A 63,410-nucleotide genomic window follows, 5' to 3' on the forward strand; every position below is an offset into this window, starting at 1 on the left:
GGATTTCACATTGGTAGAGACTTCTCATTTAAGAACAGGACATGTTTCCTCAATACCACCCACCGGGTGCCTTCATAGTGCAATGGGAATCTATGTAATGCATGTTTACTGACCAGCAGCCTCGTAAAAATAGAATGTGTAAAAAGAACTTGCAGTGTTAGTGCCAATTTGTTGCTAATGATAGAAATAGGGATGCCAAGGAAGAATTAATTGCAACCAGAGGGAACTTCACAACTCTGACTTGAGCTGTTGCAAATCAGCATATGCCCATCTTGGTGAATTTCAAGACTTGTATGAGGAGATGGCCCACAGAGCCTGACTTATTCCTTCCTCAGAAAGGATATTCAAGCAGCAAAGGAGATTATTTCTCAATCTCACACAGCCGGACTCTCTGCAGAAAATGTTCACTCTGGTGAAGAAACATTGCTGAGCTGCTCCTCAATTTTCCTTGCTGGCAGCCTGAAGGTCTTCAGTCACATTCCTTGCCATGTGCCAGTCTGCAGCCTTCCTCCAATAGTACGGGCAGAAAATCCCCAAATTTTTCTTTTTTTTTTGGGGGGGGGGGGAAATCTGCAGGACACAGGTGTAAGGGTGCTACCAGCTGTACCCACCTCCCTAGCACTCATTGTAGAGTTCATATGGAGAGCTACCATCACAGCAAAGTAAAACTGAGCTGCAGATTCTCTATCATTGCATTTCACTCGATTTATCCAGAATTATACAAGCATACTCTCATAGCCAAAAAATGATAGAAGAAAATACTTGGACCTTACCTCTGAAACCTAATGGAAAACACATCTCCATGTACACACACACTGTCTTTCATGCAGTTTTCCAAAATGACCAAGTTTCTGTACTTGCGGCATAATCCTGAAATTCCTGTTTACTTAGTAGCAACAAAATAAAAACAGGAGAAGGTGAAATCCCAACCAGTTACCCTGTGTGCAAAAGTATATTTTGTTGCTGATTTATTTATATGATGAATGTAATTCTTTACTTATCTGATATTTTTGTCATGCAGCCAGTCTTTAAAAAATCTGCTACATTTCTGAGGGGTTCTGTACCTGAAATGAAGATTTTTAGTTTTGCAGAAGGTAAATGCATAGTTCATCATCAAATAGTATCAAATTAGTAAAAAAAAAAAAAGAACAAGCCACAACTAGTTTTTCTGAGTGGTCTTCACAGTCTTGTAGACTGTGGTGTCAGCTGGGGAGTTGCTCATTCAGCACTCTGTTAAGAAGCTTAAAAATTTGCAGTAAAATTTACACAGAAGTATTTTCAACATTAAAAAAGATATATAAATACACACAGATAAGGATTTTTAAAAAGTTTTTGGAACTTTGTGAAAAAATTCAAGAAAACCACAGCTTCAGTGTGTATTTATGACTATGGTTAAGTTACAAACAGTACAAGGATGAAGAAAATTCAAGGAAAATACAAATATGATAGACATTAAATACATAATATCATCAAGTTTACTATAGAATGTGTTATTAGCCTAAGATATTTTTGCTTTGGCATTTCACATGGCAACAGAGTAAAAATTTCAAATGAAATGTTTTTTAAAGTTTTAGTAATATTTTCTGAAGGTAGGATCATAAAGATGCATTAGAAAATTACCTTTGAAAAGAGTTACTTCTTGTGAAGCAGTTTAATAGCCAATTTTGCTGAAAGACAAAACTTCACCCTTGTTTTCTCAAATTATGTATCTAGACCTTTAATGAATAGGATAAAATAACTGATTGTGAGAGGTGTAGTAAAACATGTCTACACAATACTGGTAGACTAAAAAATGAAATAATACCATCTATCAGAATATGTGGGAAAAGATCCATGCCAGAATCCTCTTGGGTTTGCCAGGTTAATTATACTCCTGGGTATGAAGTTTTAAAGATTTTCTTCAGTTGTGGCACTGAAGGAAAAGTAAAATGAAGTGACAGAACAGATTAGAAGGCAATAATGGAAGGGAAAGTGAATAAACCAAGTGTAAACTTTTGATAGGAGACGCTCGTGTAAAGTGCTAGTTATGTGCTTTTTTTCTTTTTTAAATTCCAGCACGACGATGAAGAGTAATGAACATTTCTACTATGTAATGATCCTTATTCACAAGTGAATATGAATGTGTTACCAAAGTATGGTTTTTAAAGGGGCAAGTTCCTCCACATTAACAATTATATTAACTTTTATGATTTAATTTGCACAAGTGCATAGTGAAAAAAATATTTTGCTGCGTATTTAGTTACTTACACCGATTCCTATTTGAATAAATGTTAATTATGAACTGAATTCTATTTAGTTGGTAGAACATATTTAATTGTAGAAAGCATAAAGTTAAAAAGTAAATATTGCCAAAAGAAATATTAATATTTTTCTTATAATACAAAATCCAAATGCAAAGAGGTGTATTGTGATGTTTAATGATAGTAGGTACCAGCTACAAAAATGTTTGAAATCCTTCCAATATCTTTTTTTTTTTAACTTTCTAGAACTGATGCACTTGCTAAGTTCTGATCATTAAAAATTTGGATTGTTTATTTCTTAAATCAGATATGCCTCCTACAATTTTCTTTATAAATTAATTGTTATGTGATTATTTATTAAAGAGTCTCCCCCATGTGAAAAGCAAAATCTCAGTAGATGTGGATTTTACACTGCACTAGATCAATCCCAATACCAGTAAATGGATATTATTAAACAGCATGGGGTAGTGCAAACTGGGAAAGAAAACTTGTAGTGTGCTGCCTTTGAGCAGACCTGGCTTGCATGCTGTGACAGGGCAATTGTCGACATGCTTTTTCATGCCAATCTGCAGCTTTTTCAACTCTAGATGCTATGGCAACCAGGGTTTAACAGACTAAGCAGCTAACAAGCTTCCCTGATGGAATTGTCTGGTTGTATGATTGCCTTGTCTTAGTGAAAATACAAAATAGACCAAAGACGCTTTTGGACATTTGTCAAACTGATTATAATTTGGACACTCAGATCATAATTATCTGTTATATATTGCATAGTATTGACCAGTAGTGTTTTCCACGGTGTCTGTAGAGAACACAAGTGCCTTTCTGTACAGTTCATTTCCTGTAGAAAGAATGGGTTTTGGTTAATCTGAGTTGGTCAACATGGCAGGTGAGATTATGTGGACAGAGAAAATAAATTCTCCTAGCATAGATTTTTTTTCCTCCTTTATTTTTATTTTTTTAAATTTTCTCTGGGATTTTGGATTTAAAAAAAATAAAATGGAAATAAATTATAAAGTAACATGATTCTTTTCAGACAAAGATAACACAAAGCAACTACATTTTCAGGACACATTTTAAAAAGTCTCTGTGTTTCATGATGTGCATTATCAGGCAACTAAGTTCTTTCTGTTGGCCCCAGTGAATGATCTGTGCATCTTGCTTGTTTGAGGTTTCTTTTTTTTCTTAATTTGTTCTCAGAAGAAAAAGGCATTCACCATAAAACACAGGCCTGAAATTATGTAGGTTACTCCAAAAGTAATGCCTCCTCTTTATTTCCATGAGAAACTACAGCAGGTACAAAGAACACAATAACACTGTTTAATTGAGCAAATTCTTAGCTACAAAACATTATTTTTCAACATAGTCTCTACACTTAGCTATGTATTTTCACCAGTGATGAACAAGAGCCTGCATGGCCTGTTCATAAAAATCTGCACCAGTGGAGATGATCCACTGTTTCAAAGCTGCTATGATGGCATTGTTGCTATGAAAATGTTGCCCACACAGTCCATCTTTCATTGGCCAGCTGGAAGCCAGAGGGCACCAAATCAGGACCATATGGTAGGTGTGGTAGAACAGTCCATCCAGGATTGGCAATGTTCTCCATGGTCTTCAAACTCGTATACGGCAATCATTATTGATTGCAAGAGAAAGATTGTGTTTAGCCTGACTCTGAAAGTTCGAGCCTTCAGCTTAGTCGGAGTTGTGATGTAGTGGACAGAGTTGGTGGCTTGTCTGGGTTCAAGGAAATCCAGAAGGATCACTCTTTTCCTATCTCAAAGACAGTGCACATCACTTTACCCACCAAGGGTTGTATCTTGAACTTTTTATTTGATGCAGAATTCATATGTTGCCATTCCATGGACTGCCATTTTGATTTCATCTTGAGACACCACATCCCACCACTGGTAATGCTGCAATCCAGGAAACTGTCACCTTCAGCCTTGCATTGATTCAATGGGTCCTGACAAACTTACGTATTATGTTCTTTTTGTTCCTGTGTGAGCACTTGTGGGACCCGCTTTGTAATATTCCAATGTTGCCACCATTGATTCCAATGTACTGAAGTCGATATTCAGCTCCATACACAGTTCACTGGTCATAACCTGCTGATTTATGTGGATGAGCTGATTGAAAAGATCTTCATTTTGTGGTGTGACAACCATTCTTTTGTCCAAAAGACAGAAACTCAGAAACATACTTTTCTATGAGAAGTACAAGAAATTTTTCTCTCATACCTCCTTTTAGGGCAAAGCAATTTGATCCTTTTGCAGTAGACAGCAAGAAGACCCCTAGGTTGCAAACAATATCTGAGTTCACAACTGGACATGTGAACAAGTATGACTCTTGGAAGTATATTGCCACAGATGCTCCTGATTTAAATTATCAAGGATCCAATCTTTAGGGTAGCCTCTATGAGGCTAGCAAATATCCAGCTAGTTCATTCTTCCCTTTAAGCATCTGAGTTCTTTATGATCTTTATGCAGATTCCTGTGGAGTACTATAGAATGATAGAATGGTTTGGGTTGGAAGGGACCTTTAAAATCATTTAGTTCCAACCCCCCTGCTATATGCATGCACACCTCCCACGAGACCACACTCTTCCAGTTTAAACTTATTTCCCCTCGTCCTGTCGCTACATACCATTATGAAAAGTCCCTCAGCAGCTTTCCTATAGGCCTCCTTCAGACACTGGAAGGCCACTGTGAGGTCCTCCCAGAGCCTTCTCTTCTCTGTGCTGAAGAGCCCCAGCTCTCTCAGCCTGTCCCTGTAGGGGAGGTTCTCAAGCCCTCCGATCATCTTTGTGGCCCTCCTCTGGACCCAGTCCAATAGCTCCATGTCCTTCTTTTGCTGGGGGCTCCAGAACTGGACACAGTACTCAAGGTGGGGTCTCATGAGAGCAGAGTAGAGGGGCACAATCACCTCCCTCATCCTGCTGGCCATGCTTCTCTTGATATAACCCAGGACACAGTTGGCCTTCTGGTCGGCAAGCTCACATTGCCAGCTCAAAACCTTATCCTCAAAACCTCATGAGTTAATGTTAGAAAAATTATTCTTAAAGGAGAAGTTGAATGTAAAGAACAGGATATTTGCAATCAGAGCATTCTTGCAAATGTTGGAAAGGAGTTCATTTTGTTCCTCAATGACAACATATATACAAAAAACATATATTCTTTAAGTGTGTAGAAAAAAAGTAAAACTTTTATTTATCGAATGTGTAGATTTTTTAGAAGTTCCAATATTTGAGATGCTGAATTCACACACGGTTCAGCTTAGGAAGTCTTCAAAAATATCCAGAAAACTTTAGAGAAATCCAAAAAAGGCCAATACCACTTTTTTAAAGCCAGTCATCTCTATTTCCATTCTGTTGGCAAGCAAGATAAGGCTGTGATCTTTATTTCAATGCATAAAACCCAGATTAGACATCATAATCTCCTCCTCACAGGAATGACTATGTTCATCTTAAGGAGGCTGTTTTATTTAATGTAAATATTTTTACTTGAAAAAAACCTTTTTGTTTTGAAATACAGCTATATTTATAATTTTTATCTCTTTTTGCATTTTCTGTGAACGAGTGAAGAAACTAATACAGCTTTTGGAAGACTAATTTTTGAAATGTTTTGAAAAAGTTTTTTGCTGTTGTTTACTGAATGGGAAACAATCCCACAGTGGAAAGAATTAGCTGTGTCTGTGGAAAACAGTATCTGTGGTTTGCGTCACTATTTTTGAGGATGATCTCTTATGGTAAGGACTTCATGTCCCTTCCAGCTTCCAGTTTCTCTCTGTAAGGCTTGGAAGCCCTATTTGCTGCCCAGGGAGGTGGTTGAGTCACCATCCCTGGAGGTGTTCAAGAAACATTTAGATGTAGTGTTGAGAGACATGGTTTAGTGGGGTTGTTGGTGGTAGGTGGAGGGTTGGACTGGATGATCTTGTAGGTCTTTTCCAACCTAGCCAATTCTATGATTCTATGATTCTATTTCTTTGTTGCCAGAACTTCTTTTCCTTTTTCCTCCTGTGGTGGCTTTTGATAAATGTCTCACATGTGTAGAGGCTTGCTGTTCTCAGGCATTGTCCAACGATAATAGAAGCCATTAGCCTCTTTTTGACCACCTGATACGGAACATGCGCCACCAATGCTGTATTTAAAGTTCACTGTGCCTTCAAGCAAAAAAGACAAATTTAGGGTGTCATAGTTGAGTAAGAGTAAAGTAAATTAAGGTATCATTAAACTTACTTAGAATAATGGGATACTGTGACTGCAATAAGCTTCCTTTGGATAAATACAATGATAGAAAAAGCTGACCAAAACTGAACAAAGAGAACTGACATCAAGACATATTTGGCAATGATCATAATAGAGCTGTTACATATGCAAAGTCTCTTCAAGTCTGGGATTAATATACAGTTGCTGTCTAAGATTTAACTGCTTGAATCCAACTCTTCTACAAGAGTTGCTCAATGTATGCTACACTAATGTAGAATTGAAAAGAACTGTCAGTAAATGCAGTAAATTTAGTAAAAAGCAAAAACCCCCCACATTTTATTCTGATTCCCATTTATAGTAAAAGAGGCAGTATCTTTTAGGAGAAAAATTCGGTCAAGAAGAAACCCTAGTTTCTGACATATAACATCCTTATAATACTTTTAATCATTAACATTAAAGAAGTTTGTAAAAATTCTGAATATTCGGTTAAAATATTTTGGATTTTTTCTATCCCAACTACTTTGAATCTCAAGTGATGTATCTAATTCAAAGCAATTGTTAGAATATATACGGATGAAAAAATATTTTTTAAGAGCAAATGCAAATTTATACATAGATATGTATAAAATATCAAACATTAAGAAAAATCTGAATATTTATAGTACATTAGAAATTAGAAAATACTTTTATTTCAAGTATTTTAGTATATATGCATAAATATATTAAGGAACATTAATTTCTCTCCTTTTACATAGTGTATAAATAGATTTTTGCTAGAAGATTTGTTAAAGACCTTTGTAGGTATGTCACTGTAAGCTGCGTAACAATAGAGTCAAAGGAGTTGACACAGAACTTTCAGCTGCTTTTCTCATTTGTGATACAAAAGGTCAATTTTGAACTGAATGTACTGCTTCACCCAGATTACTCTATTTCCATTGTGATAGCCACATCATTATAATTTCCATCTTTCACAATTACTTGCTTGCCGTATGTCTGGCATTAAAACAGTTATTTAATTTTTTGGAGGAGAGATAATGTATGCACCTCTTTCACTTGAAATGCTTGCAATGTCAATGAATCAGTACCAATGTAGTATATTCTTTCTATCTTGCAAGGATTCATTCTTTCTTATTATGAGAGAATATTAAAAGATATTCCTCAGTTTCTACAAAGGCTCAATTTCTACAAAACGATTATTTTCAGGAGCCTGGAATGTGTAGCTGGAGTGTGCATGAATTTGTTTTCTATTTCTAGAATATATTTTATCAACACCTTTTCCCTACAATTTACATTTTTCAAAATGTCACTGTTTCTGTGTGATATACTAAGTATGGACCAATTAACTGTTGATACTTTCTGCCAAGAATAAATGTTGCAATATAGCATTTATATAGGACAGAGTAAATATGCCATGATGGAAATGCAGAAACTGCCAGGCTACTGGTGAGTAATACATCTTGAACGTTACCTGAAAACATGAGTCAGATGCTAATTATTAATGTAGAATCTGTTATATGAGTAGTAGAAATTAGGGAGAAAAAATGTAAGAAACAAAGTCAAGATTTTTAGTTGTGCTCTTTTCTAGGGAAAAATGCATCTTACCTAACATGTTTTCAAAATATACTCAATTAGGAAAAATTTTTAATGTGATTTTTACAGTCAAAATTGATTCATTACTATCAGGCTAAAGCACTCTTAGAAACCCACTGTGGAGACTGAAGCAACACTAAGGCTGCTCCATTCAGGTGAGGCAGTGATAGAGAGTAGTAGTGGGTTTTGTCAAGTACCTCATCCTCATTATTTTAAAGAGATTTAGAGAGGTCTTGTGGATGTTTTCATCTTTTTTTTTTTGGGGGGGGGGTGGGGGTTGACTTTAAGGTAGGGATTGTGGCTGAAGGCAGTTGACATGTATTGGCTGGTTGTTCCTCTGTCCCTGTTCTTTTCTAACTGCTTATGACTCTCGGAATGACAGGCTTTGGGAGAAATTGAAAATATCAATAGATACCCATTAGTAGACAAATGTTAGGCAGAAAGTGTAATTCTTCCTAAAAATTTGTATCAGTAACTTTTGGCCATCACTATTGCTATGTACAAATAGACTTCATTTAGCTTAGCCAATAGAGATTTTCTCCTCCTCTGGTATCGATCAGAATCCTCTTTTTATGTACTGCTTTGGGATCCCACTGGATGATGAGATGGACAGTCCATAGTAATTTGGATAAAAGTAAATTTCTATTACAGCTGCTTCTGCACCTTATTTTCTTCCTAAATTAGGTTACCTCCACATATGTATATATACACATACGTATATATGAATACACGCATCGAAAAAAAAACCATTACCACTGGATGTTCAACATTAAGGTAGTAGCTGGCTTTCAGGAAATTCTGCATGACATAGAAAAAGGAGGTGATATTATTTTTATTATTTTATTATTATTATTTACTTTTATTATTATTATTATTTTCAGTTACAGCTTCTGAGGTGTTTGTCTCCCGATAACTAGAAAGATAAGGTTTAACCAGAAATGTAATCTTGCTTTGGCAGGATTCATGACATGAGTTGACCACTTAAAAGTAAGAGATTATTTTAATGTGGTGAGCTAAAAAGCAGTTCAGGTGGTAGCATGGTATATGTAATTTTCTTCCACAAAGCTGCTTACTGAAAGGCTGACCTTCACATAGGCACAAGCTCTTCTGGAGATTGTCTTCAGAACAGGAATTGTCTCTAAAACACTTCAGTACAATTCAGTAATTCTGCTAGTGCCCAATTACATATTTGGCTCTAAAGATCTATTTGTGGGAGTAAACCAGCAAGCTCAGCCAGACAAGGAAGCTTGACTTTGTCTAATGTGGCTATGACATCTGCATGTAATTGAACTCTGCTCACTCTCTTCACATTAAGACACTAGCCTTATAGACTACTTCATGCAAGAAGTTTTAAATAATATTCTATGAGTAAAACATACCAGGATAAATAACAACGAGCATGTCAGGAATTGCCTATTCTGATTGGCGTCACCACTCCAAACAGTTGCTTTGATGGGCCACAGGATCTGTGCTATATTTCACTTCTCAAACTTTTTAGGCTTCTAACATTCATCATATTTTGGTAAAGGAGAACTGCAATATTAATTGATTCTTTCACTCTGGATAACTAACTGCTTAAAGTATTTTTCAAGACACTACATGTTTCAAAAGTTAAATTGACCGAACACTGAAAATAGCTATACTGCAATCAGAACTCTTTTCTCTAGTACAAGGACCTTCTAATACTATTGGGAAATGATGTATATAACACAATACATGAATGTTGCTTTAATGTGTTCAACAGTACAGAAGAATGTAATAATTAGGCACTAAGGGATTCTTTTTGCAATGGTTTGATGAGGTGGTCAATTACCTGTGCTGTATGACAGCAAGTGGTACAATTGGTTTAACTTAATAAGTACGCTAATGAAAAAGGCCACTGTGATGTACATCAGTTGCACTGAAAAGGTTCTTTCTGGTTACTACTAAAGTAAAACCTAAAATATCAATTAATTTAATTTGTTTAGAACAGTTTACAATTTACACATCATCAAATCTTTTGGTATCACAGACCGTACTGTACATTAAGTAAATTATAAATGTCTAACTAAAATGAACATTTGGCCACAATGGCTACTTAAACAAGTTTAAAGGTAACAATTTAACTAGCATTTGCCTTTAACTGAGGCTCTTAAACTAAGATTGATAGAAAACAGTTTTTGAGAATAAATAATGCATACTGATTTATATAAAATGCTTTTCACTGTATTTTCCTTTCTGTATTAGATTTAATGAATAGATATTCCTTTATTATTTTGTGGTACCCTACCATTAAATGATACCATCATTTTTTTTTCTGCCTAAATAAATTCTAATTCTTGTCACCTACTATCTGTACAGGGAGATTTGAGACATTATTCCTAATTGAGATTTTTACTGAATATGTTTTAAAGATAAATTTGTTTTATTCTTTCACCCACTATTTAAAAGGATTTTTCACATTTTTATCTTGTAAAGGAATTGTCAATGAGAAACTAAAACTGCGTAGACTATACATTAAAATCACTTTAGTTTTTAAGCTGTCATGAACTGTTTCAAAAAATGCTAAGTTGCTATTGTTTAATGTCTGTCATTTTATAATGCTTTAGGAGTTATCTATCCTGTAAAATTATTAACTGATGCTAAAATTGCCTTGTAAGTATTAGGACAATAGCAATTTTGTAACAGCTGGGACACTGCCAATGTAAGATAAGTACATTTTGCTCTGTAGATTCATAAAGTGCTTTGAAATGGTTTGTAACTGATGGATGGATGCATTTTCTAAGTGTAGAAAGCAATATTTTGTAGAGGGAAATGGCTTGAAAGCTGACACACATGCATGCAAATGCCATTCTCTTCAGTAAGTAATTTGCTTTTTCTTTCAAAAGCATAAATGGCATAGTTAGACACATTATTTTGTATATTGCACATAACAATACAAGATGCACAAAAACAGCAAGTACAAAACATTTCATATTGATAGAGGAACCCATGGCTGTAGTATATGATTAGCATAAATGTATACACACTGAAGAAATGCCTTCAGGATTAAAAAGTAGGGCTGAAAACAGGAAAAGTTCTTGCAACTTCAAGGAATGAAAATATTTAGAATACATTTTTTATTCAATCTTTTACTTTTTAAAGTTAATTAAGCCACATAGGACCTAGATTGCATCGTACATAGGTTCAATAATCCATCTAACTGCCCCTATATCAAGCTTTCACTTTGAAGACAAACCAATTTTAAAAGTGTTTATATTTCAAATATAAAGAAAAAAAAACAGGAGATTTTTACAACAGTATGGATCAAGTTTGTTTTCTTAGAACTTAAGAACCATTAAGTGCTAAAGCTGATTTCTGACTTATCTGATCATATCTTATTTGTATTTTATGTCATTGTATCATTTTGTCTTCTGCATTGTAAAATCAACACTGGCGATGAAAACTTTTGGCCAAATTCTGCAATGATCTTTCATGTTAAGTCATATTCATTAAACCTTTTCCCTTGGACATTCCCACACATGCACAGGTCTCCAACCTGGAGGAGTCCCAGACTCAATGAACAACTGAGAATAATACAGCAAATCCTACATCAATTATGTGAAGGAATCTCAGTCTTAGCTTGGAAAATGGTCCCCAATGAAATCACTGGAATATCAGCTTCAACGGGTCTAATCAATGTGATTTGTCATATTGATTGTCAACATGTGGCCTTTTTGTTTAAAGAAAGGAACATAGACACCTTTCATAGACACCTGTTAAATTTCTCATTCAACAATTATTGTAATCGTGACCTCTGTCATTCATCGTTTCCCCTAAAATTTCTGCTGCTACATAATATTCTTTCTTAAGATATATATTCCCATTAGATACAAAACAGCCATTAATCTTAATGGAAGCTATGCTTGGAAATGGAGTGAGAAAGATACCCTGGAGGTTTCGTCATATCTTTAAATTCAGTAACAAAAAAATTGATTTGAGCTAAAATCTGATAATGAATGCACATTGTTGAAGAATTAAAATTTAAAATATATTTACATACTTCCTGAATTTATATTAAGAAGAATTGAAACAACACTTCTACTGGATTGTGTGGCAGATTTCAGGCTGTATCCAAAAAATACTGCTAGATTTGTGATACTGTAGGAAACAGAGTAGGGTGAATAGCTCATAATAACAGCTTATCTGACGATTTGCTGCTTATTTTTTTATTCCTTGTGTCTGAACAGATGATGTTTTCTTCTGAACTATATAGTTTCTTATAACAGAAAACATTTTTTTTCCTATTCCTCTATATTTAAAATTCAAAATTTGAACTGCAAATTTTACTAATGGCCACAAAGTTTTACCTCTGTTCTTGGACTTGATGCCTGTAAAAGGCATGAAAGAAAAACATGAAAATGAGCTTCTTCTTGAGCATAAGCTATTTAAAACATTTCATTTCTTTCTTTCTTTCTTTCTTTCTTTCTTTCTTTTTTTAAATATATTTGAGGCATTTGAATATCTCCTATTAGAATTATTGTCAGAGTTTTTGACTGCAAAGTTTTGGCAATATTACCATACAGCTATGCTTGACTGATAAGAATAAACCCACAAATGAAAAAATCCATCGCAGGAAGTGTCTATCCTTCAGAAGACATGGCTATCTCTTCATATATTAAAAATTAATCAAACCTATTAATAAAATGAATTGTTATTATTATTGTTGCTATTACTAAAAGTTATGTTTGTAGTTGTTTAACATTTTCTCTGAAAATACTGCCTTATTGTGAAGGAGCAGTTTGTAGAAAAGAATGTGAGAAAAACATTTATTCTGAAGCTGGCAAACAGTCAGTAGAGTGCCATGAATTTGATGGTAAACAATCCATAGAATTGTCAGATTGAAAAATTCTTATGACTCCCACTTCAGGAGCTACTTGGACATTTTGCAACATTTTTTAAATGCTTGTGGTTTTAGTAACAAGTTGTGATGCAGAACAACCAAAATCATTTTACGAAGAGTAGTTTAGATATTTATCTGTATTGAATCTGCCCTAAAGGGAAAACTCAGAGCACAGAATATGTTTGTCACCAGAGATTATGGCTGTAATACATTAAAATCTTCTATGATTTTCATTAGGAGGTGTGACTGTAGCCCATAGGTAGAAACCGTGCCTTGGAAACCAAAATATTTTTTATCTACAGTGCATTCAAATTTTGAAATGTCAACAGAAATGAGTTGAAAATACAACCAAGTGAATCAAAAATAACCTGAAGAAAATATCTACATTGGTATCGTATTACAATTTGACCAACATTATAGTTCTCTTGATAGCAGTATTCAAATAGAATTAATCTACAGTTTTTCTTTGCAAAAAAAAAAATATTTTTAAAAAATTCAAAATGACATTCCAGGGAAAATAAATGTGAATGAATTAAAATACAAAGAGACTTAAGACCTTGATTTTAGTTTCAGAAGTTATCTTTTTCAGTTTTCTTTAACTGAACGTATAATTAATCGGGAAGAAAATGGTAAAAATGTATTCATTCATATTTTCTGTTCCATTATATTTTCTCTATTTTTCCCCTAATTGGTGTCATAGTTTTCCCCTGCATGCTTACTTCATCCTTCGTGACAAAAGAAATGAACATAGAAGCTAAATAGGAAATTAACATCTGATTTCCTCCTTTACTGTTCTTCTGGAAGCTTCTTATAGTTGTGTGTCCAAGTGCACATGAGAATAAGATCCCACACAGGACCTCATATCAATTTTAGCATCAAGTAATGAACACAAAATTCTTTAGACACAAGTTGTTCTTAACATTCTTGATAATCAATGTGAAAATGTTTGGAAATAAAGTGGAATAATACAGGTAATATGAAGAAATATTGAGTATTCTGTCTTCCTATAGTGTGCATATTGATGGTTTGAGTTGTTACTATATGTAGGATAGTGGAAGAAAAGTTTTTTTTTTTTTTTTTATGATGAAACTACTTCTTCATCAAGTAATGCTGACTAGAGGAAGACATTACAGGACATATCAGGCTGGAAACACTAGCAATTTTGTTGTCCTAGCTTTCCATTCATAACCAGTGAAAATACTTCTAATCTTATAGTTATTGTGAAATATCTGTACACAGCAAAAATCCCAGACCCTGAAATGTTGCTTTTTGCACAAGCCATGATGTTTGCATTAAAATTCTCTTCAGTCTTTTGAGAAAGAAAAAATGGATTAAAGGAAATAACATAAATAACAGATTTGCTACTCCTTAGGGAAAAAAATGTTTATGAAGAAAGTTATCATTGAGCATTTGATCATGATGTAGGGCCCATTTTGAATTCTTCAGTTTGGCCTTTTGTGAATTAGATGAGATCATTTTCTTTAATACAATTTCTGTAATTTCATCTCACTCTTATTTTAGCACATAATTAGGAGTCAAGAATTCTGAGGGAGCAGGTTATACAGAACCATATTTACAACAATGATATAAATAGGTTTTATGTACTATAGCTATCAAGGTACAGTTACCTTTAATCATAACAGGAACTGAAGTGAGAAGAAAATCTTGGTGATACTCATTAGAATGCTCTTGCTTGCCACAGCCATAAGTCCATTATTTTCATTTGCCATTTTTGGGCTGTGACTAAACAGCTAGCAGTATGAGACTGAAATGAACCAATAAGATAGTCTTAAATAAATCATTACTCCCAGAAAGTTTTATTTTCAAAATGCAATGGTCCTGGCAACCAAAATCTTTCCTTTTCTCCCAGTGAATCATTGACAGGTACACTCATGGACTGAAATCATAAAAGGTATGAGGTTCTGGCAGGTTTCTCTTACTTTCTCAAACTGTAATTTTTTGCACATCTGTCATACTTCTATCAACACTTTTTTCCCCTCATTTTGCATGTACTAAAGGAATTAAGTCTAAACATTCTCCAAGTAGGTCAATGTTTCTTGTCATCCCCTTTTTGCAAAACAGAGAAGCAGAAAGACAGAGGTTCAGTGCTGATAATTTACATGCCCTCTGAGTGAGCCTCTTCACCCTCTATTAATTCACACATGCCTTGTCTTCAGAAGACTGGGTTCTGTTCAGGCTGAAATAAGGTATCAGTGGTAATAGTCTTGATACAGTGCATCGTGATATAGTCTACAGTGTGGACTCTACACTGTTGATGTATCAGGAACCGTTTTATCCTTTGCAGTATGGCAGAACAATTTCAGTGACTGCTTTGAGGCTTCTTTAACTTAAAATTAGGTGCAACTTGTGCTCTCTCATTGCCTAAGTCATAGTCAGAGGCGGTGGGTCACCTGGGATGGCTCTTGAAATAATTATTTAGTTTAGTGAATATAAATAAATAAAGTAGAAAAAGAATGACTGATTTCAAAGGTCTTTTGATTTTGCTAGGAAAATCTCAGATTTTAGGTACAAAGATCTCCCACCCTCCCTTCCTCCCTTCCTTCCTTCTTTCCCTCCCTCCTTCTTCTAGTAACCTGCTGTCTCTGATTTTTCCCTGCTCATGTACTGTTTGACTTCTCTTTATTTCCCTTTCAGCATAATAAGTGTGTTTCATTGTTCCCCAAAGAATACGTCCTTTAGATGCATGCAATATAGGGTTTATCAACAAGTTATTGTAGTTTTACTATCATGTTGCTGTGTTTCTCTGCAATTTACAAGTACTTTAAGAAGATAAAGGTATTTTAGGGTAAGAAAAAAAAATTATATGAGATTAAGAGTAACATCTCTACAGTATATCATTTTATATTACTGAGTTGAAATTTCTAATAAATAGAGAATATTTATTCAAGTAAATAAAGAAATAATTTGGATACTTTTGTATTACTGAAAGCCTTCAGGTATTTTACTCTATTTGATAGAGCTATACTGTGAAGCAACTCTACAGTGCTATGGTTGAAGATATGTCATGATCTCAGTTGTTCTTATGATGAAAGGGATTGAATAAAGAAAAGGAACCTCATGTACTTCATTTCACCACTGAACTATACAGTTTGTGTCAGTAGAGCACAAGGGTCTTCCTGACTTCAAAGCTGTTAACTGTTAGATAGAACAGTAATCTGGGGATGCAACAGTAAGGAAGTGTAACTATTGCGTTAGGTGGCACCATCCACAAAATGAGAAAAACTGTCAAATAGATCTCTCACTGATTGGCTGCCAAGCAGATGAAACTTAACTTCAACACAGTTAAGAGGGAAATGAAGAATATATAATATTCTGGGAAGTTAAGAAAATCATTCTTAGAAGGCAGAATTCAGGATGCATGGCTCTGTATTGTAATTATAGTTTTCAAAACTATAATTATCAAATGCATTCCTTTCACTTCCTGCAAATTAGAGGTCTGAGTTGCTGAACCTGACAGCATGAAAAAGCAAAAATTTTCAGCTGGAGTTTTTTTTGTTTATCTGATAACTGAATTTCTTCAGATTTTTTTTTTTCCTGCTTAGATACAATAATTTCTTCTAAAATTCAGTGAGATTGCAGCTACAATCTTAAGCAGGTTTGCATTTGGAAAGCAACTGTAGAAGGCAAAATAAAGGCTACTGTATGACTGCTAAATACTCCTCTAAGTTATCATTATAGTTATCTATGCATAAGGTGAGTCAAACCACAGATACAAGCACAGTTTTCAGTTTTATTGAATAGTAGCTACAGCATGAGATTTTAAGGCTGTTATATTTCCATACTACTACTTCAACAACCGTTGAATAACATATCACTAAAGCATTTCCAGATAATATTCTCCTTATATCCATATCAATGCCACTAGCATTGTAAAAGTTTTTTTCATATATCTGAGGCAGCATCTCACTAAAGTCTCATGGTCAAAGACTTCCTCAGTTTTGAGTTTCAGCTAAGTAGTTAATATTTGCTGAATCATTTCTTAATTATGACACTGGAACAAGTTGTTCCCCTACCACCCATGTATCTCCCTCCCACAGATTACTTCCATACTTTGTTATACTTTCCTGATAAAATCTATCAGATTGCATGTACCCCTGTGCCTGATTTTTTTAAAAACATTTTTGTGTTTGAAAAATATTCTGCTTTTCAAGGACAGAGAAAAGAGAAGCCAAATCCCAAGGAGTGATAGAAACTTCTGGATACCATTTCCTGTAGAGAACAGAAAGTGACGCTTAGAAAGATACTGAAGGGAGAAGAGCCTTACTTCCCTCTACTTGTAAATATATTATTTAATTACATTTATTATATAGTACACTTATTATATAATGTAAATATTGTAGTATAATTTATGACTGTCTATAATGTTAACATATATATACATGTAATATGTGTAACTTGTATAATGTATTACATTACAATATGTAATATTCATAACATTAATTAAATGCTAATGAACTTAAATCCTCTGTGGATCTTTCAGGGTGCAGATATCTATGCAGACAAACAGAGCTTATGTGGTCATACAGTTCAGAATCAAAGGCAATTGCATATCCTTTAATACTGCCTAGTTTGCACAACTTCTGTAGGCTTGGTACCATTACAGCCATTCAGTCCATGGCACATCATTGTTTTATTTGATTTTAGTAAGTTCATGTCTGTCTTGAGAACAAAATTTTTTTTTTTAATATCACTTTCAATTTTGCTTCCACAAAGGTTCAGTGAGAAAGATCTGCTCATTGGAATGGTAACTAACTAAAAGGTTTTGGATGTGATCAGAGCCATAGCTGGATCATTACTTTGAGCAGAAAAATACTGATAAAATTGGCGATCTTGTGAAAAGTTGTGATGAGGGAGAGATTGTTTTATTGTGTTCTCAAGTTTTGAATAGGAAGGCACAGGAGGATACTAAGCTGTAAGGCAATCCAGTTTAGAATGTGAATTTTAGACCAGTTGAAAAGTCAACCTTGTAAAAAGAGTGAAGTTCTCAACATTGCCTATAACGGAGATAGTGCTGTGCAATCACAGTGCAGGCCAGACTGGGCCACCTAAGTTGGTACAGGAATCCAAGGTAGAAATAAAGTACCAGACATAGCACAGCAGTATGTGAGAGACTCATAGAAAACAATTTTCATCATATTTATTGCAGATCTCTAAACTGGAAAATGAGCAAAGGATAGGAAGGAGCATTACAACTGGTTCTATAATGTAGGTTATTGTGTTTTCAGCTGTGATGAACATGATAATGAAGTCAGCTGAGCAAGAGCATAAAGGTCCCATGCTGACAAGAAAAAGACATCCCTAGGGATAAACTGAGATGTTTTAACAACCACTATAAGTACAGTAATATAGACTAGATCGTTACTAGTGACACTGAAGAAAATAATCAAGTAACAAAAAAATAATGTTTTAGTTCCAAATATATGTTCCTGGTGTCTCCAAAAGGGAAAATAAATAGAGAATTTAACTTTAGGATTCTGAGAGGACTGTCAGAAAGCACATGTGTTTACCAAATTACAGTATGCTGACACAAAGAACAACAGAGAAGAACACCATTTTACTTGGTGCTAAACTGGAAAACTAGATTAGTAATGAGAAGGAGCAGTCATGTGGCTTCTACGGAGATGGCCAACTAGAATAGTTTGAGATTAAATTTGCATTGTATTGACATTACAGGCATAATTTGCACACAGATAAAGTCAACACTTCATAAAAGTAAAATTATACAAGTCTGGAATATGTGCCTCCTGATACTTACTTACAAGCCTTAAGTGAGTAATGCTTTCGAATCAGTGCCTTGAAGGAGACTGGAGGACTAGGGCCCCTGTGTCCAGCTGGGAATCTGAACCATCCAGAATTTAAGGCAGTGATTTTGAAGAAAAAAGTTACTAAGGGATTGTGAAGCCATGGACATTTTAAAAAATTGATAGTAAACGTCACCACTTTGTTTTCTGTCTCTAAATGAACTATATAGCTGTTTGTAGCGATATTGTAAACTCTAAACACTCCTAAGGACTTGTAGTAGCCCTAAAATTCATTTATCCTAGTCATGTGTGTGACATGGCTCACAATATTGTACCTCTTGCAAATCTCTTTCCTACTCATAAAAACTTACATTCCTAAGGAATGATAGGTAATTAAACTCTATTTGTATTAACATATTTTACCAAGAAATATAATCCTCTAATTAAAAAAAAATCTTTTACATTCCCTCCATACCTAAGGTGAAAAATTTTGATTCTTTCAATATTGAAGTTTCATAGATAAGAGATTTGCCTTCAGTGATGGAAAAATTCAGCAAACTACTTAATAAATGGATATCTTTGAGTAGGAGTTTGAAGCATTTACTTTTTTATATTCATTTTGTAAAATTTTTGCTTCTCATTCTAAACAAAAATCAGATCTATGATTCCCACATGCTATTTTTACCAACCAAAAGGATAAATTCTGACTTTTTAACAGGCCATGGTGCCACATCCAAAAACAGGGAAGCAACTAATCCTACAGAAAAAATGTATGACAATATTTTAGCAGACATTTTTAGCAAGACAATCCATTTTTCTTAGTCAGTATTATTCATTACACAAATATCTTGTCCTGAGGCAAAACCCTGACTCAGTTAAGGTCGGAAGAAAATCTCCTATCTACTTCAATGAGATGGAGATAACATTTATTTTCAAGCATAATCATTTTTTTCTTGAAATTCACCCCCACAAGGCAGTTAATTGCTTTACTGAGTAGTGGAATTTTAAGTTTTAAGGATGCATATCATACAAAAACTTGAAACTTTGATGTGAAATAAGTGATTACATAGTTTGGCATAATTGCAATATGTCACAAAAAGACAAGCTGTTAAAAACTGCATTAGAGCTGGCAAAGTGAACACCTCTGAAGTACAACCAAAATGGTGTCATGCTTGCAACAGCAACACATATGTTCCAGAACATAGATTGGATCAGAAAAAAATAAATGGAGTTTCTTTGTCAAAGAAAGAAATCATCTGCTGTTCCACCTAAACACAGCAAAAACTCACTTTATTTATTACCGGATACGGTATTTGTATTGACTACATTCAAAGGAAGAGTGTTTGTAGAGACATAGAGCTCAAAAGGGAAAAAAAGGAAACAGAATGAAGGAGTAACATTGGACCTGGATCTGATTTTCAACTACAACAGCTGTTACGCTGCCCAGTGGTTAGCATGGCTCATAGCTGCCCTGTTCCCTTCCCACTTGAAAAAGTTTCTAGAGAACAACTTCTGCTCCCACTAGTGTTTCTGGAACTTCTGATTTTATTATTACCTTTAATTATACAAAATTCCTGACTTTCACTTAACAAATTAACCTTAGTAAGCCTTTCCTGGATTTATAGCTGGACTAGCAACTGCATATTGTATTTTCTCAAATTCTTTCACGATCAGTTCTTAATCAGTGACTAGATGTGAGCTTGTACAGAGAGTCTGTAGTCTCTGTACATCACTGCTTACTTAGCTGAGTCTCTCAGTGAAGGCTAGTCTGCATTTTCAAGTAGTACGTGTGTAACAATTTCAAGTTCTCTTCCATAAGTTTTGTTTATAGGCTTCCTAAAGTATCACAGGCAGCCTTATTGCCTTTCACTCTTTTTTTTTTTTTTGGCTAATGTCTAGACATGCTTACATAAAGTCACATACAGACCTCTCATTTCCTTGTTATTTCCTTGCATTAGCAATTTCCGTATATACTGTCCTGAGCACTCTGAAGCAACCTGCAATGCACATTGAAGAAATCAGATTATTAGCCAGCTCATTCAGACATGCATGTGCCAATTCTGGTTACTGTAAATAACACATTATTATTATAGCATTTCAGCTAGCATACCATATTGGCTCGCTTCTAAAACCGACTGGGAAACAGCATGACAAGAAACAAATACAACATGCATCATACTCCACAGCAAGCCTAAAATGGACTTTGACAATTTGCAGGGCCAAAACAGTTGGAAAAGCTTAAGGTTTTGCATTCATCTGACTAGATTACAAAGACAAGAGAGCATTACCTCACACAGAAAAGATAGGTCATCTTCTTTCCTCCCAAACCATTTTTTCTTGAAGTTTAACTTACAGATCCCCAAAGCTGTAATTTCCATCAACTGGGCTTAGAACCCTTCCTCTAACAAGAGGTTTCCTTCAGACAGAGCCTGCAGAATTTATACATTCAGTATGAAATCACATGTTATTTCAAGTCTGTTGCCTTGCTTTTTTGCATGTGTGTACACAATCACTTATGGAGGAGGAAGAACAATCTACTGTAAAGATTCTACCTAAGAGATGAAATTTTACCTACAGGATCTGCCTTGTTTTCCTTTGTGGTTCTATTTCCTAGTCTATTTTGTTTTGTTTGTCTCTGTAGTTTTCCTACCCATATTCTGGTGATTTTGCTTCTGCAGATTTTTGTCACCTGGCCTTATCAACAACTTTCTTTTTCTCCCCTGAGATACTGATAGTAGATCTTAGAACAGCTTGCTACTCTACTGCTCAGGCCTTTATAGGTCTGCCAACATAAATAGCCTCATAGGCTACCTTTTAGAATACGTGTATACACAAGCCCATTATTTGATCATAATCAAATAGTGCATGTTCCCATTATTATCAAGAATGTAGTCAGGTTAGTATATATTTAACAGAAATTACATTTATATAATTAAAAATCTCCAGAGTAGTAGTTCACAGTCTGGTCTTCAGGTGACCCATCATCAATGAAGAAAATGCACTGAAGAAATCTCATGTATTTAGAATAACCTCAGTCACAAAACTGACAATATGGCTTGTACTTGGCTACAAGATATATAGAGTTTCTGTTGGACAGTTGTTCCAAAATGTTCATTAATTTTGCTTTGTAGAACATCTACAGATCTTAAAGTAACATTCGTAAATTTTTACATTGTTTATTCAACTTTGTCCCTAATGAAGTCACACTAAGTGTTAATTTAGTAATTACCTGGAATGAATCATTTAAATTGAACAGTGTTTTATTTAAAATCCATTCACACCTAGACTAGCCACATCTTCTGAAATTAAGACAGGAATCTTTTAAAAACAAGACATAGATCTTCAGAAGAGATCAGAAAAGAAAGTTCACATAACAGTTAGAGCTTCCAGCTATATGAAGTCATCTGACCTTTCCACTGTACATTTGAGAATTCATCCCAGCTTGGGAAGGAAGAATAGATACTTCCCAGAGTGGTGTCTCTTCTCTGCTAGACCCTGGTACAAGACTGTTAGGAGGAATTTTCCATGTCAATTAAAAGGCATTTGATGGCAAGGGAAAAAGCTTGCACCATCCAAGAACTTTTAAATAATGCTAAACTCTCCCTACTCATGTTTGTCTTCTGCATGCCCTTAGGCCATCAACCACAGCTTGCTTACAATGCAAACAATTAGTACACTAAGTGCTTTTCACTATTTATTAAGAGTAGATAATGAGAAGCAATAAACTATAAAACTGTGTGATTTTGGACTTTCCTTTTTTATTTGTTGCACTAATTTTATCAATTTCACATTCATTTCTTTCAGAAGTATGCAGACTTATAAATGATCTACATTCTGCATTCAAAGAGGAAGAATTCAAGCCTGTGAGGTGTGTAGCTCAGGGAATGACTGCTTTAAGTTTTTTCACAGGTACTTAGAACACTGCAGGTAGTATCGTAAACATGTATAGGTGTTTCCTGTAAGATTATACAAGATTCTTATGAGCAGAAATATGTGGAACTGTCATTGGCTCTTAGCAGCAGGCCTCAATAGTCAAAAGGTATAGTTTATTAAAGGGTGCCTGCACTGATCAATGCAGAAACAATGGAATTGAGATCTTTCTCTTTTTATACAGAAATAAATATTTTCAATGAAGGCACTGTGTGTTCAATACTTTTATAATTTCCCCAAATGAAATATACTGACTTCCATTATAAAATTGGCCTGACTTCCATCATAAAATTTAAATGGTATGTGCAAGCAGAGGAGAAACTGAATGAAATCTACACAGCATGAAACGATATAGGACTACATATAATACAGATGTAACTGTGGTATATTCAGGCAAGTATACTTCATGCCAGTTCACCTAGACATTTTGTCTACATTTAATTTCCAGCTTGATGTACAAAACAGCTTTGAGGTACTTAACCATTTAGAGTTATAAATGTTCTTTCATTTTAAAGAAACTATAAGTAGAAATACTGCGCGTGTTCAGTCCAGGCATTTCCAACTTCAAATGTTCTTCAGACAAACATTGCTAAATGTTAATGTGCTATCACATTCAATATCCTAAAAAACTGCAAAGCCTGATAGCCAATTCATTTCAGTATCAATTAACAACACAAAATCTTGGCCCCATATTTAAATAGTTGAAATTATAAATTGCTAATACAGGTAACAGAGTATAATTGGAACATTTCTTGGTGTGAAATGGTGGTGTCTTCTTTTTTAGTCCCTTGTACCTGTAAATCATTCCAGATAACACATCTTAAAACTGAAGTGACAGGACTGACGAACAAATTCACACAGACTTAGTGTAACTCTTCACACTATATTCCATTGAGTGTTGCAATATATGTCAATTAATACTTCTCCTTTACCTTACAAAAGTTTGAACACATTTTGTCCCTTCCAAATTATTTTGAAAATTCTGTCACTTAATAATAATAAAAATCTGAGAAGATCAATTGTTTTTTACATTTTTAGCATCAGAAAACAACCATGTGTCAATTCTGAGACAATTTCTGAAATTGTATTTCTGTAATAAGTATGATAGAAAGGACAGGTTCATGCTAATTTGTAAGAAGTCTATTGTAGCATTTAAAAAGACTCATTTTTCTTTTTTTCTCAGTATTTAATTTAGGTATTTTATATAATGCTTTCATTTTTTTTCTAACTTCAAACTCATACTCGCTAACTGCTGTAAAAGCATTTGTAATTTGTGCTTTGCTAATCTCAACACTTCATGACTGGCACATAAGAATTCTTAGGAAATCTTAGTAGTTCAGAGTTACTATGAGGTCTCCCCTTACCCAGATTCCCTTTCCTTAAAACATAACCCACAAGAACAGCTATTCTAAAAATCCATATTCTAAAATGTATAACTCATGTTATACATAATAGTTACTGAAAATAAATTACATTTTAAAATGGCATTAAATGACATTAAATGGCATTATTTAATTACTTTCTAATTTGCAAGATTAATTCATCCAATTTTCTCCTGAAAAAAAACCACATTCTAAAACAATGGGCCAGCAGAAGACAGGCAGAATATTTAAATTCTATGTAAGATCTTTAAACAGACCAGTGTCTTTATTCTCTGCAAATTTATCAGAACAGATAACAATCTACTTCACTAGAAATACACCAATGTCATGTAGTTCTTTGTTTCTAAGATTGTCTCAGATGTTTTCTCCAGTTGCCCTCTGTGAAAACTGATTTTAGAATCTCATGTGTATGTGTCAGGCAAGATCACATAATGCAATGCTTAATTATTAGAAGTGATTTCTAAGGGCAGGTGGCTGAATGATGAATAATTTGAGAAGAGGATTGAGTCAAAACAGCTATGAGAACATATGTGAGGATATTTAGACATTCTCAGACTGCAAGTGCAAAAAGAAAACATCAGGAACAGTGGTTTGTACTGAGCACCATCTTCAAAAGAAACCAGCTGTTGGCAGAATATGTGGACTTTAACAAGCAATATCACTTCTTGGAGCATATAGTCTGCATATTAGTCTCAACATCTTCTCTGTCCATACTGTCACTATACACTTCGAGATGGCTTATGGTCCAAGCCACAGTGATCTAATATATAGGAACATACAGGAAAATCAGCACATCAATTACATAATACAATTTAATAAATGACTATATCATAAAAGATTTCTACATTAGCTCATTTGAAATTTTTTTATATGTAATGTTAAATATCAAATCTTATTTCACAATTTCTACATGTTTAATAAAGTGTTGAATATTTAAAAAATGAACACATAATTTTTGTGATGACCGACTGAATAAATAATAAATTATAAAATATCACTTCCTATTTTTTCTACTTACAATCTTTGTTAACACTGCTTATATGTTTATATAAAAATAAAATTACTTTGCAAAAAAAATTACTTCTATTAATACTATTGACTTACCATTTTTGCAGCTGTCAGTGACACTAACTTGCACTGCAGCTTTGACTTTTTCAAGCTCTCACATTTCTAATGATAACCAGAGGGACTAATTTGAGTAACACTTAAATCAGAAGAAACATACATTGCTAAGTAAGCAATTAATAGAGACAACTCTCCCTATAATGTGAAGGAATAATACAGTGGTAGCTGCTTCTGAACTCCTCAGCATGAATAAAAAACAAATGTTATGGTATTTAAATAGTTTTAGCAATTCTTTTTATTTTTTTTCCTGCAACTGTGGCAAAAACAGTAATGGTTTGAATAATTGTTTAAACAAATAAGTAATAGGAGTAAAAGAATTCATACAATAATAATGAACACACATACAATGTTAAATGTTTACAGCATTTTGAAACAACACATGCTACATAAAATAAAATTTCCTATTTATCTTATCTTAATCCCTTGTATACCACAACATAATTGTTTTTTTTTTTAGTTTATTAATTATTATTATTTGGTTTATTATAGTTGGTTTTTTTTTGACACAAACTCTGAAAAGTAAGAAAATGAAATCAAAATACTTAGTATTGTTTTTTTCAGTTCACCTACAAGTATACACTTTCTGTACACAACACTATTTCCTCCCTACTCAGGAGCAGACAAATGTTATAGCAGCAGAAAATGTGTTTTAGCAAGTATCAGTGCACAGAAGAGTTGCTGTTACTAAAGGCTCAGTGAAAAGCTGGAAAACCTTGACAAACAGAAATAAGGGTGCAGAAAATTTCATAATACCTTTGATTTTGATGACAGATGAGTCCTTGTCCTATCAAGTTCATACAACATTGACAATATGGTCTAATATCTATTTCCAGTATCCAATTAACCACAGAACTCTTGGTAAGACAGAATGTTATATTTACAATGATAGCTCTTAAATTCTGTCTTAGAACTGCTCAATATTTGGTCTTGAGAGTGCTGCCAATCAAATATAAAAAAAGGCAGCGTTCAAGACAGCTGGATGCCATTTCAAAAGAGACTAAAAGAAAACACCGTAAATACTGTTATCAAAATAGATTAGAATGCTCTACACTCTATGAGAAGAAAAATGGGAAGGACTAAGCTTTGCCACAGCTCTAGGAGGAGACTGGATCATGTTTGTCTAAAGTGAAAAGATGTCTATTTAATTGTCATTACTGTATTTTAAACTAATTGAAATAAGATCATACCACTCCTTAATTATTACAAATCAAGTTTCTGTTCATAAAGCACAATATTAATATTTTCCTTTTTCCCCCAACTCATTACCTCCTCCCAAATATTTTCCACCTTGAAATTTTGTTCAAGTTATACACTTCAAAATTACAAGCAATTTTTAATGTACTTAATCTTCCATATTAAACAAGTGGAATTTAAATTCTCATTTCCTTGATGCTCTGTTTTATGTTAAACAAATTGAGGATTATGCATTGATGGTATAAATATACATATAATCACTTCTTTAATTATGCATATGATTGCTGCCTAACTTCATAATATATTCCTACAGTTACTGCAGAACTAGAAGATTTTAATTTTCAAACTGTTTTTACCATTACTAATTTTCTTTCATTTCAGAACATTATATTAAGCACATTGAAGAGAAGAACTTTAATGGCTTTGGCATTTACTTATCTACATATTTATTATTTTTTTCTGTTTTATGTTTTCTGATGACAATTTTGAGCTGTTTGAAAGAAATGTAATCTAGAAATAGTATTATATAAGCAGTTATTCTTCTGTAAATACTGGAAGGAAGGACTTGCAGGGTCATAATGATTGCATCTTCATATTACAATAAAAGATATAATACTTCAGAAAAGTGAGCCTGAGCAGACTAAGATTTATGTTACAGACAATCAGTTCTTGCTGCCATTGTATCTCAACAGTATTACTTGAGGATAATTGTTTATAAACATGCTTGGCAAAAAAATGTAATAGTGAATAAAACTATGTTAAACCCAAAGGTACTTGTATGTGTGTGTATAGATATTTAAGCAGATATCACAGTCATAAAAATTGACAGCCTCCATTCTATTCTGGAAGCTGAGGAAAACTGCCTCAGCTTTTCACACATGCCAAAGGCCACCACCACCTGTGGGCACACTGCTTTCGTGCTCAGTTCAGTTCTAAAATATTTTCCATCTGGAAAGCTCACATCACCCAATAACAGAGGCACTGCATCTTTCTGGTTTCTGAGTGCTATGTGGGAAGGCTGTGCCTCCACAGGTGTATGGAGGGCAGGAGCAAGGTCTGGCTGCGGCCCTCAGACAGGGAGGGCCTCTGGGCCCCCAGCTGCAGCAGGTTCCAAACAGGAAGCAGGACCTGAAGCAGAGGGTTTGCCTATAGAGCTGAGGTAAGACACATCAGTAGATATTAAGGTAACTTGACATCTGGGCTATTTGGCTGACTTTACAGATGGAAGACATTTTTAATGGAAGGGGGAAAACATTGAAGAGAGAGATGGTAAATCTGAACTAACTCTCTCTCAGTTAAAATTTGCTAGACAATACATTTGAGCCTGCTGTGACTAGCTGGTACTAAGCTGTGCTGCAGGACGCCGTAGGTGCCAAAAGGAAGAGCTGGGCAGGCAGAACTGTGTGGTCTTTGGCTTGGCAGCACTCTGGATGGTGGAACTGTTCAGCTGTCAGCACACAGGATGGGACTACGCATAGGTGAGGCAGCTGAGCCAACCTGCCTGCTTTCTGCTGCTAGTTCAGCCCCATGTTCTCATCTTCTCCTGGCTGTGCGTTTCCCTGTTTACCCCTTGTTGACTGGTGCTTCTCTGACCTCTCCCTGGGCCAATTCAGTTAATTAAACCACTAACAAACTAACCCAACCAAAAAAGCAAATTGCTTTCTGCTGGATTAATGAGTTAGTTTACTGACAGGTCAGGTATGCGCCAGAGCTGGAATGTGAAGGAGAGGAGAATGGGACTGCTCCTTTCAGCATCAGGAAGCTGTTAAGTCTACTCAGTTGCTCCTAAAGTATACTCTTTAGACAGTGGTGTGACAATGCTGATAAGGAAATCAAAAGACTAACCCCTGCTGAAAGGGATGTTCCTCCTACTTCCTTCCTCCTCAGCCTTGCTTTGTGCTTCTTCTAGTGCTAATCCTACCACCAGCTAGTTTGGGGGAGATTATTGCATTCCTTTGTTTGTTGGGATGGCTTTCTAACCAGCTGGCTGCAGGATTGGATGATGGTAGGGAAGCAATGCAAATGTGTGCCTAGACTTCCTCCTCCTGCGTGTAGGTTAGCCTTTGAATTGTCTTAACTGCTTTGTTAGGCTGCACTCTGTGGTTCTGTTGGCTAATTATTGGGAGCAGCTGAACCCCGGAGAAAGATGAAAGCACATCACACAGGCCCTGCAAATTGTTAGTGGGAAGGCTCTGACAACTGAGGAGGAGGATGATTTGTATGGTCTTCTAGCTAAACTGCAGAGTTTCAGGTATGAAAGACTTATCCACGTGACTGAAAACTAGAAGAAAGAGGTCATGAAGTAGTAGTGACAGCTGCTGTAATGGATAAGACTGGCTTCATTACCAGCTAGGAGTTGCGTGGTAGCAATAGCTCACTTAAGAATTATCAGCAGTTATGGAAGCATGATTGGTAAAACTGACTAAAAGTGTGTATTACGTGTACACATAGGCTTACAAGAAACCCAGGGTCCACAGTCCAATATCTCAGTGCATTTTGGTAGTAATGAAACCTGCAAATATGGGTTATCAGTGAAAATATAATGTGGCTTACCTATGTTGAAATGGTTGTGGAAATACTGCACCACAGCTGGGAGTATATTTTGAACTCAGAGTTGATTCCAGACTGTTCATCGGTGAAGACATCTATGTTTGAATTATTTGGCTATAAATGAAGAAAAGTCTTTTGCATTTTGAATTTCAAAAACCCAAGGGAGGTATGAATAGTATTGAGTTTATGTTCACTGTTTCTGGTTGGGAGTTATGCTAAAGGCAGCATGAGGTTTTTTTTTTTTTTTTTAATTTGGGAAAAGCACATGTTACAACTGGCTCATGCCTGGTCTTACAAAGACAGGGATAAATTCCCCAAAACCTTATGTACTAGTCTTTCCCAGATACACATTCTGCTTCTAAAAACAACTAACATTTTCCCTGAGGACTTTTTTCTCCCTTGATCTTCTGTTGCATAACCCTGGAAGTTTCTGTCACAGAACAACTACTGTGTCTTTGATGGACAGAGTGGACCTACACTCAGTCGGTCATCCTGACCATGCAATAGAGAGCGTACTTAAAGAATCAGAAGCATATAACGCATAGAATAAACACAGTGTTGAGTATCTTTTATCAGAGCATCAGAGACACCTCTTCCAATTGTTCATGAAACACTTTTATGAGTGATTCTGTGAGTGTTGGATAAGATTTCAGAAAATTTCATGTAAGGTTATAGGTTACAATATGCAGATTCTTCACTAGATAATTTACTACGGGACTGAGTAGCTATCCATACCTAATCTGTGTTGATGGATCTTTAGAAATACAACTAACAGTAGAACTACAAGTATTACAGAAACACAAAATGTAGAATTTTCAAGTCTTCCCAAAACTGCTGTATCGTGCAGGCTTTGAAATAAATTGCTGGAGAGCATGGTACTTGCCTGTGTTACAGCAAAATTTGGCAATTAAACCATATCAAATGACTTAAAATATGCGCCTAGGACTTGCATTTGATGGCTGTCAGAACTTTCATTCAGACCTAAATAGATTAGCATTTCTTGGGAATACACAATGCTTGGACACTTAAAATACACTTTGGTTTACCTTTTACTGCTCCCATTAGAGCAGTATATTTGCCACAAAGTAAAGCCGATTACTTTCAAACAACAACAACAAACAACACAAGAAAAAAGAGAAGAAAAAGGTGGCATTGTGTTTTCCATGGTAATAAAGTGTTTGCATACATTATCTCACCTAGGGAATTCCTAGGTGAAGTAATTCATATGCTGGAATTTAGAAAACAGTAAGGCTGCTGTGGAGAGGGAAGCAAAGAAGAGAGGCATAAGGATATGGCAAATAAAAGTATTGGATGAAAAATAAATGCAACTGGGTAGATGTATACAGATTTTTTGGAATTTGCGTTCAAGCTTTGTGAATAATTGCTTAGCAAGTTAGCATTCAAAAAATCAAATTCAAGAACACTTCATATGATTATATAAATATTTATTGTGTAAACATAGATAATATATCTATATCTATAGATAGATATATGATTATATTGTTAGAATTTTCTGTCACACACAAAAAATAAAAAGAAGTGATTTGGAAAAGAGTTGACTATTTGTTAAGACTTCCAGAATGTTTTGTTTTCGAGAGCTTGCAGCATAACCTGAATGAAGGACTTGATTCTATTACAGGAAGAGATACTTTCTCTTTTGCTAGGTAGCCCAATAATGATATCACTTCCGAAGTGAAAAATGCCTGATAAAATTCCTTTAAGTGGATACTAGCTGTAGCTCTTGAAAGTGATAGAGACTTGGATTCTTATTTCAGTGCCAGCAAATGTCTGTCTACACGACTTCCCAAAGAAAAGATTGACAGGTATTCAGGACACCTCTGTGGTCTGATAACTTGGGTAGTCTGTCCCTTGAGGCCTGTTGTGTTTCAGACTTGTTGCTTTGAACAGAGCAAACTGTTTAACTCTGTGTTTCCTGCTTCTAAAGAGAGAACTTGGCTGTGAAGAAGGAAGGTTTGGAGGGAGAGATACGAATGTGAGGAAGCTCCTTTGTCTTTTCTGATGAAGCTGTATCCTTTTTGAATGCATATGTTGAAACTGGACATAGAATCTAGATTACTGCTGTTTCAATTTTTTTTTTTTAACAGTTTATGGCAGTAGGGGAAGAAGTCTTTTTCCATGTCTGTATTTTTTTCTTTCAATCCAGGCCTTAATTTCCTTAGTTAAAATACCTAAAGCAAAGTAGTGAATCCAAGTAACTCAATGCCTTTCGTCATCATTATTCTGGATGAAGCTATTAATGAGCCACTTAGTTGTCTACAGTGAAATAGTCTCATGGTTTAACTGGCGCTTAATATCTCAACAAAATCACAGTGGTATACAACATTAAAGAGAAAGAAAGTGTTCCCTGTACAGTCTGTCAAGCTGTGCTACAATTTTCAGTGGGTACTAGTTAGGGCCTGTTAATGATGGGGTGCCCTACAGAGGCAGATGAGCAGTAAGTTCAGCTTCATATTAGTTTAATTACATGTTCTTGGGTAGTATCTTTGGGTTCTCCTTTTGAAGAAGTAAGTGGTCATACTAAAAATTATGCTATTTGTTTGTACTTCTTTAAAATGCAAATCTGCCTGTGAGTGAATACTTTTTTCAGTGTGACGACTTGAATATTTAAACCAGACTTATATTTTGAAATGAAATAACTTTGATGTGTTATTCTATCAATATCAGAATACTTTGCCTGAAATCGTTCTCACAAACAATAATTTTAAAAAATTATCTAAAAGAAACACACCTTTCAAAGGCATTTTGATGTTTTAGGGAGGGAAGTGATGCTGGCAACCAAAAAATTTTTACTACCTGCGCTGAATGATTGACAGGAACATTCATGGAGAACATCTACCTCAATGAATTTTTATCAGAAAAAGCAGTTTTTTGGGGGAAAAACTCATCAGATTATTTTCTGGTTTCATTATATATAAAAAGTCAGATTCCCCTGTACTCACTGTGCTCAAATGTAAATTTTGTTTTCATAGTTCTGTTTTCATTCTGATGTGTTATTACTGGGAAAAATATTTGGCTAAATAGGAATATCCTGTAGGGTAATTTTATTACAGGTAGATACCTTATGTATTATAGCTTTAATTTATTGTGTGTAATGTATTGGTTGTACTTAAGCAAGTTAGCTGTCAGTGTATATGTTACTTACACATATACCTATTTTTTAAGATTGGACATGATTATAATATGTGCAGGCATCAAAAATGTTTTGCACGTAGTAGTACTTGTAAATGCTTCTACACTCTTAGGATGTTTTCTCTTGTCCTAGAAACTGCAGCAGCTTGTCAATTACTTGCAAAAATCATGCTGAAGTTGACTTGTAATTACATTTTTCTACTATAATTCTGCAAAATAGTGAGGTGTTAACTTATACTTGCATTCTCAATTTTTATTTGCTTGTTTTAAGGAGAAATTATTCTTGCCAATGAACAAATTTACTTCAATTAGCCACTTATATGTATAAACTTAACTGTTTTGTACATAGAAAACAGTGAAGAGTGCCAGCCTTCACACTTGACTGGCACTGGTAAAATTGTTTGATATTGAAGTGGTCATCTAAGCTGAGCATAAAAAGCTGGTATGGAGATGTCAATTCAGTCAAACAATCAACCAGTTGCTTCACTTCCAGCAAGTGTTAGTAATTTTCTGTGTTCAGCAAATATGAGCTTACTAGATGATTTTAATAGGACTGGAGATTAGTTATGCTCTAAATGTTCTACAAGGAGAAAAAGATAAGAAATTTAGTTACTTGCATAATGAGTTTGTCTATGTAAAGATTCCCATATCAGTGGATGATAATTTTGTAAATGTTATAAAAATACTCATGTTATAAATGAATATCATGGTGAAGTGAGTTAAATAATTGAATGATGAAATGGAGAGTGAATGTAGTATGTACTGAGAAATATTAATACATTCCATGCTTCATGCAGTATTGTAATTCATGTTAATTGACAGTCCTTTAAGAAATCATAATGAATAGCCTTAAAACACCTTTAACTGTTTCCCATAGGTCAGAAATCCTTGCCATGCCATATACATCCCTAAAACTTCTAAACCGCAGCTCAGTTTTTTTGGCTTAAAAATTAAGACAGCCTCCTGCAGCAGTTTCTCAGTAGTTTCTTAAGCCAATGGGCAATTACATACTCCTATCCTGCCCTTCTGTCCCACTCCGCTTTGCTGTATAAGCTTGCTGCTTTCCAGATTACATCCAGCAATGTGAGGAATGGAGGGGAGGGTTGCAGTATTGTCCTCTTTCAATGAGCAGAAAGAATTAAAATCAAAGCCACCAACATAAAGCAGGTAAAAAAAGCACCAGAGGATGCCTAAGTCGTGGCTTTAGGGTTTGGGGAAACAGTGTCCAGCTGACTACCACAGTTTTAAAACCTTTGCCCTCTCTGCCACTGAGTTCAGTTTGCGGACTTCAGGATTTTGTGGCTGCATGCGGCTCAATGCTTCACACTCTGGAAGCATGAAGATACATTATGAATAAGAAATCCCTGCTTTTCCAGACAGGTTTTGAAATAATAAAGTTTACATTTTAAAATAAGGCAGTGAGGCTCCTGAAGAGTTCAGGAGCTGAGAGCAAGCTTCTCTTCTTTTACAGAAAAGCCTAGCCACAAATACCTTCATTGCCGCTCTTAAATGGAAAATTTTAAGAACTTTCCTTCTACAGGGAATACCAGATTGTTTTTCTGAGTTGTAAGGAAAAAATGTGAATTTCTCTGCAACAAGGGTCCTAGGTGTGGGTGTTCTCTGTAGCTGTATTTCATCTCCTCATCCTGACCAGTGTCAGAGATGAACTTACACCTCTGAGTTCTACCATCCCTTTTTCTCCCCATTGTCTGGTTTCTAATTAAGGGAACATCTAGGCTTGTGAGCCAACTTTGAGATCAGTCTCTATTCATATTTAGTGCTAAGTAAAGAAAAGACTTGACAAGACAAATATAAAGGCGACATTGCATCAGAATTTATTCTAACTAATTTATCTATCTATCTAATTTATTTAATCACCTTTTGGGTAGGAAAGTTTATGCAGCAGGACTTGAGATGCTAGTAAAGGGTTTCTTAAAAATACTTGTGGTTCAAATGTCTAAGAAATGGTATTCCATTTCAAATTAATAGAAACGTGTCAAATTAACTTTCTGCTATTATAAAACATTTAGTAAGAATGCAACATTGAGCATATCTAAAAACTAACATTTGACTTTAAGTTCCGTTTCATGACATTTTCCTTACTTTTAAAATTTTGGTAGAAAAATCTGTTTGTATTACTGCTTTAGCTTCAAGTGTATTTTTAAAAAAGGTTCTAAATCTCATATGAACAATCAGTTGTTTTAGTTTGCATTAAAAAATTACAAATGTGCCATTACGTGTCCTCCTGCGAACTGGTCTTTCTCAATATATAAAGATATATGGGCCTAAATTATTACTAAACCAAATGCGATGAACTCATTTTTACTATTGAGGAAGCTTTTCAGCTGATGAACCTAACAGTATAATGGTTTGCATAAGACTTTTTTTAATGTTGAAACACAGTTGTTTTGATTATGTGTTACTGGTGTGGGCTCTCTATGCCAAGAAAGAGTACAAGGGAATTTGTTCTATCTGTTGCCTTGGAGCCATTGAGAAGATTCAGCTGGAGACACCTTTGAGTGCCATTTCTATGAATAGGAAAATAGTCCTCAAGAGTACATAGCATAATTCTTAGCTTTTTGTAAAGCTGGATTAATTTATCTGGGCAGAAGATTGCTTCCTTTGTGCAGTACTATCAGAAATGTCCACTGACTTCATTTACTTAAACTTCTTTGTATGAACAGTTCTAGTTTTGAGGGTCTTTTTCTGAATGCTTTTATTATAATTGTGTTATAAGTCTATTTTGTTGCATACTGTGTCTAAAATGGAGCCTGGTATTTTGAGATGCAGCACAATGCTAATGCCAAGCTTGCTTTGCTGAATCTGATCAGTTGATTTGTGTTGATTAAAATTAGTTTTCTTTTGTGAAACCAGAGGTAGATGTCTAAGAGCAGATGGTCTGTTTTCTCCCTTTCCTTGAAGCCTCCTACAAGGTTGCGGTCAGAAGTACCAAATCCAACAGTCAAACAGTTCAAAAATATATTTCACAATGATGGAAATGAATGTAGTACAAGAATCTATAGAAGAATATTCCTAGAGTCTATCAATGGCTTAAAAATGAGTGTTAGGATCAGGATGAACTCATAAATAATACTTGATACTCTTCTCCATAGTACTTGTAATGAAACTTGTGTTCTTTGAAAAAAAAAAAAAAAGGAAGTGTTTTGTCTTGTTTTAAATAGCCTTTTGTGATGGCTTTTAGTGGTTTAAGTGTTAGCTTGTATTAATCAACTCTGTATACATTCTGCTCTATACAATTAATACATGATCACAGTATTTCACATTCCAGTTGGACTGCAGTAACAGTAGTGTACAAAATGACTGTAGCCCCAGAATTCCTGGTGGATGAGAAGCTGAACTTGAGCCAGCAGTGTGTGCTTGCAACCTGCAAGGCCAACTATGTTCTGGGATGCATTAAAAGAGGAGTGGCCAGCAGGGAGAGGGAAGTGATCGTCCCCCCTACTCAGCTCTTGTGAGGCCCCAGGTGGAGTACTGCATCCAGGCCTGGGACCCTCAGTACAAGAAAGATGCAGAGCTCTTGAAATGGGTCCAGAGAGGGCCACTAAGATGATCAGAGGGCTGGGGCACCTCTCCTATGAGGAAAGGTTGAGGGAACTGGGTTTGTTTCGCTTGGAGAAGAGAAGGCTCCTGGGAGACCTCATTGTGCCCCTCCAGTACTTGAAGGGAGCATATAAACAGGAGGGGGAACGATTGTTTACATGAGTGGATAGAGATGGGGCAAGGGGGAATGGTTTTAAACTAAGACAGGGGAGGTTTAGGTTAGATGTTAGGAGGAAGTTTTTCACGAAGAGAGTGGTGACGCGCTAGAACAGGTTGCCCAAGGAGGTTGTGGAAGCCCCATCCCTGAAGGCATTCAAGGCCAGGCTGGATGTGGCTCTGGGCTGCCTGGTCTAGTGGTTGGCAACCCTGTCCACGGCAGGGGTGTTGAAACTAGATGATCATTATGGTCCTTTTCAACCCAGGCCTTTATGATTCTATGAATTCTGACTGATTTCAGTGGCAGTAATTGTTATCTAGCCTTATTTAAGGATCAGGCATTAAACTAGACATACTGGCTGATGGGATCTATGCTATAAATAAAAACTTTACTGAACCAAATTAATGTAATGGCCATAATTTAAGTCTTGAACAGTATTCTTGCATATGTCTGATTGTCATGTTGCAACATAGTTTGTCAGCAGTGGCATGTGAAGTACTGTGTGACGTATGTTATCATAGAACAGCTACTGTTCAAGTAGTCCACTGCGGGTTTTAAATCCTGACATCCTAAAAGAGATTGTATTTTTCAAAATCAGTCATTACTCTCTTGAATATGCAAAAACAAATTCTAAAAGCAAGTAGTGTTCTACATTCTCAAATTTCTACTGGGGGGAGCAGTTACTTGCTAAATTCTTTTTTACTTTCCGTAATTAGTGTTCAGTTTTCAGAAACTTTTGAGAATATTTCAATTTTTTTTTCTTTCAAATGTGTTTTTCATAAGAATTTAGAAAATTTCTAGAGATGTGAAATCTCTTGGGATCTTGTTGCTGTTGGGTGGAAACAGTATGAAAAATTTATAAGTAGTTTTCTTTTGAGGCTTTTAAAGAAAGATAAAATAATGGACCTTGGCTTTAATATTTTTCAGAATACTGTAAATCATTTTTTAACTCAAGACTACAACAATAAAATATAAATAATGCAGATTAGTTCTAATGACAGAGCTCAAATATATTTTCTCATATTCTTTGTCCAAACGATGAAGGGTAGATATGGCAGGGTACATGATTAAATATTCATGTTTGTTAACAGGGCAGATATTTTGGATTGTGTATTCTGTGCAAATGACTCAAATTTTTGACTGCACTGAAACATCTTAGCTAAAGCTAAAGATCTAGTTCTCCAAGCTTATATTACATGACTTACATATTAAAATTCTGCAGAGAATTTTAGGAAAAGTGATGTTTCTTTGTCTAAATTCACATTGCTGCCTTAGGTATTTATTTAGAACAATAACAGAAAACTAGGAGCTCTCCATGTTGCACATGGAAGTTAGTCTGTACAAACATTTTTTTGTTGTTGTTTTGAAAGAATTTTTAAAATTCTTCTTTTCTAAATGTCCAACACTGTAATTTTAAGTGGTTCACTTTTCCTCGCTTCTGTCAATGATTGTTTTCTTTAAGAGGCATCAAGCTTAGTTTCTTTTGCCTGATATATTTACAGTTTACACCATTTTGCTACAGTAGACAGAGAAAGAAGGATCTGTCCTTCAGTCTGTTCATGGCATAGTTTAAAAAAAAAAAAGTATAAACACCGAATTCCTGAGCTTGCTGTGAGATGGAAGGTCATTAACAGGGCACTTGAGCAGATTGGTATTACAGTCAATTGAGACGCTGAAACATCCTAAATGGCCTAATGCAGCAACTAAGTGCTTCTTAAATTCCAGAACTTTTACTTGAGCAGAGCATTCATGACCAAAGTGAATTTCCATTTCCTTTAGTAAATGCTGTTTTTATATAGTCATAGTTGTTTGATTCTATCTGCACAGCAGCACTAAACTAATTTGTCAAATAATAAACATGAAATCTGAGTCTCAGCAAAATATATATGCTTACATGTTGAATTAATAGAAATGGCAAGAGTTTGTGTTTGTATATGTATATACAGACACAAGCAGTCAATGTACCACTGCCAGACAGAGCAGCATGCAAATTAGAATGACTTCATCCTTTGAGAAGCTGAAGTTTCACCCATGCCCAACCAATACAGCATTATAGAAAGGATAAATTAGAAGTAATTTATGTCAGGTAAGAATGAAAGGGAGGGAAATTATTGAGCTTGATTTTGTTTGTAGTTTTTCTATTAATAAAGTATCTTTAGATCTAGCACTACTTTGTGGGAGATTTACTAGTTGCGATAGGTCTGTCTCATTCAAAGACTGTGAGAACTTGATCTGAAGGAGAGAATAAAGAAATCATCTCCCTTTGTGTAAATTCTTGGATGAAAGGTGATAGAAGCATGGTACTTCATGCTGCATATAAGGGGCTCCTGTAGTTATAATTGTGGAGAAGAGTCTACAGAAGTAAGAAAAGGGTAGCTAATGTAGGAATTTAGCTCAAATTTATAAATTTTAATTTAGCAAGGTTGTGTGGACAGACTAGCAACTGAGTGTTAACAACAATGAATCTGAAAGGATACAGAATACTAGCGCTGTGGTAATACTGTATGCTGTCACACTCTTGCACGGAAGTCATATTTCCGTCAATTAAAAATATGGCCTTCTAAAAGTTCAAAGAGTTTCAGAACCACTTTGAAAAAACATTTTAAAGTAGGTCTAGGGTGTCTGGCAGATGATGTTACTAAGTCTTTCTGTATTTTGGTTGCTGTTGTTGATATCTCACTTCTCAGTCCAAGGTTATCTGCTTTGTAACAAGGCATAAGAGAATATGTGGCTATGCCCCAGGTGCTCCAGTTTACTATCCAGTATCTTTTGAGATTGGGCTTGTGTTAAGATGCCAAGCTGTGATTTGGAGTTGCTGAGTGAACAACATATGTACTCTTTTGCTGACTATGGGATCAACAGCCACCTCAGTAAAGTGCTAGCTATGAAACATCTGACAAAGAGGAGGAGGTCAGGTGTATCTCAGTGTCAGTTGTTGCCTATTTGCATGAGCCAGAGATTATTCAGTGCATGACAAACTGCCTTTCACATGTCTAACAGATTTCCATGTTGAATTTTGTGGGATAAAGGTAGTCCTTAGTGCATGAGGACCACTTTTATCTGTTCTTCCTTTCTGAGTGAATCTTTGACACATTTTTCTCAGTTTCAACAAGCAGTTTCTAAATTTAATTGCCTTTCCTTTTGTGTGTCTGCCCTGTTGAAGTCTGCTGCTGCTATAGTCTTGACAAGTATGGCTTAAAGAATTTGATAGATGAAAGGCTCTTGTGCTTTAAGGACCAAAGCACAAATCCAGTGATGCAGTCAGGTGTGTCAAGGCAGGTATATCCAGCGATGGTGTTTTAGTGTGCTCTTCTCAGTAAGACCCTACTCAAATGCATTGCTCTTATCTGAAGCCAAATGTTGTACTAATCTGTGTAAAGGCCAAGACCAGAACAAAGCAAGTTGCTGTTAATAGCTTTCTCTTTTTGTCTTTCTTTCCAGTAAAACTTCCTCACTTGGAGAAGGCAGATAAAGGAGGAGTATCTGTACATATAGTTAAGTAAAGCAATGGAAAGAAAAGAAACAGTAACAATGAGATTTGGGGAAAGGGTTTGGAAAGAAGCATAAACAGAAATCTAGATATGCTCAATTCTGTCTTACATTCTTTGAATGATTACTTAAAGGCCCTTTATATTCTGATATGGAAAAAATAACTTCACTGCTGCGCACAATACAAAGTTGATTTTTGAATGAAATTTTACTTATAAATTGTTCTGATTGGGTAGGAAGTTTTGGCTTGAGCTGAATTAGTGAAAACAAAATCCAGTTTCAGTTAACTTTACCTTTATTTTAATAGCTTGATATTCTGAGGTATTGATTTCTAAAGATTCTTTTCTAGGTTTTAGTTTTTCACCCTTATCTACATGTATGTGTACTACAAATGACGATCTCAGTTTCTTAGATTGATATTCTGGCCATCATTTCCTTTCAAAAGCGTTGTTTCTTTTTTTTTTTTTTTTTTTTCCTGGGGAGTTAGACAATGTGTGTGTGTGTGCATGGTTAGTCCAGTGTGTACTGGACATGTTTGACTAATGGCACGAAAACTGGTCAGCCATGCGTCCAATGAATTTTCATCAAAGATGCATCATATCTACTACGTCTTTAAACAGAATTAATTGATGCATGTCCAGTGATCGCTTGCTCTGTTTTTGGACACCTGACAATCTAACCAAAGCAGCTTTGACACTTGGCAGGAAGTGGAATGCTGGGAATACTAAACAAATAGTTTGAATTTTGGATGACCCTGCACAGAGCCAGGAATTGGGTTCAGTGATCCTTGTGGGTGTCATCAGACTGAGGGTATTTTATTACTGCAAATGTACAAAAATAGGATGACTTCTGAATGACATCTGAAAAACTTAAGTTCAGACTTTGTTTTTGTCATTCAATCCCTTGTATGAGACTGATTTCATAGATAAAATTAGAATCCTGCTACAATATTTGTAATTGTACCTGTGTAAAACTGGTGGACACTAATTAAAAAAAAAAAAAGAAAGATTTTCAAAATAAATATATTTTGGCTGTTTGCTGAAAGCTAAGAGAATTAAAATAGATATCCAGAGTCAGCAGTTCTCTGTATCAGGACAACAACAGGAATTGCTTCTTCTTATATTTATTTTGCCCTCTTTACAGTGCGATGAAGTCTATGGAAGAAGAGTTTTACAAAACATTGCTAAAATCAAGATCCAAATAATCTGAGGATGGTACCTTTTATTTATTGCTTATCAGCATTTTGCAGTTTGCATACCTGAAGTCTAATCCTGTATTAAAGTTGGTCTCAAATCACATAGGATTAGTTGTTTATTATGGCACAAGATTCATTTCTCAGGGGATCTCATTTCAACTATCATGTAACATGCTGCTTATCTGTCGATCTTTTGAACTTTCAGGTCTCTGCATTTGTTCCTCTACCATGGCTTTGTAGCCAGCTATTAAAGTCGTAATAGCATAGTTTACTGCTGATAATATTTCGGTACGTTCAGTAACAGAGGATATGCCTTATAAAAATATTATGTTCACCTTGTAGTTTTCCTCAGTTACTTTACTTCTGAGGTACATGGGATTCTTTAAGAAATCCTGGGTACTGGAAATCAGATTGAAGAAAGTTTACCCAGTAGCTACAGTGCACAACTTCAGTTAAAATTTTGTCTGAGTTAGCATTTCAGGAGTTGAAAAAATACTTAATAAAGTATGTATGAATACTGCATATCAATTGTTTCAAATGAAGTATTCCCAATAGCATTAAAGCCTTGTTCCTCAACCAGTAATAAGTAGCTATATGACAATAAAATATACACAAAAACAAAAAGCCCATGAAATAAACTAGACAAACTTCCATGATAGATTACGTAGAAACATTTTAAGAGTATTAAATGCCTTGTCTGTGACCTACTAATCAAGAAATAATTAAAATTAACTATTAGTGCTTAATTTTTTTAATTTGAAGATGTGACACTAATCTGTATTAAATAATACTAATGTTCTTATTTCATTAAGTCTAGGATGAAAAATTTGCTCTTGTGGTTGTCATGTAGATATCAGTCCTTTATTGCATGATGTAGTTACTAAACCCCAGCGGTAGGCTTCAGAATCTGAAAAAACACTGGAAGAAGGATCTTAGTAGTTATTGTTTGTGGTGTAGCATTTTAGTTATCTCTTTAGAACATCCAAAAAACTTAGAAAATCTTTTATTTTTGTGTGAATGACAACAATAATCATCAAAAGTAGAACACCAAATTTCCTTAGAAATAGAGTGACATAGAGACAGAATGGAGCAATTCAAAACAGATTAGTTGAAACAAGTAGCTTCTAGGAAGTAAACGTTTATCTTTTTAATTATTAGATTTTTTTTTTTCCAATCAGTTATTGATTTCTTGCTGCATTGAAGTTAACTTTTGGAATGTAATACACTATTTTATTTCTGAAATCTTCCTGGAATGTAGTCCCCCCCTTTTTTATCACCCAGAGTATTCTTTCTCCAGGTTTATGAAATATGGAATGTAGTAACAAATCTCACATGAGCAAACCAGTATTCATGCTGTATTGGCAACAGTACATCAAGAATAAACGTCATGTCATGGATAGAGTAGGATGTTGACGTGTGATCTGTATTTCTTCCTACCTTTCTTCCTACCTTACAGCAACCCTAAAATAAGACTGAAGTCATTAGACTTGAGTTTTTGTACACACTGGTGAATATACAGCCCTGAAATCAAGGGCATCACTTTTGTCTTCATCTAGCTCTCTTGTTGAACTTTTAGCAAGTGGCTTCACTGGCAGATTGGAGACTAAAAAAAGTAAAACTGGATTAAAAAAAACTGACTGAAAATATTTAAGTATACAGAGCAAACTGTTCCTGAGTGAATTACTAATGTAGTAAATTTTCCTTACACCCAAGTCCACAGAGTTCCTGACAGGAATATCCATGAATAGGCTTTAAATACTTCATTATTTTGAATTTAATTTCAATACTTGTAAAGATGTTAAATACATAGACCACACTACTGCAAATTTGCAGTCTGCTTGGAATCTGGAGCCTCTGTCATCTCCTAGAGCCTAAGACATTTTTGTGTTCATCCAAACCTGGACTGCCTTGAAGGCTGGAGAGTCATAGTTGTAGCATTCCAAGTAGAAGGCTTGTCTTGAAGATAAAAGACTTCCTTACTTGGTTTATCTTGACTGTTTCAAGTCTTTCTAAATTATGAGGTATGCTAATGCAGCCTTGGGGGTTTAAATTTCTATGTCCTGGGCTCCTTTTGGAGAAGCCTTCTGACTGGGATCTGGATCTGACAGGATCCCAGGATCTTGTCTCTCTTTCTCACTCCATGGTTTGTGAAGTATCCGCTGGGAATTTTTGTCACAATCTCATCATAGCCAGGGTTAGTTTTTAATGTTCCTTTAAGGGTTCCTGCCCTCTCACAGGGCAGATATAAGGTCTTAATGTAAGATCTTTATCTATTTGCAATTCTGGTATGAATGGTAATTATTTGTTTCTTCTCTAGTTTATTGTTCTCCCCTTTGGCTCTACTAAAACGTGTATGAAAGAATAAAATGTAGAGAGCTCCCAGGGTGGCTGAGGAATGCAAGTTCTTGCCCACATGCAAAACTGTGCCTTGGATCACTAAAGAGCTGGCTCACCTTTGATATTTGTAGCTAAACTCCAAAATCTTTCCTGAATGTTTGCAGTACAATTACTTGGAGTAACAAATGCCATGAGTGTAAAACTGGCTACAAACTGCAGAGCTCATCCAAGTCTGCTGATGACCAAGGTAAGGCAGTTAAGATTGAAATAAGGTCTGTAGTTTTACAGGGACTCCCAAGAAAAAATTATTTCCATGTTATTATTTCTCATAATGGTTGTGTATTCTCACAAAGTAATAGCTTCTGAAAGGTAATGTTCTCCCCTTTAACACCTTTCTTTAAAAACAAAAGAAAGAAATGATGGGGGAGGGAGGAGAAATGCTGGTGAGAAGTTGTGAAATCTTTTTTTGTGGTGAAGTATATTGTTGGATAAATCCCTGTGATTGTGGTGTTGTTATAGTGCTTATTATTTGTTCTGTAGAAGGTAGCAGCTCTATATTTACTGAATATATAGTTATGGACTTCAGAACATTTATTTACTTGGGTGTCCATAATGGATCTGAATAAACTGCTGTGTAAGCACTCATGTGAGCATTAAAAAAAAATGCATATTGTTTACTTGATTGACCATATACAAAACTATGATAGAAGCACTATTGTTTAGCCAACATTGTTTTGAGACCATGCCAGACTAATAAGTGAATAGGTATTCCTAAGTGTTTCTAAAACATATATCATTTACCTGGTATTAGGAGTGTAGCTTTTCAGAAGTGCTTTAAAGAGTACATTACTAATGTATTTTCCCAATAGTGATTATGGTTAAACACTTGGGGATTTTTATCTTTAAGAAAATGTACCCCTGAAAGTGCCTTGAATATTTTTAAAGCTTTACTGTGAATATAAAAATAGGAACTGCTATATCCAATAAGATGAATGTTGTTGTTATTACTATTAAGAGCAGTAGCACAGTAGTGTTTAGAGGCTGCAGGTGATATTAGGGCCTACTCTGATATACACTGTGCAAATATACAGTTGCAGTGCTTGCAGCTTCTAAGCAGATCTTTACAAATCCTGTTTGGTTAACTGGCTTTCCTAGCGTAAAAATGTTCAGACTATCTGCTCACATCCACAACTGAAATTAAAATTTTACATTAAACAATTCTTAAAAATTTCTAAGCATGTTTCACACATTCTGGCTTGATTTCTGGTATAGGTCTTCATTATTAATTTTACAATAATATATGTAAAGATGAGCATAATTTCTCCTCAAGAAATTAATCTTCCCTGAAGAAGAAAAATAATTACAGTATGTTCATACTTAGACGTACTGAAATAGCTTTATATTTACTGAAATTAATTAAGCGTTGATCAGACGGTAGCATTTTCTCATGTTTTCTTATCACCAGTTCCTTCAATCTAAGTGTTTTTCTGCTCTGGCCCAATGCGAGCATATTGATGTTTGGACTTAAAATTGTCTTCTAATCTTTAGTAAGTTGAACTAGGAATCCCACTGCATATCTTTTCTTCCTTTTCCTAGTCATAGTTTTTCCTGTTGAACCATAGACTATGCTTTAATTGATCACCACAGGAAATAATTTTTTTTTGGCAATGCAGTTCAGAATATAAGAAAACTGATCTGTATTCTTGCAACAACACATATAAACAGTACCATTTTTACTTTGTTTCAAAATATCCAGCTGACCATATCATTTGGAGAATAATTCCTAAGTCATTCAACATATCCAAGTGGAAGTATGACCGTTACTGCTGCACTATTTCTTATAGTCTATAATTTCATTTCATGTTTTTTTTTTCCTTCTGGAAACAATAGGAAATATGACAAACTTGACTTCTCACATTCATTACATCTCACATTGTAAGAGTCTGTCTGTAGCTCGTATCGCTTCTGTTAGAGATACACAGTAGATGGTTACTACTTTAAGATGATTATATTTTTAGGGGCTCTCTATATATTTCTATTTTCATATATTTTATATATTTTCTTATGTTATACTTCACAACAACAATGCAGGCACAAAATGTCAATGGATTCATAGCTTATTATACAGAAAACTCATTTTTGCTCAGTTTCGTTCAGTTAAAGGCAGTCAGATGCAGATGGGACATCTCTATAAATGGAAGTTGCAGTTTGGTATTTCCTGGGTCTGCAGGGCTTTGAATGTTCATAGTGACAGTCTTGCACTAATGTCCTGTGTTTCAGAAAACGTGATTATGAATAGAAGATGTAGTTAGTTGCAGGGTCTTTAATGTGTATGAAGCATAACCAGCAGCAGCGGGGAGGTGATTGTCCCCGTGTACTTTGCTCTGGTGAGGCCACATCTTGAGTTCTCTGTTCAGTTTTGAGCCCCTTACTGCAAGAAAGACATCGAGGCCCTAGAGCATGTCCAGAGAAGTGCAACAAAGCGGGTGAGGGGACTGGAGCTACGCACTATTAATTTCTCCTGATACTTTTACCTATTATCCTGGAGATTCAGAAAATCCTTGAAAGTAATTATATTTAAAATATAAAATATTAAAACTATAAAAATAGTGTAGACTACTCTCTATATTTCATGACTTGTTTTTGGTTGTTTTGTTTTCTAGTACTTTAGTGGAGGAATGCATTGATGTAGTTTAAAATTAATGTCAGAAAATAAAGTATACAGAGAAATGTAGCAAATATGTTGCTGTTTTCAGCATGACAAACCTTTATGGATGCTTATTTGAATTTTTTATTTAATATTCATAATCACAGATTATACATGAACCAAGATAGCGTACAAGAGAGAACAGGTATATCAATTACTCTCTTGTATCCTCACTGGTAAATAACTTCTTATTCATACCAAACTAATTGCTTATATTTTGGAGTCCAGAATACAAGGCCAATGGAAAATTTGTATCAGCTCTACTGGATACACTTCATCTAGATTTATGCATCAGATTAGAAAAATGTTTAGTCTACAAATACAGAAACACAAGCAGTGTTTCATACTGACAGGCAACTTTCCTGTAAGACAGTTGCTGATTTATATCTCTGTTTGTTTAACAATACAAACTTCTAAAGGTGCAAAATTGAAAACATAAACCTACTTTATGATTTGACTGGGCAAATGTTTTTTTCTTAAAGGTTGTTGGTCTAGAAGAAAATTTGTTAATTATCCTTGGGGATGGTGAACTTGCCTTGTGGGAGGCTTGAGTGATGGCAGAGAGCTTATTGGGGGTGTCTTGAGAGCCACTTCCTTGACTTCTCCTGTCTTTCTCTGAAGACATCTTGGCAGTGATGAAATACTGGCAGTTTGTGATGATAGTCTTATGAAATGAAGTTATAGTACACACAGTATGGTTCCCCAGTGTTTTGTTGCTAAGTAGTGCTTGTGCATGTTTAATCCCTTCCTTGAAATTTCCAAAATAGAAAATAGACACCTGGAGGGAAGGAAAACTATTCATCTCCGACCTGAAATATGTTTTCTTACATTGCTAAATAAAGGACTACACAAATTCCCTTATTTACACACCCACATTATGCCAACGTACATGTTAACCTTTACAGTTGGCAGAAATTGGGAGAGTGGCTGCCAGTTTCTGTTTTGTATGGATTGATGTAATCAAGCATGGCACTAAAGTATGAAATATGTAGCAAGTGATGTTAGAGTATATATCACAAGACTGCAGTGTAGCATGAACAGAATATTTCAAAAAGAGAAAGCAGAGGGCGTATCATATTCCTTACTTTGTCTTGTGCACTGGGGATGAATTTTGGCCAGTAATTTCATTTCTGTAGCAGCACAAGTGTTTGTGAGTAATCTGCAAATAATGATTAAAAAAGAGCAAAAATATAGAGGAAGAATCCTTAAAGCAGAAGGGGAGGGAGGGAAAGTTCATGTCATATATGTATATGCACGTTATACTGTTAGAACTGAAGTAGAGGTGAAGTTCTGCTCCTGCTGGAACTAGTAGGACTAAATACAACTCAGATGTCTTTAATATGATATAAACCTAAAGAAAATTTTCCTGAAGACACTTCATATCCATTCTAGTATTCTCATTGCCAGCAAAATGTCTTTACTCCACAGTGCAGATCTGTCCTTAACACAAGATATTTGAGACAGTCTGTTACTAACCTGCTGCAGTGGTGCTAAATTCCAGAATAAAAGACTGAGCAATCAGGTTAAGAAGATGCTGGCATAAGCACAGTTTCCAGAGTAAAGTAGAAAGAAAAAAGAAAATATACTCTTTGAAAGAAGAAAGCTATAGAAATTGGCTTTAAAAGATTGGTTCATGCTAATGGATTTCTTTTTTTTTTTTTTTTGCTGTTGAGAATTGTTTTTAAAATATGTGAGAAAATTGAGGAGAGGTGGGTAAATCTACCCAACTGAAAGGTCAGAAGAAGTGAAGTTTGATACCTAAATACATATTTTTGTTTTATTTACACTAGCATAATGGCTGAATGAGGATTTTTTGAGTCTGTAAAAGTGTGCCTTGGAACTGTTTGATGCCTAGTTAAAGGTCGTATATCTAAAATGTTTTATCCAGTATCAGATGATCACATTTTCAAATGAGATATGAATCTGGAAGTTGAGATTTAACAGTGTTTGGATTTAAGGTTGATCTTATTTGAAAAATTTGTCTAACTCTTGTCATTTTTTTGTTTGCTGGAGTGCAAGAGCAACTGTGTTTCACACAGTGTGGTTTTGTTTCCAGCAGTGTTCTTCCTTGCTTGAAGATTTGACTCAGTTATAAGGATGTAAATGTGAGCTTTAGACTCTAAAGGTAAATTTTACTATGACTATGGTGTAAATGGTTGTAGAGTAAATAGCTAAAATTAAATAATCTTACTGTCACTGCCAATTCAGTTTGTAGCCTCACTGCCCTCAGAGGTTTAGGTTTTCATATTTTTTGGTGATCCTAAAATAGTCACGTTTCAGCTGTTTCTAGAAAAGACAGATTCCTTTATCTCCCTAGGCTGTCTAGAGCAGTGTGAGCCTCAAGGAACAAGCAGAAGACAACATGCATTTGCAATCCATTTTAGAGACTAGTTGAAATATCTTCCCTGAAATTGGCAGCTATGTGCCGGCCCCTTCCATCTGCAGGCACTGGTACAGTTGGCAGTTTCTACCCTGCAAAATCAATCATGCCCCTTCCAGATTAAAGACCTAAATAATATTCATGCATTTTAAGAGCATTTTTTAATTTCCTGATATTTATAACAACACTTGGGGAAACTTGACACCGAAATCTGTTTCCCAACTGCATTTGTTTTTCCCTCATGTATGCACACTAATTTGTTATTGCATGATTGCTCATCAGTGCTGGGCTTTTTTGTTGTTGTTGTTGTTTTGGGGTTTTGTTTAGCTTTGAGAGGGAGGATTAAAGCACTTATTATCAAAACAAATATATATATAAAGCCCTTAGTTTTTAGAGGCTCGGAATCAGTGCTAATGACTTCTTTAAGCTTTCCAATACCATGTTTTCGAAAGTCCCTTATAATGCTAACTCTAGCTCATCTTCTGTTACACATGGTGAGTGAAAAGTGAAACTGAAGGAGGAGGTTTTGTGCTGACCTTAGACCAGACATCTGCCAGAGTAGTCACCTCAAATAAGCAACAACACTATACTCATAGTTGAAAATGTTTCAAAAAATAAAAGTGCTGAATTGTTTCTGGGCCACAGGATGCATTTTTCTCTTTGTTATGATTTATTATATATGCTTGGCGTCTGCTGCATAGCATAGTTTGGGATCTGATCCACCTTTCTAAGAGAGGAAAATGTTTCTGTAAAGTTCTTGATCTTTGCCCCACTCCTGTTCCTCAGAATTTAATCTTCAGGCTGCTTTTGGAACTTAGTAACTAACAGAGTCTTATCACCTATCCACTGCATCTCTGGTCCCTTTCAATGTGAATGTTTCCTTGACAGTTTGTGTTAAGTGATGGTGCACTGAGATGCTTAAAATAAGCAACTCTTCTCTGAACCTGCATGTGAAGTACAGGTATTGGAACGGTAAAGTAGAAGTGAGGCCAGATAAACAGATTTACAGCTGTGTTGCCAATTCTGTTAATTTTAAACAAAATATTTTCATTTGTAACTACATTTTTTTTTTCCTAATTTGCTGAAACAGTGTTAAATATCGCAGACTTCAGGACAAGATTCTGATTTGTGTATTTTGATCCAATCCTGTAACTGCTGTAGCACAAGATGAAATAATGTTTCAGAAAACCAAATTACTGAGGAATAACCAAGGTTCTAATTTGACTTATCTAAAATATGTGTATGCAAATACAGGGAGACTTAGATGTGTTTCACACGCATTAATACCAGCTGTGCATGTGCTATGCTAGCTACTTGCCAAACAGAGTAGTTTTGCCGCAGTCAAGAACACATATTTACAAGTACATTTCAGAAGCATAACAGTCTGCAACTCATGTTTGGATTTGTTTGCTGAGTGGTAATTCTGGACAACAATGCTCAGCGTAGTTCTTAGAGGGTTTGAACCATGTATTCAGTAGACCTGTATATATGATATCTTTGGAAACTATTATATGATTTTTTAGCAAGCAGTAGTAAAGACATTCCAAAATTGGCTAGGTTGTTTTTCATAGAATCACAGAATGGCCTGGGTTGAAAAGGACCTCAAAGATCATCGAGTTTCAACCCCCCTGCTGAGTGCAGGGTCGCCAACCACAAGACCACACTGCCCAGAGCCATGTCCAGCCTGGCCTTGAACACCTCCAGGGACAGGGCATCCACAACCCCCCTGGGCAACCTGTTCCAGTGTGTCACCACCCTCTGTGTGAAAAACTTCCTCCTAATATCTAACCTACATCTCCCTTGTCTCAGTTTAAAACCATTCCCCCTTGTCCTATCGCTGTTTGTATTGTCCAAATCTTGTTTAAGACTAAATTCCCCCTAAGCTGGCAAAAAATTGGATGACATTTATACTAAATAGTATGCTGTAATCTGTGAGATAGGGATTTACTGAACCACATGTATGCTTTAATTTTTGGTAATCCTTAGTTAAATAATGACTGGGCAAATAGAAGAAAACCTCACAAAATGTGCATTTCCAGGAATCTTTATTATGTCCTCTGTCTTTGGTGTTCCAATTGTCTTTTCTCATTATTTTCTCCAGTATTTTCTGCATCTTTTTTTCAGCTTTTTGTGTTTCATTCTATTTGAACTTGAAGGTTTCTGTTCTGTTAATCTGTATTTCAAAGACTGTCTTGCAGCATTGCTGATAAAGATCTTGTCAGGTTTTTAAATGCATCCATGTAATCTATTCCACCTATATGTTTTTCTTTCTGTTCTTGATCCTTTGGGTTCTTAATACAACTATCTTCTTGAATGTTGTTACTTTTAGATGATAAAGGCAATAAAATAACATGCTTTTTAAAAAATTTATTTTTGAAGATATTTTCAAACTTTGTTTAAAGCTCTCTAATGTACTAGAAGGTTCTACCTAGTACTTATTCCCTGATCTTTCACACAAGACAATGAAATACTGGAAGCAAATGGGGCAGAGGTGAGAGAGAATTGAGGTACCAATTTGTAAATGGTCTTATTTCTGACAGAAATGTTGATAGGTCTTTTGCCAGGCTTGAGAGCCAGTTGTTGTGGTGGCTGCGGTTGTCTTGCCTGTGCACTTACAAGTGTCTGTCAGTCACCAGGATGATACATTTCTTTATCATGTGTGTGATTATAAACCATTATTTTGTGAGAGAGGCTCTACGCTTTTCCTAGTGTCTCAGCTGCTCTTTGTACAAGTTCTTCTGTGAAGGAATTCTTCAGACTTGTACAATAATGTAGCAAGCTGGCAAATTCTGACAGCTTCAAAAGCTAGGTTTCATTTCATAGGAGCTTTTAAGCTGTCTTGGATATGTACCTGGCAGACATTTCAGTCACTGTCTCTGCACTGCTTTCCTCTTGTTTCTTTCTTGCATGCCATGAAAATATTTTCCTTAAAGTATTTACATAGTAAGACTCTTCCACGTGAATTTTTTTTTTTTTTTAGGAAAAGCATTTTAATGGGCAATTGAGAAGGAACAATTCCTTTCTCATTAGACACAGAAAAATTTGATCTCTGGTTAATGTATTTGAAAAATAGTGTTTCAGTGTGTTACGCTAATAATAAAACAGATTTTTTTTTTCCTTCCATAAGGTTACATCTGTTTACTCTATTTTACTATCTCTTGAGTGGTATGGTATGAAGATTTTTCTTTGCAATATTATTTAAGAAGAACCAATCATGTGACGGAACTGTCAATCAGCATTTAGTTATACAGTATCTATTTCTGTCCCCGTTCCTCGTAACACAGAGGGCTATTATAGTCTACCTTACGGGATAGGTACTTGAGATATAGATAGCCTTGCGGGGTAGGATTTATTATGAAAGGAAATTCAACATAACATGAGACATGGTTTAAAGAGCTGAATTTACTTACAAATTCTAAAAGTTAAACAAAGCAGAGGTTGCTTTTATACACTGATTTTTTTTTTCTGTCTGAAACAGAAGACAGATGTTAGTATAATTGAATTTCCAATGAAGGCACTTCAAACAAGGCTATCAATTTTTTTTTATAACTGAAGTTATTTGACATAATTTTGATGTTGTGTTCTTTGTCTCAGTCTGATACTTGCAGCTTTGTTTATATACTTCAGCTGGCACAAAGTGCTTCAAAGCTAGTGGTCACTTAAGTGCACTCCAGTGAAACTTACAATAGTTAGTCACTTACATAGTGATGGGGATTGTACTCCTGAGACAACTCCCCTTTTTATCCTTGTAATTACAAGTCTTATATAAAGTAAGCACCTACTGCATCCTTTAGAAAAAATAAAGTGAATAGCAGTTACGCCTGGCTAAGACAACTAGAACAAGAGGTATAAAAGGAGTTATGTTTCTAAAAAATGGAAGAAGTTAGTGTGATGTCTGCATTCTCATATGCATATAAATTCCCATGTACGAAGGATTATTTTAGCTAGAGAAGTTGGAAAGGTTCTTGTAATGTGAACTCAAAACTTGAGTATTTTGTTGGGTCCAAACCAATTTAGTGTCAGGGAAACAAATTTTTGAAAGGGAAAATATTTTCAAATGTTATGTTATAAACCAAAGCTTTAAAGGAACAAACATATTAAATCTGTGTGACCTCCTCATTCTGTTTATTAAAATATATGGATTAATTCTTGAGGTAAAGGGGTTGGCCTGTTTTAAATACCAGAACAGGGAAAAAAAGCTGGATCTCATTTGTAAAATATTCAATGGATATTAATTTTTTTTTAAAATATTGGTGGTTCATATAGCAACTTCAGATGCGCGTTTATAGTAGTACCCAAAATGCAGCCAATAACACAAGTACACTAAATTAAAAATGTTTTTACCATATTTAGTGAAATTTTGTGAAATATTGAATTTTGTGAAATATTTATCTATTTCACAAAGGTGTTCTCTATTGTAATATATAAGAAAATCAGGGACAATTTTTTGCCAAAGAGTAAGCAAAACAGAAACTGGTTCACATTTATTTTCTTTCTATAAGTAGATAATAATTATTGTATAGAAGTAGGAATTTGACCCTGGTTACTTGAGATGATATGGCTTTTTGTTAGAGCACTGAACCTCCATGAAAAAGTTGCATGACTTTTCCTACGTGTGCTGAATCATGGGAGGAGGAAAAAACTATATATTAATATATATCATAGTCATATGTTATATATCACATCATATGATATATGAATATATGATAAGGATATTACAGGGGAAAGCTTGCATATATCATAAAGAACATGAATTTGTAGAAGTAAATTTATTATCAGATACAAAATTAAGTACCATACATTCTGTCTTAGGTAATATATGTAATGTTTGTTATGCTTGATTACAAGCAATGTGTTTTTAAGTTCACCTTTGGAAAGCAAAGATGAATATTCCATGGAGGAGGCAAAATATTACTTATAGGAGAGGCATTTTAGCCTAGAAGAAATAGCCCTCATAAATTATGTTCTTGTGGTCATTCTCTAAAATGAGATGATGTTTTTTCTGTTATACATCATACCACTGTATAGTTTTGCTTACTAAACAATATTTGAGGCTGTAAGGACAACTAATACAAAATATATAATTGTACAATGATATATACAAACTTTTTGATATAATTCTGCCTGGCTATGTCAGCAATTCTGTACAGGCAGAGTATTGCAGAACAAGGTTCAAAAAAATACGTAACAAAATTAAGCCATGTCTCTTACCTACCTCCCACACTGCCACAGAACAGAATGTCACGTAAGGCCCCCATCTGGCACATGTATTTGCTATCCCAAAACCTGTCTCTGTCTGCTAGAAGACCTCCCTAAATATTATAATTCCCATGCTTCTCAGAAGATACTGTATGGTTGGGCAGATTTTAATAGCACATAAATTTTCATGCGCTCTTCTGCCAAGCTACTGGTGGCAAGGATCCCTTCTCCAAAGATTTGAAGCAAAGGCAGTTTGCATATAGGGTTGTTGAGTTATGCAGACTAATAGTTATCCTCTAGCTACGCTGCTTTGGAGAATGCGAGGCTGAAAAGTATTTCTTTCTATAAATGTCTGTATTTTGCTGCCGGTAATGTAGAGAAATAAATGGGTGCAGACCTGCACTTACCACTGAATGCTTGTCTGTTCAGATTATAAATGGTCTGAGGACTTAACTGCCTCATGGTTTGCTACCACTGATCTTGATGGTGATGCTCCATAAGTAGCTCTTTATTGCAAACTATTCTAAAGCTACATTTTCCTCAACAGTCCTCCTTCCAGCAGAACATAACTGAATAGCAATGTGATAAAGAATGTAGAGGCATAAAGCATTGCTTTCATCTTGCACTGTGCTCAGCCTTATGTACTTGTGAAACAGCCATACAATTACCCATGGCTTTTGGTACATGGAATGGATAGATGTTCTCCTCTTCTCTTAAACATCTGAGGCAATGCCTGTCTGTGTATATTATGTGTAGTTAAACACTGCATAAATAATGATCAAATACTGGGAAATATTCTAGTTGCTGCTAGCACATTACAGAACATTTCTACATGACACTGATAGTTCTGTTTAAGCATATTTACAGGATCTTGCTTTCTGCATATAGTATTATGTATTTACATGAAACTAAAAAAATAGTAAACAAAAAAACCACATGATGTACTATGCAAACAGTCTATAGACTTCAGAGTCAAACTGAAGATACTAAGGGTATAAATCTCATTTAAAGTATTGCTCAGTTCTGTATATTTTACAAAAAAAAAAAAAAAAAGAAAGAAAAAAAGGAGCTACAGTATATTCATCTCTGCTAATTCTCTGTTACCATAGCAGCTTGTGGAAGAAGAATGTTGGAGAGTAATACTACATTTCTGTAGTGAACACTGAAAATAGCAGGAAAGTTTCTTGAGAGCTGAGTTCTCTTGTATATGGCTCCTAGATTTACATGGGAAGATCAATAATTTAATCAGAGGGGAGTTTCTGCTGTGTTTATTCATGCTAAAAAAATCTTACCATTCAGACTTCTGTATTCATTTTGCATGTGATATTTCTAGCATAAACAAAGTTATCAGAATATGGCTTAAAGTGTAACATTTGTGCTCAGCAATAAGAGAATTCTTAAAGGATGTTTCAGTGCATCAGTGTGGGAAAAAATAAAGTTATATATAGCTTTAGTTTCTTTAACTAGAAGCAAATTCACACAAATGTCATCTAATACATCAGCTGCAGTGGTTTTTTTAGAGAATGGCTTTGAGTTGGAAATGTGGCTTCCAACAAATTCTGTTAATACAACATTTCTTTTCTGCTCTCTACTCTTTTTCTCTGCCAGAAAATGAAAACACAACAAAACTAATGAAATTTCAACACTTCTTCAAATTGAGAAATACTTATTCCTCAGGGCAGTGTAGTCCTCTGGTCATCTCAGAGATTACTGTGGTGTGTAGATGACTGGGATGAGTTTGAAGAAATGGCATGGCTCTTCAGAATAAGTTGCAGAGGTGTGTGCAAGTAACTCTGGAAGTCTCTGGGTCATCTGGGTTTTTAAAGCTGACCAGGTAAGTAGCCATTGTTGCATAAATATTATGATATCTAACTACTGGCATTTATTTGATATTTATTATCATGGGTGATACTAGTGATCCAAAAGATAATTGAAGTCAATGTTATCCTGGCTTTGTATCAGTGCAGAAAAGCCTGGATTAGGTCATCTCACTTCTGAGTTCCCTTTTTTTCCTACTAAGAATACATCTGTCTATCGTTTATGTGTTGGTACTGACAAATTGGCTTTGTTTTCCAGATCTGACTCTATACTCAAAAATTCTCTCATTTTCTGAATTTCTTTAAAAATGCTCATACTTAGTGATCTCTTTCTTTGTTATTTTTCTCTTCTCTTGTCCTCAGCTAGGTCTAAGCTAGGAAGAGAGCCACGAGGGATTTACATGCTGTTTACACATGCACTGCATTTAAGTGGAATAACCTTTCAAACACTCAAATTGAAAACGCTGTTACAAACTGGTTCTTCATGCCTCCTCTTGTGAGAGAGGAGGAGTGGAATTGCAAAATAAATTAACAAAATGGTTTCCCTGTGGCCTCTGATTGGGATACTTTTTAGTAAATTATATAAAAATGGTGTCAAATGTACTGCTACTGAAGATTTCACCTTGAAGGGTATTTTCTTCCCTGTTGGAAAAGAGATTGGACTTGATAATGTGACTCTACCTTGAATGACTAGAAATGTCTCTCTGTTTGTCCAAACAGCTAAAATGCATAAGACAATTGAATATGAAGTTCTTATTGATTTGCTGCTTATTTAGTTGACTCCCTGGAAGAACTTTTTGATAGAAAAGCTATGTTATATCATCATTCTTACAAGTGGTTCTGAAATTCTACAAGAGTGACAGGTGCTTGCAAAATGTCTTTACTAATCAGACCTGCACAATAAGAGAAACTAAAATGCATCATTCTTTTTAGAACAGGCCTTTTTTTTCCTTCATATTTCTGTGAATTAATTCATGTATAGAGACTTGTGAGAGATGGAGAAATCTTGCTGGAAACTCTGAAGGAGCAGCAAGCTAAAAAAAAAAAAAAAGGGATTGAAATGTTTACCAGGAGAAATTATATGAGCCAGTGATTATCAGTGGAAATGTTTTTCACAGACATGTGGACTCAGATGAGCTATCATCAAAAGTAGCATGACACTATGAACCAGACTACAAGATGACAAAACAGAGAGTAAATTGAGATCCATAGGACTAAACACATATGCACTTAGTTTGCATGTTTTTCTCATTCTCACATATTTGTCTGCTTACACCCCCCCACAAATGAAAATTAAAAATATTTTTTAAGAAGATGAAAGACATTTTTTAAAGAGTAAAAAATAACACATTCATTTTTTTTTTCCTGGAAAAAGAAATAAAAAACAAGTATTTGAAAATAATGCAGTTGTTCTACCTGTCCATCTTCCCTTCTGATTCTAATATGATAAGGAAAAAAAGGGAATGGGGGTCTCCAGAAGTCACTTGCAACTGCAAAGGGATGTTTTTCTTCTTCAGAGAAGTTTTGATTTTTCATAATTACTGAGAAAAAGAAAAATATTTAGGTAAAATAGTAAGACTTTATGAGAAGCTTAATCTATAAAAATTAACTTCTCTAAGAAGCTCTTTCTTTGACTAGACCTGCACATAATGTCTAGATAAGCTACAGATTTGCTGAGAAGAGTACAGTGTGAAAGATGGTAACATATTCCTTGTTTAAGTCTACGCATGTCTTAGTAATATATGCTTTCACAAACTTTTAGAATTGGAAGATGTAAATACCTTGTTTATATGCTCCGTCATACCCTCTCTTTGCCTAAGGTCTATTCATGACTTCAGTTTTCTCATGCCTTTTAGTGACAACATCCTCCCCTCCATTACTTTCTGGCCTAAAAACAAAACACCCATTAGACACTTCTTTTCCTCTGGGCACAGAACGGAGTTGCTGCAAGTCTTGCCTGGTTACTGTGATGCATATTTGCAGTCCTTCATTTTTGAAGCTTACCCTATCTCTAGAGTAATGACAGTGATAGGAGGGGAAAAAATGCAAAATCATGAAACTGTTGTGAACTATTTTAAGAAAATCCTGAATATTGTGACTCCATTGTGTTTTCAGCTGATTGTGGAAGGACGAGGCTTTCCCCTGCAAAAATTGACCTTGTGCCAGTGACATCAATGGAAACATTGCTATTGACGTTAATGGGAATTGGATCAGAAGCACAGTTGCACCCCTCATGTATTAGCACTAGATAATGTCATTTTTATTATCACAGTAACTCCTAGCGTAAAGTACGTGTTAAAGCTTCCATTTACCTCTTGCAGTGGATACAGCCACTACTGAAATATGATGATCAATAATTTTGTTCCTTTGAGAAAATCTAGTCAGTGTTTCTTTTTTATTTAATTGGATTAGTAGAAGGAAACCTAGCAGAAGTGATAAAAATCAATAGTTAAAAATGAAACATTTACATACATTTATTCAGCCACTTTTATGCACAAACTTTTTTCCCAGTCACTATCTTCAGATGGCATAAAGTTGAACTTAAGAGAATAGTTATGTGTTTTGATAAATGAGTCCAAGCAGCAAGCTAAGAAATGCCTTTTGGGGGAATATTAGACCTTTAATTGAACTAGGAATTTCTGAATTAAGCCAAAACCTGGTTCTGGTACTGAATTTCAGACCAATATCCGGACTACAGGAAAATGACAGTTCAACATAAACTGCCCGGTGCTTGTAGGCATTAAGCAGAACCTAGGCCAGTCTTTAGTACTGGAGCTCAAGAGGTCTTACCTAAATTTGAAGAATATTTGAGTCAGAGGAATTGTGTTCATTAGTCATTTTACATTTATTGCAAAATGTGTACTCACATAAAAAAGTTTTAATTCTTTTTACGAATACTATGTGTACCAATGCACACTCTTGCCTGTGTATCAGTATGTTGCAGTTCTCACTTTTCTGTAAGAATGTACTGGAAGATAAAAGCAAGCTAATGTGTGTTACCAATTAATACAACTGTCTAAATGAAAATTATTTTCTGTCCTATTTTTAACCTTGTTGCATTTACACTGATATGTCTAATTTAATAAGCAGTTAAACTGCTCATGCTAATTGGTCACTCATTTGAATTGAACCAGCAGAAATCTCTATATTAGGAGTTTTTCAGGGATGTGAAACCAGAGTTTGGTGCTTACCAGGGAAAATACCCAACATTTTTTTCTTAAATTAACCGACACAGCTTATTTAAGTAAGATTTGAACCTTTCAAAATATTTTTTTCATGTTTATTTCTTCTCTCATTTAAAATCGCCTATCTCTACCCTAGAGTAACAGTGACAATGCATTGCAGAAACATTTTTTTTTAAAGACTGTTTGAACATTTTGTCTTCCAAACATTACTGTTTGAACACAGAGGTATGTTCTCCAATATGTGCCTGCTTTCTGCCACTTCATTTTACTCCCTTTTCCAATTGAAAGTGATGAATTTTCAGAGAAGGGGCAAAACAGTCATGTTTTCAGACCTACCCTGAGAAAATTTCAATAGAATCCAATTCTGTTTTTTTTTTTTCCTCTTATCAAAAATAAAAAAACTTTCACTGTCCATGAAAGATTCATTTGTATTTTTCAGCCTGTCTTCTGTGTTTCACATGTTCATTTTAGCTCTGATTTCACACCGGGAGTGAGGAACTATGCTAGCAGTATTTCAGTTGAGATACCAAATATTGTAGGGAACATATGGAATAAATTCTAGTCTTAAAATGAATGAACAATTCAACAACACTGGTGGCTGGAAAAATAACTGAGTTTTGATATTTTTCATGTGCAATATACATTCCTTATTATTTTGCTGAAGTAAATTCTTAATTCATTGCTTATTCATCTATATACTTATATACTTGAAAAATACTTCCACATCTCAGATCAAGATGCTGTAATTGAATTTTACTGAAATCTTGCATTACTTAGACTACATTACTTTTGCCAAATGCACTGTTAAACATCTGTAAGTATACTATGAAGTACTATCATAACAAAATAATACTTGTCAAGCAAATGAATAAAACGCATTTTAAAGCACATTATTTTTAATTTTATTTGTTCACTTACTTGCTACGTCAAATTGTAAAGCACAGAAATTTGTGATGGAACTTCCAACCAGCATGAATTACTACAGTTTTATGGTACACGTTTTAGGATAATTATTTTTGTTTTGTTTGAAACGTATTACTAAAGCCTTCAGTGGCTAAGCTAGTATCAGGAGAAATACATCAATGTTGATGTTTGACATAGACTACAATTAAGGTGATTTTTAATCATGGACTATAAGGTTCCATATTTTGGAATATCTGATAATCCATCTTGTTCAATCTAGTACTATTGATCTCTAATGTCTTTCAGAAAGTGCAATAATGAACTTATTAATGAAGGAAAAGTTTGGAATACTAACAGTATCAGCTGGAAGTAACCATCTGAGTTGCAAGATTATTCCTTCATGATCTTAATTTTATTGTCATTGACTCTTGTGATTATAAAATAAAAGCTAGAAACAATTCAACAGAAAGGCCAGGTCAACTCCCCTCTGATTTTCACAATCAACTTTAGATGATTTTATGTATGATTCCCGTAAGCATGTGTGAGAATGAAATAAATTCTGCAGAGAAGTGGGATAAAATATGCCCACAAAAATATAATGAACATCTAAATATTAGTTCAAAAAAAATAAGCATATTAACAAACTATTCTGGTAATTTTTTTAACATAGAAGCTAACAATATATACAACCTTATTATGTTATTGCATACAAAATTGTTTAAAAAAACAAGAACCAATTCTGAGGTTTTTAAGGTTTATATTATTACTAGTATTTACTTAACATCTGAACACTGGGTAGATGAAATATATCAAATTCAGTAAAAGCATAGTTTGCAATTTTAAGTTATGTATTGAAATTCATTGAATTAGATTACGACCAGAGCAAAATGATTCATCTGGAACTTCACAGTCCGAGTATGAAAATGTACAAGGATCCTGAATGGAATACAAACTAACAAAAGGAAAATAATGCCTTGGCTGAAATTTCTGCATCAGAACTCTTTATCAGCTTTTGACCTGTGGTCCTTTCACTCCCTAAATAAAATTTGTTTTGAAACGCTGAATTTTTATGTTAGGAACTCAGTGCAGGCCATTTGCCATGCGTACGTGAAAGTTCCATTGTATAGGGCAGAACATAAAATAGGTGGATTTGTATCTATGAAATGGCACATTGCTCTGTGCAATGTAAACAACAGATGATTGTGAGAAGCTAATTGTGATCTATAGTGGTGTTGTTCTTACTAGCCAGAGACTAGCATATTCATTAACCTTGACAAAGCACTGCTAAATGACATCTTGAATTTGTCTGCCAATATGAGCTACAATTATCAAATCAATTGGCTTCGCAGAAAATCAGTTCCTATTCTTCTACATGGCTCTTTTCTGTTGGCACTACCTGTGCCATTTTGGCCCTGCCAAAATCCATTCTCTGATGAGGGAGCTCCCCAAATTTTATTAGTAAGCCAATATTTTCAGAAATACGGCTTGAAAAGAAGCATCTCAAAATAAAGGAAATACTACAACAAAATAAAACTATACTCAATACTCAGAATGGCAATTCCTAGTATTAGTTATTCTGTATAGTTAATTTTTTTTTCATATGAAGAGTGAAAACTTGATTCCTGACTGGGTAAGTAATGAGATTGAACTGACGTGATTTTCCCCTCCCATCCAGAACAAATACAGCTTTTTGTTAGAATGAGAATTGCATATATTGTGAGAGGATGTATTTAACTGAACATGCTACTAAGGGCATGTAATAGCATTATTACAAATGATATTCTGCACATATCCTACATGTAAACTAGTTACTAGACAATGAAGCTGAATAATATTCACCGTCTCATAGCCAGGGATAGTGCTATTAGTGTAATGAGGTTGCAACTTCTGAAATTGTTATTGAAGTTAGGTGTTGCTGTAAACAGTAATCTCTTTTTAATATACATTAAGAATAAACTAGTACAAATGTTTAAGAGCTTTTCAGTTCACTGTGGAATACCTCAAATTATTTGTCATAAAATATTGAAAAGGCAATCATGAAACATGTTCTTGCTTTAAGTGGTAATGAAATTATTTTGTTCTTTAAGTTCTATTCTCAGGTTAATGATTTTATTGCAATTTTAAGGAGCATATATTCTTCTTCCTAGTTCATCTTTGGAAAACTTTTTAAAAAGGCTTTTAACACTCTTGTATAATTTTTTTTAAACTTGCCTTGACCGCTATCAGCAGTCTGCCTGCCCTATATGGCAAAGTCAACATCTTCAGATTCAGCACTTAATGTCATTGATTGATAGAAGACACTTCTTTCCCAACTACTGAGTCAGACACATCAGGGAGAGACAGACAGGCTGCAGGAGAAAATTTAATCAAGCAAGAGTAATTTGGAACCAGAATTCAATACTAAAATCTGCTACAAATTATATAAAAATTCTAAGTATTTCTTAGTTGATAGTGGGTATTTAATGCAGAAATACAGTATTGTAAAGCACAACTTTTTAAATGAAGAGAACAGTGTAAAAATACAAAGCATTGGATCATAGGTGCTAGATTTATTGTATTTAGAAGTACCATTGATTTATTTATATTGTAACCAAGTGTCCCCACAGTGAATTTGGTGCACAGTACATTTTCTTCCCCCAAATGATTCAAGTAAACTGCAGTGGCTTTTAATAAATGTGTTAGTGAGCTCCATCTAGGTTTTAACAGAAGCCCGTTTCTTCAAATCATTAGTACAACTGCACACAAACACTAAGGTAGAGCCTGTGCTAAAACATCTTTCTCATTCTAAAGGAACCGTTTCATTGAAATGTTAGTTAGCAACTAGCTTCCTATAGAAGAGGAGAGAGAACTGCTGTAGTTCTTTTATTCTACCTGAACGTTTGGTTCAGTACTTTCAAAGCAAGTTAAAAAAGGTTGATGAAGCCTCCCTTAGTTCTAATATCCAGTTGTTCTCATTCTGCTGCTAGCAGCATAGTGTTCTGTTCTTTAAATATCTTTCCTTCACTGATCACTGGGACATACTTTTTCTGGAAGTAACCCAAAATTAATTTAAGTTATAAGAACTAAGGAAATGTGAGAGAGAGAGCCTCAAAGCTGTTAAGAAAAACATAATTTTCTCTCATACTTACACTTGGGAAAGGATACTGCCCAGTCCTGTCTAATATGAAATAAGTTGTTTCTCAGTTCAGAATGTATATTTTTAAAGTACAGGAACAGTACACCACTTTCTTCACAGTCATTGATCAACTTTTCTGTTCCTCTTAACAGAAAGGGATATTGCTGAGAGAGTAAGAATTAAAAACAATGTACCTTTTTATGCAAAACCAGGAAAAAAGTAGGTCTTTGTGATTTTGGAGGCAAGCAGTAATAATAAGTTTTCAAGAGCTAGTTCTGTTGTTCCCTTTTCTCCCTATCCAAAGGGAAAATAGAATTCACTACTGTCCTAGTTTCATTAATATTCCTGCTGTAACGTCTTGAGATGACAAGGTTAACACTATTACTTTTGGGGAAAGAAGTTCATGGCTAGTAGTCCAGATATGCTTAAGTGTCTGTAGGTACCAGTTTGGCTGTTTGTGGTTTGATAGCTTGATTTAGGATAGTGTTTTCACTTTTCAAAAAGATCCCAGCAGATATGTTCATGTGGTCTGTCATAGGATGTCCACTTTTCTGTTTCTATCATAGCAATATGATTTCTAATTATATTGAATATGCCCATTACAAGTTATTTCCAAAGGTCTAGGAAATAAATCATACATCTTCAGTGTTGTGTCTTCACACAGATTGCACAAACATTGCCAAATATATTCATTGCTTTTCTGGGGAGGAATAGTCTTCCCCCCCTCCACCCCCCCCCATTAAAAATCCATATCATAACTGCTACTAAAACGGAAGTGGATGCTTGATGAAAACAAGCAAAGAAGAATTAAGTATCATTTTAAGCAGTAAAAAGTTTAGGCTAAGTTTTTGGTCTTCCCAAATACATAAAATCTACAGGATTCTGAATGAATGCAGAGTTGCATCATCACTGAGTAGTTTCCAGGAGCAGGATTTAAGGTTACGCAGAAGGTTAGATTCTACAGTCTACTCTCTCACTTGTTGATAACTTCCTGAATTTATGTGGTATGCTTAGTATCCATATATATCAATGTGAATTTTCTTAGGACCTGTTCTGATCGGAATTTACACAATCTGTACTGATAGATATTTAGATGCACTCAAGTACATTCATAGAATCATAGGATTAGCTAGGTTGGAAAAGACCTACAAGATTGTCGAGTCCAACCATCCACCTACCACCAATAACCCCACTAAACCATGTCTCTCAACGTTATATCTAAATGTTTCTTGAACACCTCCAGGGACCGTGACTCAACCACCTCCCTGGGCAGCCCATTCCAGCACCTGACCACTCTTTCAGAAAAGTAGTGTTTCCTAATGTCCAGCCTAAATCTCCCCTGGCACAACTTGAGGCCATTCCCCCTCGTCCTGTCAC

At 35.0% G+C, this 63,410-nt stretch overlaps 1 long non-coding RNA gene across 3 annotated transcripts; it reads left to right on the top strand.

The window, feature by feature from the left end:
* LOC110401894 lies at positions 14,085 to 58,894 on the top strand. 3 transcript variants are annotated; one of them, XR_002440674.1, is made up of 7 exons: positions 14,085 to 17,192; positions 22,462 to 22,525; positions 26,670 to 27,447; positions 30,784 to 30,865; positions 48,714 to 48,775; positions 54,622 to 54,847; positions 56,946 to 58,894. It is a non-coding gene; the product is annotated as an uncharacterized LOC110401894 (long non-coding RNA). The 3 variants fall into 3 exon arrangements; XR_002440676.1 differs by lacking the exons at positions 14,085 to 17,192; positions 22,462 to 22,525; positions 26,670 to 27,447 and adding an exon at positions 27,505 to 27,766; XR_002440675.1 differs by lacking the exons at positions 14,085 to 17,192; positions 22,462 to 22,525; positions 26,670 to 27,447 and adding an exon at positions 28,407 to 28,539.

Source organism: Numida meleagris, chromosome 6 (genome assembly GCF_002078875.1).
Source record: "Numida meleagris isolate 19003 breed g44 Domestic line chromosome 6, NumMel1.0, whole genome shotgun sequence".
Lineage (NCBI taxonomy): Eukaryota > Metazoa > Chordata > Aves > Galliformes > Numididae > Numida > Numida meleagris.